General features: G+C 47.9%; 2 protein-coding genes across 2 annotated transcripts; both read right to left on the reverse strand.

Moving 5' to 3' along the window:
* Nucleotides 1–6,665: 6,665 nt before the first annotated feature.
* On the reverse strand, nucleotides 6,666–9,808 carry LOC125523734 (berberine bridge enzyme-like Cyn d 4). Its single transcript, XM_048688796.1, has one exon. It carries the CDS (start codon nucleotides 9,776–9,778, stop codon nucleotides 8,198–8,200), a length of 1,581 nt encoding a protein of 526 aa, XP_048544753.1. The 5' UTR covers nucleotides 9,779–9,808; the 3' UTR covers nucleotides 6,666–8,197.
* Nucleotides 9,809–50,750: 40,942 nt separating this feature from the next.
* LOC125523780 (berberine bridge enzyme-like Cyn d 4) lies at nucleotides 50,751–52,727 on the reverse strand. Its single transcript, XM_048688849.1, has one exon. The coding sequence runs from the start codon at nucleotides 52,542–52,544 to the stop codon at nucleotides 50,946–50,948; it is 1,599 nt and encodes a 532-aa protein (XP_048544806.1). The 5' UTR covers nucleotides 52,545–52,727; the 3' UTR covers nucleotides 50,751–50,945.
* Between the last annotated feature and the right edge of the window lie 19,362 nt (nucleotides 52,728–72,089).

Below are 72,089 nucleotides of genomic sequence, written 5' to 3' on the forward strand. Positions count from 1 at the left end.
ATTGACAGCCCCTTTATCGCGTTGGTTGCGAGGTTCTTATTTGTTTGTGCAGGTACGAGGGACTTACGTGTAGTCTCCTACTGGATTGATACCTTGGTTCTCAAAAACTGAGGGAAATACTTACGCTACTTTGCTGCATCACCCCTTTCTCTTCAAGGGAAAACCAACGCAGTGCTCAAGAGGTAGCAAGAAGGATTTCTGGCGCCGTTGCCGGGAGATCTACTTACAAGTCAAGACATGCCAAGTACCTATCATAAACTCTTATCCTCACATTACATTATTTGCCATTTGCCTCTCGTTTTCCTCTCCCCCACTTCACCCTTGCTGTTTTATTCGCCCTCTTTTCCGTTCGCCTCTTTTTGTTTGCCTCTTGCTGCCATCATGTCTGAAATTGGGGAGGTTATCATTGATAAGGATAGTGGTAATAACATGGAAAACTTTGATGCTTTTGTTGATCCTCATGAAGAACCTACTATTTTACACACTAAAAAGTTTTGGATTGGTAGTGGTAATATTATTGAAAAAGGAGTTATTCAAGATTTTTTACTTGTGTCGGTGCTTTACCTACTATGGGAGGGTCTATTCTCCATAGAACTAGTAGTTTTGCGGATGCTATATCTTTGCTTATAGTTGAACTTGAAAGACAATTTATTCATATACACCCTTGCATCGAAAGGATTTTTTTAGAATTTTCTAATATTGAGCATTCTTCTGTTAAGCGAGCAGCTACCATCTTTTTAGCTCATGAGTTCAGATTCATAATAAAAGAAGCCAATGAAATTTTTGCGCATTATAGGATAGACGCCGGCCGTCTTCCCATAGAAGCAATTCTTTTTTATCAAAAAGATATAATGCGCTTACAATCTTTAGATCATGTTGCTTTTAACGAAAACCTTAGAAAAAAGGTTCCTATCGACGTCCTAGTAGACATGATTTCTGAACTTAATAATAATTTTGCCATCCAAAATAATGGGTTGGGTTTTTCCCTTGAACAAAGGCTAATGACTTTTTGCCAAAAGAATGCTTATAATGATGAATTGGTTGTGCAATATGAGGGGCCAAAGGAGGAACCAATACCTCCCGAGCTTGATCTTGGGGGCTTTTGTCCCATTAAATTGAGCCCTTTTGATTAATTTTGCTTGCCACAAAGAAAGCTTGCTGCTGAACGTAGGGAGTATGAGATGAGTTTTCACGATCTACCTTATCATTATCATGGCAATACCTAGATCTATTCTTGTTTTTCTGCCTAGCTAGGGGCGTTAAACGATAGCGCTTGTTGGGAGGCAACCCAATTTTATTTTTGTTCCTTACTTTTTGTTCCTGTTTAGTAATAAATAATTCATCTAGCCTCTGTTTACATGTGGTTTTATGCTTTTAATTAGTGTTTGTGCCAAGTAGAACCTTTGGGAAGACTTGGGGAAAGTCTTTGCGATCTTGCTGTAAAAAACAGAAACTTTAGCGCTCACGAGATTTGCTGACTTTTTTACTGGAGAGTGAGATTAGGTTGATTCTTTTTGAAGATGATTAATAGATAAATTCCTCACGTCCAGCAATTTATTTTAGAATTTTTGGGGTTACAGAAGTATTTGAAACCTACAGATTACTACAAACTATTCTGTTTTTGACAGATTCTGTTTTTGTGTGTGCAGGTGACGACGATTGGTTGTAGTCTAAATACTCTTACTTGCTTCGATAAATCGCTCCTTGCTGCAAACCTCTACACTTGGGGCCCAACGCCCTCCCAGGCTTCCCAGATTGGAGGAAGCTTGCCTACTTATGGCATTGTTATCGGGAAGATATTTTCTACCACCATACATCCTACTCTTCTTTACTTCCTTATTATCTATCTTGCTTAGTTACTTTTTATTAATTATTTTTCTTTTCTTTTCCAAAAAACACAAAAATAATTTTATTCCAACAAGTAGTTATTTTGTTTTACCTTGTTATCATGGCTAGTTCTTCACTTTCCACTACTCCCCCTAAGCTAGAAGTTCTTCCCTTTCCACCACTTCCCCTGAGCTAGAAGCTCTCTAGTTTGAGCAAGAGGATGGAGAAAGTTTAAAAGATGCTTGGTATAGAATCTGAGATGCTCAGAATAGTTCTATTACCAAATGCTCAACTGATATGCTCATAAGAAACTTTTATGATGGGTTGCCCCTAGTCCCGGCCTCCTTCGCCTCCTCCTCCTCCTCTCCTCACAGCCGCCAGCGGGTGCCATCGGGCTAAGCTCGGCAGGCATCGGCGGTAGCAAGGCCTCTCCTCCTCCCTCGCATGGCAATGGGGTTGCAGGGCTCAACCGATCGGCGGGGACGCGGAGCTTGGTGAGGGACGCATTAGCGGAGCTGTGTGTGGCGACGCAGCAAGTGCGGGTGCGCGTCGAGGACGTGGTGGATTCACGATGCGGTTAGTGGTGGTCGGTTGCGCTCTGCTTCGTGTACAGGCTGGCGTGAGGCGAAAGGGTATTATTGAATTCATGCTCCAGCCAACTCAGCCAAAAGTCCGAACTGATGAATGGAGGCCTTAGACGTGGGTGAACTGATGAATAGAGGCCTTAGACATGGGTTCAATGTAGGCCGCAGAATCGTTTTTATAAAACTGCGTTGGCAGGGTCTTGAACTCAAGACCTCTTGGCTGGGATACCATATTGAATTCATGCTCCAGCCAACTCACCCAAAAATCCAAACTAATAAATGAAGGTGAACAATATATTTCAACGGGTAAGACTCGATGGGTTGCAGCATACTGCAGGTGGTGAACTCAAGTGCAGGTGGTGAACTCAGGTACCTTTCGGTTGCAGCGTATCAGCATCTTTGAGCGTGCTTTGATCATGGTGTGATGCTTCTTCGGCTTTGGGTGCAGTGGAATTGTTTGTCTCCTATCTATAGAGATACTAAGCTCCCTCGAATTGAAGCACTCCGGTGCTTCGAGGGTTGTGGGGTCACTAGGACCCCACGCGTAATTGTGTGTTATTTAGTTTTATTTCTTCTTCTTTTTATTTTATTTTTCATGTTTTAATTCATGAGCATTTATTAAAATTTGTGTACTTTAAAAATCATAAACATATTTTCAAATTCTTCAAATTCATTAATATTGGTTACATCTGTTGATATTTCCAAAGTTCATGGTCATTTAAAGTTTGTGCACGTTTTTAATTTTTTTAATTTTTTATTTTGCAAACATTTTCAAAACCATGAATATATTTTAAATTCATGAATGTTTCTGATTTTTTTGGTTTTTAAAAGTCATAGTATTTTTAAATTTTCTTAAACATTATTTAATTAAACTAACCTTTTCAAATAAAAGAAGATTGGTGATTTTTTTCTAAGCTAGCAGTGGGGTGAGCGAATAAAAACTAAACGAGCGAGAGGGGGAGGTAGCCAAGCTGAGCGAGCAAGAGTTTCGTGTGGTGACTCCTGTGAGCATCCCGGTAGCAATTTCATGGGTTTAACGTGAAATAAGAACTCCCAAGAGGCTTAAATAATCACCATCGGGCTGACACTAACACCTAAATATGCAAAGACTTCACAACCAGGCATCAAATAACTCCTCTCTTCTGTTAAAAAAATCCAACAACAACCCAACACGGTATACGAACAAAAAAACACCATCAATAAAAAATTAAAACACAAAGCCCACATAGATAAAATCAAAACAAACAACTGATCGTAATCTATCCCTAATAATAAAGCACAGATTAACTCCGTGGGTTCACCGTCACAATGCGCTTTACACTTTTACGATTTGTATGGACAAAAATCATAATATAAACGAGGTGGTACTAATAGCAGCATGATTGTCAGGCTGTCCGTTGGCCAGCTCGGCCCAGCAGTGCAATGCGAGGAGGTACGTGGGCCTGCAGGATGTCCATTGGCCAGCTCGGCCCAATACGTTTGACGCCAACCAACTGAACTATGTCCATCTATGTTGATTGGATACGGTTGGTCTTATTATCAATTAGTACCACCTCGACTTTTTACAATTTATATACGCGTTCAAGTTACCTGTCATCAATCACCTTAATAAGTCGGCTTGCAAATTGGTGATCGGAGGATGACGAGTGGGTGCCCAGAAAGGAAGTAATGATGAAGAAAGAAAGGATTCTTGAAAAAGGAAGAAAACATCAAGGATAAATATGGTGGGCAATCAAACAAACGGGGCAAGGAGGAATCGGTACTATGTGGGATAATTAAGAGACGGCCTAACTGGATGCTTTAGAAAGATGGGCAATTAAACAAGGCAATTAAGAGATATTCCTAAGACACGCCTGCATAATATAATACGATTCCTAAAATGCACGGTTCAAAAATATGATGGGCAATTAAATAGCGATATTAAAAGAGATGCCTCGGATAAATAAGAAATGGAATTCAGGCTAATTAAGTGTTGGGGCAGATTTTGTGTGCTAGCTGATTATAAGTTTATCTCTCTCTCTCTCTCTCTCTCTCTCTCTATATATATATATATATATATATATATATATATATATATATATATATATATGTATGTATGTATGTATACCTATTTTATTATTAAAGCAAGGTGATATTCTTAGTTTCGTCTTGCATTTGATCCTACCTTACATGAAATACATACGGTGGTACTAATTTCTATAGCAAAGTTTCGTATCGGCTATTAAAAAGGTTCGTATAAGCTGGGTTGGGCCTGCGTTCCACTGGGGCCTTCACACGTACGTTGTGATCAAGCTCCCCAGGTTGTTTCAGTATTGCTTCTCAAGAGAAAAAGATTGTTTCAGTTTTTTTTGGTAAGAATCCTACCTTCTCCCGCAAGGGATTGAGCAGGCAATCGAGCTCCTCCCGTTTTCTATGCCCTCCCATAAGTTGTTTCAGTTTTCTTTTTCTAAACAAAAAACCTGTCGTCCGGCTGGGGCTTATGGACCAGTAGACACGTCTCAGCTTTCAATGGAATCAAAAAAAAAACTTCTCAACTAGCGTAGGCCTGTATGTGATGCGTTTTTTTGTCAATAGTCCCACCTTGCTCAGTTAAACTGATTACCATCAGTTTATATACTTTCTCAAATGATTGCCATTAGTAGCCTTGGGAAATAATCAGTGAGCTCATAAAATGGGATTAGCAAAACAGTTTGTGAACTACAATAGAGTTTACTGATTCATACAATGTTTGCTAATTCAGAAAATATTCATGAATTTAAAAAAAAATGTTCGTCTATTCTAGAACTGTTCAACGATTCTAAAGAAAATGCTTAAAAACCATCCGAATATTAAATAATTTTCACGATTTTAAAAAATATTCGCAAATTCATAAAAATGTTCATGAATGATCGAAGGTATGTAGTTAAACAGTAATGCTTCTGAATGTTTGTGACTATATACCCGCATGAATTTTAAAGAATTAACTACCGGGGTGGATTGAAATATTATGGTATGTTTTTTAAAATACGCTTCTTGACATTCAGAATAATTCTTTGAATTACCAAGTTTTTTGACAACCACGATATTATTTCAAAAATATGCACATTGCTTTGATTTGTGAATAAATTTAGAAAAAAGAAACATTTTAATGTATTTGTGAACAAAATTTTGAAATCATGCGATGAGACGTGAATAAAATGTGGTCATCGTGATTGAACATTATGATTTTTTTTCTCCGTTGCAACACACGGACCCTTTTTTCCTAGTAATCTATAGATATAAGAAAAGTTAATTCATTAGTGAAGAACGGCGCCGCAAAGCGCGCGTTAGCCCCTAGTCCTTTACGGGGTCGAAGCTCCATGGCCTGGAGCGAGAGAGCAGACTCTTGCCCTCTCCGACAATGGCTTGGTGTGTTTAGTGTGTCAGGTCCGATGATTTCCCTATGTCGCATGGCTTGGAGCAAGAGAGCAGACTCTTGCCCTCTCCGACAATAGCTTGGTGTGTTTAGTGTCGGGTCCGATGATTTCCCTATGTCGCATGGCCCGGAGCGAGAGAGCGGACTCTTGCCCTCTCCGACAATAGCTTGGTGTGTTCAGTTTGCCGGGTCCGATGATTTCCCTATGTCGCGTGGTTCAGTTCCAGTTTGGTAGTCTTTATAGCATCTTCTTAGGTGTGGTGTCCCCTGGTTTCATGCTTGGCTTCGGGTTGATGGCGTTCTCACCATCAACTTGATTGTCATTTTCCTAAGTTTTGACTTGCTTTTAGGGCATTCTCTCCATCACTAGTATCAGTTTGACCGTTTATGCTTTTACATAAAGCAAGGTGAAAGCCCATTTCGAGAAAAATTCGAATTGTCAGGCGCTAAAACTAGGTTCCCGGGAGTTTGCCAAGGTACTCAGATGTTCCAAGCCATTCAGAGACACCTCAAGAATGACAGCTACCTCGAAGGTAGCACACGTGAACACTCTGGAGATAGCAGACATGATCAACAACATCAAAGAACAATCAAGCTCTACCTCTGCACCTTCCTATATCACTCCCAAAACCTCCTCTACCTCTACTAAACCCACCACGAGAACTTGCAATACCTCTAATAAAAAAACGTCTTCCTCTTCCTCAGAGGTACCAGTATCAGAAAAATTCTCATGGACAAACTCGGGATCAAGGCACTCGGACAATGCACTCTTGCCTTGATTCCCCATTCTGGATTTTAGCATCAAAGGGAAACCGTAGTAGCAATAAAAAGATCACACCTAGCTTGTTAAAGTCTCTGAATAGCAACAAAAAAAAGAAGTCAAATATCATTAACAGTTTTGTCCATCTCTACATTAATACTCCCTCCGTTCCATATTTAGTGTCGTATTACCAAGATTTACTCCTATTGAACTACAAAACGTTGTATATCTAGTTACAGAGGTACTTCCTCCGTCCCACAATATAAGATCGTTTCTCAAGCTAACATATTTTGAAAAACATTCTTATATTACGGGACGGAGGTAGTATCTTACAAGCCATGTCATGTAAATTGGACCGCGCAGAATTTGAAACACTAGGGAAACACAGTAGTACCCACCACTATCTCCAAATTCTTGTGCTTCACTCTATTGACAGCCTTACCCATAACCTTCTGATCAATATCTGTTCTGCCGCTTGACCTCCTTTCCTCCATAGATACATCTTTTACCTTTGTTCCTCCTTAAGCTTTCTTTCTTTCAACTCCATCACCCAGCTTGGACTCTAACACATGATCACCATCTCCATCTCCATTATCAGACTGTCCATTACCAAAACTTTATGATACAACACCTTCGTTCATCTCTGGTAACTTCTATCCTAAATCCTAAATTCATGGCATAAGCCTCAGCATCCATATCCTCTGCACCTTCTAATCCCAGATAATCAGAGCCATTCTCTTCAACATTCTCACTAGCATCATAGTCCACCTATGCCTCCCCCTCTTCCTCACGATCACCTTCTACATCTGTCATATTTGTATCCAGAGAACTTTTCTTATTTTGCTCTCAGCAGACTGGTTCAAACTATACCCTGCTCTGGATTTCCTTAGAAGCCTTTTTCTTTAGAATTTTTTTCTCATTAAGCTCCAACTCCATTAGCTGATCTGAACCAGGTTGACTGGAAGGAACCTCATCACACTCATAGAAGCAATGGATTGAGGAACACAACTCCCCAACACTGTCTTATCGTTCTCCATGCTTGTTGGATAATGACACTAATTAATTTGCTCCAAACTGTTCTTCCGGGGAAAGGTGGTCATTCAGAAGTAATATGTGTAGCATTAGGATAAGCAAGCCTTTGTAGTTTATGTGTTGTGGAATTGTGAAGTACTGTTATTTAACTATGTTTGTTTTAAACCCCTAAAAACTCAAACTGATGGGCAGAACCAGTGACTTGGTAGAAACATCTGCCAGTCTGTGATCGCTCGCCAGTCAGTGTAGACTACCCCTCGACGGACTGGAGGTTAACAACAGGTGCTAGACCCGTTAACTTGTTAACTTGTAACTCAAAAGAGTACACAAAGTTTTCAAACTGCAGGAACATGAGGAAAATGGGCACTCCTATATATCGACTGAGAGGATAAACTCCATTATTTTCCTATTGCCAAAGTAATGCATCTGGCTCACGACTAAAAAAAAAACTTGTGACAACTTAATACCATCTAATCATCATGGACTTGAAAAAAGGTCTTTCAAAAGAGCACATATCTGATCCCATCCCAAATAACAGCCACACTCAAATCCTTTTTGTTTTCAAAAATTGAAGTTGCCCTTAGAAAAACAAACCTCCAATCACATGGAGTTCCATCCCTTTGCAGCAGGAAGAGGTGGGATGCTCTGCTCATTTCTAAAGAAGTCATCAGGATCCACCATGGCCTTGACTGCTGCCAACCTCTCAAAATTGCCCTTGAAGTACTTCTCCCCCCAAACTCCAGCCTTTGCATAGCTGGTCACATTGTCGCCCAATTCATTCCTGCCAAGATCCAGGTCTCTGTAGTTCACATACCCTGTTCTTGGGTTCTTGGATACATATGGCTCCATCTGCTTGTACAGACCCCTGACCCAGGCCATATGCTTATCAAACGCATCTGTTCCATTCTCAGACCAGGAGGAGTAGTATTGTAGGTTGTACAGATTCCCCTTCCGGTGCGGGAAAGGCGTCGCAGACGGCGCGACGCTCCCCATTCTGCCACCGTAGGGATCTAGGATGAGGATCCCGGCCTCCTGCTTCGCCAGCCATGTCCATGTGCTCTCCCAGGCGTGCAATGGGATTGGCACTTGCACGTAGTCGGACTTGGCTTTCACGTAGCTCTCCGGCTTGGTACCCCTGTCTAAGAGCAGCTCTAATGGCTTGGAGCTGGAGTGGAACGCGAAGTACACGGTGGATTGGATCCAGTTGATCTCCTCGCAGTCAGCTCGCACCATTCCAAGATCAGAGAAGTGAGCTTGCATGAGACTGACGAGGTGGCCACATCGGCCAAGAAACAGGGACTGAAACTGAGCCTCCTGGTTATGCACGACGACCCGTAGATATAGGTCCGGGGGCAGGGCCGGCGCGATCTCTTGCCATTTGGCTATGAGATGGGTGGCAGATTGGTTTCTTGACCGACGGATGGTGAACACCGTGACCGACTCCGGCACGCGCACGAGCCGGAGCTTCCAGGACAGCACGACGCCGAAGCTCTCGCCGCCGCCACCCCTGATGGCCCAGAAGAGATCTTCACCCATGGCGGTCCTGTTCAGGAGCCTCCCGCCGGCGTCCACGAGGACGGCGTTCAGGACGTGGTCGGCGGCGAGGCCGTACCTGCGCATTAGCGTGCCGAAGCCGCCGCCGCAGAGGTGGCCACCGACGCCGACGGTGGGGCAGACCCCGGCGGGGAAGGCGAGCGCGCGGCTCGCGGCGGCCACGGCATAGTAGAGCTCGCCGAGCGTGGCGCCGGACCCGACCCAGGCCTCGGCGCGCGCGGGGTCGACGCGGACGGCGCGGAGCGCGGCGAGGTCGAGCAGGGCGAAGGGCTCGCGGGGGTCCAGGGAGAGGTAGGAGAGGCCCTCGTAGTCGTGCCCGCCGCTGCGCACGCGCACGCGGACGCCGTGCAGACGGCCGCAGCGCACGGCGGCCTGGGCGTGGGAGGCCTCCCCGGCGGCGACGATTGCGAGAGGCCTTGGGGTTCCCGGCGTGACGAATCGGAGGTTCCGGACGGAGGAGAGCAGGAGCGGGGAGTAGGACGGGGAGGGCGGGGTGTGGAGGAGATGGGGCGGGATGGCGGCGGAGAGGCAGCGGAGGAATGCATCAGCGGCGGAGGAAATGGATGTGTTGCAGGGGAGGATGCAAAGGGCCAGGAGGAGCCGCAAGATTGCCTCTGTTCTTGACATGTTTGATGCTGCCAGTATGTGGGAGCAACTCTCGGTCGGTTTGGATGCAGAGAAACATCCGAATCCGACGTTTAGCAACGCATGTTCATGTTCTGCTCACATGCTTAATCTCCTTTTTTTTAAAAAAAACTTTCTGTTTATTCATTTTCAATTATGGCTATACAACAAACACCCAAATTAAAAATAATTACACTCAAATCTGTAAACCATATAGCGACGCCTACAAGCATTGAAGTAAACTGAAGGCGCGCCATCGTCATCACCTCTCCATCATCAAAGCCGGACAAAACTTGTTGTGGTAGACAATCAAAAAGTCGTCGTGGTAAGGTTTGATAGGACCAGTGTAACAGAATAACAACCGCCGCCATGAAGAGACACGTAGATCGAAAGGATCCAACCCAAAGACACACGAACATAGACCAAATCCGAATAAATCCACCAATGACAACCATCGATCGAATCCCGCGAGATCCCCCGAAGACACATCTCCACACGTCCTCCGACGATGCTAGATACACCACCGGAACGGAGGCAAGGCGGGGAGAACCTTATTCCATTTTCAGGGAGCCGCCGTCATCTCGCCTTCATGAACAGAACACAAACACTATCAAAACATAAAAAAAAACACCTAGAAACAAAGCACTCCCGCTACCAAGGGTGGGATCCAGCACGCCTCCATGGCCATAGAGCCACCGAAGACGGCGGACCGGTGGCGGCTCCGGCGGGAGGTAATGGAACCCTCACATGCTTAATCTCCTTCCCATGGTCTCTTCTAATCTACACAACCGCACTTTGTTTGGAGATAAGCTCTATCAAAAAAGTATGTGTTGATGTTGTGCTTCCATTCAGGCGGTCGGTTCCTGATTTTGTGGACTGTAAATCTTCAACTTTGTGTTCATGTTTGCAGTTTTTAAGACGAATTTCAAAAAATTCTTTGCACACATTCGGCAGTTTGAAATTTTCTCCCACCATTAGCTTTATCTCGCTATTTCACATGACTTTCGTGTTGTATATTTTCTATTCGACGGTCATAGACGAGTAGATTGGCATTTCCCTACTGCATTGCATATGTTTGTTTATGTGTGTATGTTATGTTGGACGAATTTTGCAAATTCTTTGCACATGTTCAACTATTTAAAATTTATTTGAGCACTGGCTTCATTTCATTGTTTCACATGATTTTCGTGACGTACATTTTCTGTTTCATCGGCCGTAGACTATTAGATCTACATCTCTCTACTGGACTGCACAAACATGTTCATGTGTGCATGTTATTTTGGACTAATTCCATCAAATTCGTTGCACACAGCCAGTCATTTGGAATTTTTTTTTGACTACTAGATTCATCTCTTTGTTCCACACAACTCATATGTTGTAAGTTTCTTATTTTGGCGCTCATAGACAAAGTTCTTCAAGTGTAGTAGTGTGAGATAAATTTACCACGTGAAGACGAGGTGAGATGAACCATCTGTGCGCATGCAAACCAAACAACAGCATGTTGCATCTAGGGAGAAAATGATTTTAGCCAAATATCCATATGTGTGATTCTTCTGAGGCAGATTAGAGGAGATGCATGCAATCAAACTTGATGCACAACATAGCCCATTGGCTATTTTTTCCTCGGCCAAGCTCCACTAGACTAGGCTAATCAAAAATGCAAAAATGATGCGAGTAACAAAACATGTCCTAATGAACTCCCAAAACCCAAACTAAAAGGGAGATGGAAAAGGGAAAGGGAGGTCTAAATAATTGTTTCAAGTGTCGCGGACAACTTGAGAAGCTCATACATTGATTGATGCAAGCGGATGTGGAATATATTTTATTGACTGGCCGGCCATTTCAGACGCTAGAGCTCTTCGGGATGTGTTGATCCTAGTAGGTAATATTGGCCGTAACAAATTGATTGTTGAAGCGGATGGTTGAAGTGATTGAGATGGTGTAGAATGGTGTCTATTCGATCGGACCTGTAGTGACCATCCTTGATGATTGTAACTTTTACTTAGTCGCAATTTTGATTATAGTAGTTTTTCTCATTGCCCTAGGAAGCCAGTACAATGACACATGTTTTAGCTAGTCATGGTGAGGGTTCCTTGAGAATTGTATGGGACATGGAACCCTTGACTTTTTGGTGCATGTAATAATTTACATTGTAACTATTTTGCCAAGATAATGAAATCCATCAAGAAGCCTGGTTGGACCAGCAAAAGGTCATTTTAAAAAAATATTAATTTCTCAGATTCCCAATCTTCTTCATTCTCCCTTCTTGATTAGACACCCCCTTTGAACCAACGCCGTGATACCCTTCTCTTTGCAACTACTTGAGTGAAAACCTTCCTATTTCAAATACCAGCCGCCCCATGTATTCTGGTTAATTCTTTGGAAAATGTTATGTTATGTGCACATCAAAAATTTGTCTCCTAGGAGCTCTGGAGAACATGCTTAATTTGTCTCTGAACTAGTGTTTGTTCAGAGCAAATGCCTCTAAGTTCAAGGTGATGGATCAACCTCTGCAGAATCAACAAAGATGTGATGTTCTTGTTGGGGATCGTAGCAGAAATTTAAAATATTCTATGCATCACCAAGATCAATCTATGCAATAATCTAGCAACGAGAGGAAGGGGAGTGCATCTACATACCCTTGTAGATCGCTAAGCGTAAGCGTTACTAGAACGCGGATGAGGTAGTCGTACTCGTAGCGATTCAGATCGCGGTCGATTCCGATCTAAGCGCCGAACAACGACGCCTCCGCGTTCAACACAAGTGCAGCCCGGTGACGTCTCCCATGCCTTGATCTAGCAAGGAGAGAGGGAGAGGTTGGGGAAGACTCCGTCCAGCAGCAGCACGACGGCGTGGTGGTGGTGGAGGAGCGCGGTACTCCAGCAGGGCTTCGCCAAGCACTACGAGAGACGAGGAGGGAGAGAGGTAGGGCTGCGCCTTGGGAGAGAGAGACTCGCGTGTTGTGCAGCCCCAAAACCTCCACTATATATAGGGGCAAGGGAAAGGGGAGGCGCCCTAGGGTTTCCCCTAGGGGGGGCGGCGGTCAGGGCAGATGGGATCTCCCCCTTGGGTGACTTGGCCCCCAAGCCAGGAGGTGGGAACCCTAGATGGGGCGCCCCAAACCCCCTGGTCACGTGGGAATAGGTGAGGGGGGCGCACAGCCCCTTAGTGGGCTGGTTTGCCCCCTTCCCTTGGCCCATGAAGCCCCCAAACACTTGCCGGGGCTCCCGAAACACCTTTCGGTCATGCTGGTCATCATCCGGTACCTCCGGAACACTTCCGTACTCCAAAACCCTTCGTCCAATATATCAATCTTCACCTCCGGACCATTCTGGAACTCCTCGTGACGTCCGGGATCTCATCCGGGACTCGGAACAACATTCGGTAACCGCGTACATACTTTCCCTATAACCCTAGCGTCATCAAACCTTAAGTGTGTAGATCCTACGGCCTCGGGAATAATGCAGACATGACCGAGACATCTCTCTGGTCAATAACCAACAGCGGGATCTGGATACCCATGTTGGCTCCCACATGTTCCACGATGATCTCATCGGATGAACCACGATGTCAAGGATTCAGTCAATCCCGTATACAATTCCCTTTGTCTACCGGTATAGTACTTGCCCGAGATTCGATCGTCGGTATCCCTATACCTTGTTCAATCTCTTTACCGGCAAGTCTCTTTACTCGTTCCGTAACACATCATCCCGTGATCAACTCCTTGGCCACATCGTGCACATTATGCTGTTGTCCTACCGAGTGGGCCAAGAGATACCTCTCCGTTTACACGGAGTGACAAATCCCAGTCTCGAGTCGTGCCAACCCAACAGACACTTTCGTAGATACCCGTAGTGCACCTTTATAGCCACCCAGTTACGTTGTGGCGTTTGGTACACCCAAAGCATTCCTACGGTATCCGGGAGTTTCACAATCTCATGGTCTAAGGAAATGATACTTGACATTAGAAAAGCTTTTGCAGACGAACTATACGATCTTGTGCTAGGCTTAGGATTGGGTCTTGTCCATCACATCATTCTCCTAATGATGTGATCCCGTTATCAATGACATCCAATGTCCATGGTCAGGAAACCATGACCATCTATTGATCAATGAGCTAGTCAACTAGAGGCTTACTAGGGACATGTTGTGGTCTATGTATTCACACATGTATTACGGTTTCCGGTTAATACAATTATAGCATGAACAATAGACAATTATCATGAACAAGGAAATACAATAATAACCATTTTATTATTGCCTCTAGGGAATATTTCCAACAGCCTCCCACTTGCACTAGAGTCAATAATCTAGTTCACATCACTATGTGATTGCAATGAATCCAACACCCATGGGGTTTGTTCATATCTTGCTTGTGAGAGAGGTTTATTAGTCAATGAGTCTGAACCTTTCAGATCCATGTGTGCTTTACAAATCTCTATGTCATCTTGTAGATGCAGCTACCACGCACTACTTGGAGCTATTCCAAATAACTGTTCTACTATACGAATCCGGTTTACTACTCAGAGTCATCCGGATTAGTGTCAAAGTTTGCATCGACGTAACCCTTTACGACGAACTCTTTTACCACCTCCATAATCGAGAAAATTCCTTAGTCCACTAGTTACTAAGGATAAGTTCGACCGCTGTCGTGTGATCCATTCCTGGATCACTCTTGTACCCCTTGACTGACTCATGGCAAGGCACACTTCGGGTGGGGTACACATCATAGCATACTGTAGAGCCTACGTCTAAAGCATAGGGGACGACCTTCGTCCTTTCTCTCTCTTCTGCCGTGGTCAGGTCTTGAGTCTTACTCAATATTCACACCTTGTAACACAGCTAAGAACTCCTTCTTTGCTGATCTATTTTGAACTCCTTCAAAATCTTGTCACGATATGTATTCATTCGAAAGTACTATTAAGCGTTTTTTGATCTATCCTTATAGATCTTGATGCTCAATGTTCAAGTAGCTTAATCCAGATTTTCCATTGAAAAACACTTTTCAAATAACCCTGCATGCTTTCCAGAAATTCTACATCATTTCTGATCAACAATATGTTAACAACATATACTCATCAAAAATTCTATAGTGCTCCCACTCACTTCTTTGGAAATACAAGTTTCTCATAAACTTTTTATAAACCCAAAATCTTTGATCATCTCATCAAAGCGTACATTCCAACTCCGATATGCTTACTCCAGTCCTTAGAAGGATTGCTGGAGCTTTGCATACTTGTCAGCATCTTTCAGGATTGACAAAACCTTCTGGTTGTATCACATACAACCTTTCCTCAAGAAAAATGTCGAGGAAACAATGTTTTTTTACATCCATCTGCAAGATTTCATAAATAATGCAGTAACTGCTAACATAATTCCAACAGACTCTTAGCATCACTACGAGTGAGAAAGTCTCATCGTAGTCAACTCCTTGAACTTGTCGGGAAACATCTTAACGACAAGTCGAGCTTTCTCAATGGTGACACTTACCATCATTGTCTGTCTTCCTTTTAAAATCCATCTGCACCCAACAGTCTTACGACCATCAAGTGGTTGTTTCAAAGTCTATACTTTCTTTTATACATGGATCATCTCTCGGATTTTATGGCCTCGAGCCATTCTTCAGAATCTGGGCCCACCATCACTTCTCCATAGCTCGTAGGTTCATTGTTGTCTAGCAATATGACTTCCAAGACAGGATTACATACCACTCTGAAGTAGTATGCATCCTTGTCGACCTATGAGGTTTGGTAGTGACTTGATCCGAAGTTTCATGATCACTATCATAAGCTTCCACTTCAATTGGTGTAGGTGCCACAGGAACAACTTCCTGTGCCCTGCTACACACTAGTTGAAGTGACGGTTCAATAACCTCATCAAGTCTCCACCATCCTTCCACTCAATTCTTTCGAGAGAAACTTTTCCTCGAGAAAGGACCCGTTTCTAGAAACAATCACTTTTGCTTCCAGATCTGAAATAGGAGGTATACCCAACTATTTTTTGGGTATTCTATGAAGATGCATTTATCCGCTTTGGGTTCGAGCTTATCAGCCTGAAACTTTTTCACATAAGCATCGCAGCCCCAAACTTTTAAGAAATGACGGCTTGGGTTTCTCTAAACCATAGTTCATACGGTGTCGTCTCAACGGAATTGTGTGGTGCCCTATTTAAAGTGAGAGCGGTTGTCTCTAATGCCTAACCCATAAATGATAGTGGTAATTTGATAAGAGACATCATGGTATGCACCATATCCAATAGGGTGCAGTTATGATGTTCAGACACACCATCATACTATGGTGGTCCAGGCGGTATTAGTTGTGAAACAATTTCCACAATGTCTTAATTGTGTGCCAAACTCGTAACTCAGATATTCATCTCTATGATCATATCATAGACATTTTATCATCTTGTCACGACGATCTTCAACTTCACTCTGAAATTACTTAAACCTTTCAATAATTCAGACTTGTGTTTCATCAAGTAAATATACTCAACATCTACTCAAATCATCTGTGAAGTAAGAACATAACGATATCCACTGCGTGCCTCAGCACTCATTGGACTGCACACATCAAAATGTATTACTTCCAACAAGTTGCTTTCTTGTTCCATCTTACTGAAAACAAGGCCTTTCAGTCATCTTGCCCCTGTGGTATGATTTGCATGTGTCAAGTGATTCAAAATCAAGTGAGTCCAAACGATCCATCTGCATGGAGTTTCTTCATGCATATCTACCAATAGACATGGTTCGCATGTCTCAATCTTTTCAAAAACGGGTGAGTCCAAAGATCCATCAACATGGAGCTTCTTCATGCGTTTTATACCAACATGACTCAAATGGCAGTGCTACAAGTACGTGGTACTATCATTACTATCTTATATCTTTTGGCATGAACATGTGTATCACTACGATCGAGATTCAATAAACCATTCATTTTAGGTGCAAGACCATTGAAGGTATTATTCAAATAAACAGAGTAACCATTATTCTCCTTAAATGAATAACCGTGTGGCGATAAACATAATCCAATCATGTCTATGCTCAACGCAAACACCAAATAACAATCATTTCGGTTTAACACCAATCCCGATGGTAGAGGGAGAGTGCGATCTTTGATCACATCAACCTTGGAAACACTTCCAACACATATCGTCATCTCACCTTTAGCTAGTCTCCGCAGCCTTTTATTTCGAGTTACTAACGCTTAGCAACCGAACCGGTATTTATTACCCTGGTGCTACTAGGAGTACTAGTAAAGTACACAATAATATGACGTATATCCAAAATACTTCTGTTGACCTTGCCAGCCTTCTCATCTACTAAGTATCTAGGGTAGTTCTGCTTCAATGACCGTTCCCCTCATTATAGAAGCACTTAGTCTTGGGTTTGGTTCAACCTTGGGTTTCTTCACCAGAGCAACAACTGATTTGCCGTCTCATGAAGTATCCCTTCTTTCCCTTGCCCTTCTTGAAACTAGTGGTTTAACCATCAACAATTGATGCTCCTACTTGATTTCTACTTTCGCGGTGTCAAACATCGCGAGTTGCTCAAGGGTCATCATGTCTATCCCTGATATGTTATAGTTCATCACGAAGCTCGAATAGCTTGGTGGCAGTGACTATGGAGAACCATCACTATCTCATCTGGAAGATTAACTCCCACTCGATTCAAGTGATTGCAGTACTCAGACAATCTGAGCACATGCTCAACGATTGAGTTTTTCTCCCTTAGTTTGCAGGCTTAAGAAACTTGTTAGAGGTCTCATACCTCTTGGCATGGGCACTAGTCTGAAATTCCAATTTCAGTCTTTGGAACATCTCATATGTTCTGCGACGTTTCAAAAACGTCTTTGGTGCCACAATTTTAAACCGTTAGTATTACGTACTGAACTATCATGTAGTCATCAAAACGTGTATGTCAGGTGTTTCCCAACATCTACAGACAACGCTCGAGGTTCAACACACTGAGCGGTGCATTAAGGACATAACCCTTCTGTGCAACAATGAGGAAAATCCTCAGTTCACGGACCCAGTCCGCATAATTGCTACTGTCAACTCTCAACTAAATTTTCTCTAGGAACATATCTAAAACAATAGAATGAAAGTGTGAGCTACGACATAATTTGTAAAGACCTTTTGACTATGTTCATGATAATTAAGTTCATCTAATCAAACTATTCAATGAACTCCCACTTAGATAGACATCCCTCTAGTCATCTAAGTGATACATGATCCGAGTCAACTAGGCCGTGTCCGATCATCACGTGAGACAGACTAGTCATCATCGGTGAACATCTTCATGTTGATCATATCCACTATACGACTCATGTTCGACCTTTCGGTCTTCCGTGTTCCGAGGCCATGTCTGTACATGCCAGGCTCGTCAAGTTAACATAAGTGTATTGCGTGTGTAAATCTGGCTTACACCCGTTGTATGCGAACGTTAGAACCTATCACACCCGATCATCACGTGGTGCTTCGGAACAATGGACCTTAGCAACGGTGCACAATTAGGGGGAACACTTTCTTGAAATTATTGCGAGGGATCATCTTATTTATGCTACCGTCGTTCTAAGCAAATAAGATGTAAACATGACAAACATCACATGCAAATCATAAAGTGACATGATATGGCCAATATCATCTTGCGCCTTTGATCTCCATCTTCGAGGCGCGGCATGAACACCATCGTCACCGGCATGACACCATGATCTCCATCATCGTGTCTTCATGAAGTTGCCTCGCCAACTATTACTTCTACTACTATGGCTAACGGTTAGCAATAAAGTAAAGTAATTACATGGCGTTTTCATTGACACGCAGGTCATAAATAAATTAAGACAACTCCTATGGCTCCTGCCGATTGTCGTACTCATCGACATGCAAGTCGTGATTCCTATTACAAGAACATGATCAATCTCATACATCACATATATCATTCATCACATCCTTTTGGCCATATCACATCACATAGCATACCCTGCAAAAACAAGTTAGACGTCCTCTAATTGTTATTGCATGTTTTACGTGGCTGCTATGGGTTTCTAGCAAGAACGTTTCTTACCTACGAAAAACCACAATGGTGATATGCCAATTGCTATTTACCCTTCATAAGGACCCTTTTCATCAAATCCGAGCCGACTAAAGTGGGAGAGACAGACACCCGCCAGCCACCTTATGCATCAAGTGCATGTCAGTAGGTGGAACATGCCTCACGTAAGTGTACGTGTAAGGTCGGTCCGGGCCGCTTCATCCCACAATGCCGCCGAATCAAGATAAGATTAGTAAAGGCAAGCAAATTGAACAAATCATCGCCCACAACTACTTTGTGTTCTACTCGTGCATAGAATCTACGCATAGACCTAGCTCATGATGCCACTGTTGGGGATCGCAGCAGAAATTTAAAATTTTCTATGCATCACCAAGATCAATCTATGGAGTAATCTAGCAACGAAGGGAAGGGGAGTGGATCTACATACCCTTGTAGATCTCTAAGCGGAAGCATTACTAGAACGCGGAAGAGGTAGTCGTACTCGTAGCGATTCAGATCACGGTCGATTCCGATCTAAGCGCCGAACAACGGCGCCTCTGCGTTCAACACACGTGCAGCCCAGTGACGTCTCCCATGCCTTGATCCAGCAAGGAGAGAGGGAGAGGTTGGGGAAGACTCTGTCCAGCAGTAACACGACGGCGTGGTGGTGGTGGAGGAGCGCGGTACTCCAGCAGGGCTTCGCCAAGCACTACGAGAGACGAGGAGGGAGAGAGGTAGGGCTGCGCCTTGGGAGAGAGAGACTCGCGTGTTGTGCAGCCCCAAAACCTCCACTATATATAGGGGCAAGGGCAAGGGGAGGCGCCCTAGGGTTTCCCCTAGGGGGGGCGGCGGCCAGGGCAGATGGGATCTCCCCCTTGGGTGACTTGGCCCCCAAGCCAAGAGGTGGGAACCCTAGATGGGGCGCCCCAAACCCCTGGTCACGTGGGAATAGGTGAGGGGGTGCACAGCCCCTTAGTGGGATGGTTTGCCCGCTTCCCTTGGCTCATGAAGCCCCCAAACACTTGCCGGGGCTCCCGAAACACCTTTCGGTCATGCTGGTCATCACCCGGTACCTCCGGAACACTTCCAGACTCCAAAACCCTTCGTCCAATATATCAATCTTCACCTCCGGACCATTCCGGAATTCCTTGTGACGTCCGGGATCTCATCCGGGACTCCAAACAACATTCGGTAACCGCGTACATACTTTCCCTATAACCCTAGCGTCATCGAACCTTAAGTGTGTAGACCCTACGGGCTCGGGAATAATGAAGACATGACCAAGACATCTCTCTGGTCAATAACCAACAGCGGGATCTGGATACCCATGTTGGCTCCCACATGTTCCACGATGATCTCATCGGATGAACCACGATGTCAAGGATTCAGTCAATCCCGGATACAATTCCCTTTTGTCGGTGTTCTGGGAACGGGGGTCCTCAGACTTCCCTGCCTGCGGCTTGCGGCGTGGCTCAAGTGGGGGCCCAGTGCGGCCCATCTTCGTCAGCTCAAGCTCAAGACCCTTGCGAGGGGCCAAGCCTCGCGGGGCGGACAACAGAAAGCTTCCTCAGAGGCAGCCTCATCCGGCAGGCTCGCGAGGAGGCGGAGAGATCAAGGCAGGGGTACCTCACGAGGAGTCCGTGACACAAGCCATGAAGATCGAGACCAGGCAGGCGCCGACCTGCGCAGTATCCTTGTTTCCCCTTTGGTGCAAAGGGGGCAAGCACAGGCCAAGGCATCGGGCAAAGGTTGCCATTCCGGTGCAACGAGACCAAGACCAGCAGAGCGGCAGGACGGAGGTCACCGTGGAGCCCAAGACGACGTCATCACCAGTACTTTTGGCAGCCAAAGACCACCTTTGGTTAGGATAACGTGTACTAGATGTTCCCCTTCAAAATGGCCAATTGTTGGCGCCCTTCCCGTTCATTAGTCGGGGAGAGGCCCAGGGCCTCTATAAGTAGAACTAGCCACGCAGAGTAGAGGGACATCTAGAAATCTGGTAGAGCCCTAGCAGAGAGAGAGAGAGGGAGAGGCGACTGAACTCACCCTAGCAGTTCATTGCACCAGCTCAAGAACACCTCTCGCGAGGCTGTTCTTTCCTTGTACTGTTCATCATCAGCCCCTGAGGCAACCCACCACACCACACACTGGAGTAGGGTATTACACCACAACGGTGGCCCGAACCAGTATAAACCTTGTGTCCCTTGTGTTGTTCATTGTTTCCAGCTTAGATCACGCGAGGAGATTGGACATAGATCAGTAGGGGAGAGATCTCCGCACGCACCCCAGTGTTCGAACCTCAAGGGTCTGCCGGAACCCGAAATCTGACATTTGGCGTGACTTGGTAGGGGTGCGCCGGAGTCCTCCCTCCTGACAACCCACTCTCCCCCGACATCGCATCCCGCCCTCATGGCAGACAACGCGCCGCCCGCTCCAGCAACAGATGCCGACACTGGGCCAGGGGGCTCCGGGCCGTGGCCCCCGCCTTGCGACAGGTGCAGTGGTCGCGCAAGTTCAGGCCCGAGACGCCGCCGCGCTACGACGGCGCGACAGACCCGATGATTTTCCTGCTGGCGTACGAGGAGGCCGTCCTGAGAGCCGAGGGCGACGACCGGGTGATGGCCAACTGGTTACCCATGGCCCTCAACGGCGTCTGCGCGCGTGGCTCCTCCACCTGCCGACGGCCTCTGTCACTTCTTGGGAGGAGCTGCGCGACCTCTTCCTCGCCCATTTTGCCGCACCAGCGCCGCCCGTCGTCGCAGCTCTCCTGGGTGGCTCCCAGGCACCACCCTCGAGCCATCACGTCAAGCCGTTCACCCGCCAGATAAGCACCGCCTCCAAGTGCCGAGAAGCCCCCCCGGGCTGGGTGGCGCCCGAGGCCGATCTAACCTTCGACTCGGAGGACCACCCCTTCAACCCCATTGGTTCGGGCACGCTCCCGATGCTGTGCACCCCCACCATCTGCCAACTGGCTCTCACCAGGACCCTCATCGACGGTGGTGCCGGCCTCAACATGCTCTCGGTAGAGGCCTTCAGCCTCCTCCACGTGCCGCTGGAGCGGCTCCAACCCAGCAGGCCTTTCTCAGGCGCCGGAGCTGGTTCCACCGCCTCCTTGGGACAGATCCGCCTCCAAGTGACCTTCGGCACCTGCGACAACTTCCGCACGGAGCTGATCGACTTCGACATCGCCCCCGTTGGCCTCCCCTACAACGCCATCCTCGGCTATCCGGCCTTGGCTCAGTTCATGGCAGCAACTCACCCGGCGTACAACCTCATGAAGATGCCTGGGAGCAGCGGCGTCCTCACCGTGTCAGGAGACACAAAGGATGCGCTACAGGTGCTCCAGCTTGTTTTCAGGGCGGCCGTGGTGGCGCGGCCCACTAGCACCGATGCCCTTGAGCCCAAGGGGGCTGCGCCGGCTAAAAAGAAGCAGCTGTTCACCCAAGACAAGGCGGAAACCAAGCAGGTACCAGTCGACGAGGACGGGTCCACTAGCGCCACCTTCACCATAGGGGCCAACCTCGAGCCCGAGCAGGAGAAGGCCCTGATCAGGTTCCTGCATGCGAACAAGAAGGTGTTCGCGTGGGAACCTGATCAGTTAGCAGGGGTCCCAAGGGAAGTGATTGAGCATCACCTCAACGTGTGCCCCAATGTGCGCCCCGTGAAGCAGAAGGCAAGGCGGCAGTCTACTGAGAAACAGGCTTTCATCGTTTAAGAGACCCGGAAGCTAGAGGCAGCGGGAGTTATCCGCGAGGTCCGCTATCCTGATTGGCTGTCTAATCCGGTCGTTGTGCCAAAAAAGGGAGGAAAGGAGCGCATGTGCGTCGACTTCACCAACCTCAACAAGGCCTGCCCGCAGGATCCATTTCTGCTCCCCCGCATTGACCAGATAGCTGACTCCACCGCAGAGTGTGACCTATTGTGCTTCCTGGATGCCTTCTCGGGCTATCATCAGATCAAGATGGTGGTAGAAGACGTGGAGAAGATGGCTTTCCTGACCCCGTGTGGAGTGTACTGCTATACGTGCATGCCGTTTGGGTTGCGCAACACAGGCGCGACCTTTCAGCGGCTGATGCACATTGCCTTAGGCCGGCAGCTCGGGAGGAACGCTGAAGCTTGCATCGATGACATTGTGGTGAAGTCTCGTGAGGCAAGAACCCTGATACAGGACCTGGAAGAAACCTTTGCAAGCCTCAACGAAGTGGACCTACGGCTCAACCTGGAGAAGTGCGTGTTTGGAGTCCCCTCGGGCAAGCTCCTGGGTTTCCTCATATCCCACAGGGGCATCGAGGCCAACCCGGAGAAGGTCAAGGCAGTCGAAGACATGAGCCCGCAGAGGACCCTCAGAGAAATGCAGAAGCTCACCGGGCATGTGACTGCGCTGGGGCGCTTCATCTCCAAGCTGGGGGAACGAGCGCTGCCCTTCTTCAAGCTGTTGAAGAAAAAGGGCCCCTTCGAATGGACTGAAGAGGCCGACAAGGCATTCCAAGACCTCAAGAGGTACCTTACCAGCCCACCAGTGATGGTAGCTCTGTGTCCTCGGGAGCCCCTGGTGCTCTACCTTGCGGCCACCCCCTACTCCGCTAGCGCAGCCCTGGTGGCGGTCAGGGAGGAGCGCTGTGCCAAGGCCGCATCGACCGTCCGAACTGAAGCAAAGCAGAGCCAGGAGGGCCTCGCGAAGGCCACAACCGCAGCCGGAAAGGAACAGCCGCAGCAGGAGAACGCACCCGGAGGAGGAGAGGCCTCTTCAGGCGACCAAGCACTGGGATCTTCGTCGTCTCAAGAGACGCCTCGACCTCTGGAGGACGCAAGTTGCGCCAGCACCCTCAACCTCGTCGAGCATCCCGTGTACTTCGTCAGCACGTTGCTACGGGATGCAAGGGCACGGTATCCCATGCCTCAAAAACTCCTCCTCGCGCTACTAGTGGCCTCATGCAAGCTGCGCCACTACTTCCAAGGATATCCCATCAAAGTCGTCTCAGCATACCCCTTGGAAAGAGTGCTCAGGAGCCCCAACTCAGCTGGAAGGGTTGCTGAATGGAACATTGAGCTACATGCATTTCAGCTAGAATTCAGTACGACCAGAGTCATCAAGGGAGCCGCACTTGCGGATTTCGTGGCAGAATGGGCAGAAGCGCCGGGTCTCAAGGCAGGCGAAGACCGATCACTTTCCCCGGGAAGTGAAGCACCGGATGGCTGGGTCATGTACTTTGATGGGGCGTTCTCCCGACACGGTGCGGGAGCTGGCGCAGTGCTCGTATACCCTACCCAGGACAAACTCTACTACGCCGTACAACTTTGCTTCCAGCACGGAGAAAAGGTCTCCAACAACATAGCGGAGTACGAAGGCCTAATAGCAGGCTTGAAGGCCGCAATTGCCTTAGGGGTGAAGCGCCTCATCATCAAGGGCGATTCGTAGCTCCTCGTCAACTTCTCCAACAAGATATACGAGCCAAAGGACGAGCACATGGAAGCCTACCTCGCTGAGGTTCGCAAGATGGAGAAACAGTTCTGGGGGCTGGAGTTGCAGCATGTGCCTCACGGCACCAATCAGGAGGCTGATGACATTGCCAAGAGGGCATTTAGGCGGCTGCCTCAGGAGCCTGGCGTCTTCGAGGAGTGGCTCTTCAAACCCTCGGCGGTGCCGTCACTGTCGAGCATGGCACAACCAAGGGAGGACCTTCCTCAGCCGCCTGCCTCAGGAGCCCCGGTCTGCGGCCCAGCCTCAGGGGCACGCCTGCTCCTGGCATTAGAGCCTCAGGAAGGGTGCTGGATTCCGGAGCTCAAGAACTACCTGACGCAAGGGACTCTGCCGGAGAATGAGGAGGAAGCGGAGCGTGTGGCGCGGTAGGCCATGGCTTATTGCATCAGGGATGGAGAGCTCTACAGGAAGCGACCAAATGACGTGTCCCTACGTTGCATCTCCCGAGAGCAAGGGAAGGGGCTACTGGCGGACATACATGGCGGAGACTGCGGGAACCACTCGTCATCACGGACCCTCGTCGGCAAGGCATTCCGAAGTGGATTCTATTGGCCTACAGCGCTCAACGACGCCATTGAGCTCGTGAAGGCTTGCGAGGCCTGCCAGTTTCACGCTAAGAAGATCCATCAGCCTGCAGGGGTCTACAGACTATACCCCTCTCATGGCCGTTCGCAGTTTGGGGGCTGGACATTTTGGGCCCGTTTCCTCGGGCGCCAGGGGGCTATCGCTACCTCTACATCGCCGTGGACAAATTCACCAAGTGGGCTGAGGTGGAAGTCGTCCGCACAATCCCGACAGGCTCAGCGGTCAAATTCATCAAGGGCCTCGTGAGCCGATTTGGGGTGCCCAACCACATCATCACCGACAACAGTTCGCAATTCACCAGTAATCTCTTCAAAACGTACTATGCTAACCTTGGAACGCAGATATGCTACGCTTCGGTAGCACACCCCTGGAGCAACGGCCAGGCTGAGCGGGCCAGCGTGGAGGTCCTGAGGGGCCTCAAAGCCAGGACCTTCAAGAAGAAGCTGGAAGCCTGTAGCAGGGGCTGGTACGACGAGCTCCAGTCCGTGCTATGGTCAATCCGCACAACTGTGACCAAGCCGACTGGCGAGACCCCGTTCTTCCTCGTCTACGGAGCAGAGGCTGTTCTCCCTCACGAGGTCAGGCGTCGCTCCGCACGGGTCCTGGCGTTCGATGAGACGCAACAGGACGCCATGCGGGGGACGAATCTCATGCTGAGGGAGGAACGCCGTCGAGAAGCCGCACTGCGAGTGGCAATGTATCAACAGGCGCTGCGACGATACCACTGCCGCAACATCCGCCCCAAAACTCTTGAGGTAGGGGATCTCGTGCTCAGACGGGATCTCTCCAGGGAGGGGCTGCACAAGCTCTCTCCCATGTGGGAGGGCCCATTCAAGGTTGTTCATGTTTCCAAGCCTGGCTCCGCACGCTTGGAGACCCCGGAGGGGGTACCCGTCCAGAACGCGTGGAACATTCAACATCTCCGGAGGTTCTATCCCTGAGCGAGGCCTAGCGCCTAGGAAAGGCCCGGTGCCTGTGAAGAAGGCGAATGCCTGTGAAACTGCTGCGTTTTGGAAAAGGCCCGGTGCCTGTGAAGAAGGCGAATGCCTATGAAGCTGCTGCGTTTTGGGAAAGGCCCGGTGCCTGTGAAGAAGGCGAATGCCTATGAAGCTGCTGCGTTTTGAGAAAGGCCCGATGCCTGTGAAGAAGGCGAATGCCTGTGAAGCTGCTGCGTTTTGGGAAAGGCCCGGTGCCTGTGAATAAGGCGAATGCCTGTGAAGCTGCTGCGTTTTGGGAAAGGCCCGGTTCCTGTGAAGAAGGCGAATGCCTGTGAAGCTGCTGCGATTTGGGAAAGGCCCGGTGCCTGTGAAGAAGGCGAATGCCTGTGAAGCTGCTGCGTTTTGGGAAAGGCCCGGTGCCTGTGAAGCTCGCTGCCCGTGACACTCTCACGTAATAATGAGTGGGGCTGTACACGCCCCGGAGTCTCCGGAGTGCCGCCCTCGGGCCTCGGGGGCTCCCGCCCACGCCCAGTGGCAGCACTTAGCTCCACGCTGGTGAGAAGACGTCAAAGACTAGAATAGGTGCCGGACGCGGCTTTCCCATTTGCTTTCTACAGTTGGCTTTTTTATTCCCGTTTGAAGTTTTATTGGAGTTGCTGACGTTCCTGGCTTGTGACTCTTTGTCTTTCTCGATCGCTTGCCTCGTTTTCTCTCGCACAAGTCTCGCGAGGGAGGTTCGCGGGCGCACTCGCGAGCGTTTTCTGCCCTGATCGTTTGGAGCTTTCCTATCCGAGTCCTCTACGGGAGCACCCCTCCTAGTCCGTGCCCCACGGGCATCGCGACACGAGCGCAGGACCTGGGCCGATCGCCCCCACAACCAAGACCGTAAGTTACCCCTCCTACTGATCCTTGCAGGGCACGAAGCGCACGACAAGGCCACGGCCTCGGGAGGCGAGGACCGCGCCAAGCCCCACCAAGCTAAAATAGTTCCCGCACATGGGTGCACGGCGCGGAAACACAGCGCAGAAATAGCGGAAACAACGCGATGGTTAAACAACAGCAGTTCTAACACGCCCCCGCGGGGCCCTACATTACTTTCTATTTCTGTGCAAGATAAGGAAGAAAACAAAACAGGCGCGATTCGTCCTGCGCCAACCCACAGTGAAGGCTCGAGCTGCTCCTGGGGCTTAGGCGGATCCCTCCTCTCGCTTCACCGGGGCGCGACGGCGGGCTGACCCGCTGCCTTCACCCAGGCGGGCGCGACGGCGCGGGGGCTGGTCGCGGCCACCGCTGGAGGAGCTGCTGCCTGAGAGGGGGTTGTTGAAGCTCAGCGAACCCCGAGCACTTCCGCCTGTACGCCACTCGCCATCTTCATCCTGGTCAGTGCTGGGGCTGGGCAGGCGGCCGCGGTCGTCGTCTTCAGGGCAGCACCCGGCACGGCGACCATCTTCCCCGAACACCCTCACGTAGAGGGTGGCGTCGCCATCAAACTTGAAGTACAGGGTGCATCACCGGCCCAGGCCGCGCGCGCGGGCAAACGTTTGCCAGCCGCGTGTCAGAGCCCCATTCCCAGAAACGGAGACCTCCAGCGAGGCCCAGGAGGCCCTGCTGCAGCAGCCGTCTGCCTGGAGCCAGAAGCCGCACCGAGCGCTGGCCGGTAGTTCATCTACGAAGAAACGGGGGAGCTAGAGCCTGGTGTTGGATGGGTCCGCCGACCACACGACGAACTCCGGCAGCACCTCCGCAGAGCGAAAGCGTAGCCTAGGGGGCGCACACCCACGGCGTGCCCCCCGCCGACAACCGGGCGCTCACCACCACGCAGGGAACCTCCTCCCTGGCCATGGGAGGCCACCACAGGGACCGTGGTATACTTGCGAGGGCGGCCTCGGCCGCGCTTGGTCGGGGGGGGGGGGGCAACCGCCGAGAACCACGATCGCAGGTAATAATGATCGGTTTCTCTGCATGCAGGGACTTATCAAGTCGTGCGGTCGCCGAGGCATCGTGGGGAAGCGCAGTCGCCCATGTCCAATCAATCGCCATGCGACGCCCAAGGCCGCAGGCTGTTAGGGCCTGCGGCGCTTCGCGCTTGCCCCTTCACTTTCCTGCTAGGCCAAGCTCGGGCGCGCCTTGGGCCCGGGGGCTACTGTCGGCGTTCTGGGAATGGGGGTCCCCAGACTTGCCTGCCTGCGGCCTGCGGCGTGGCTCAAGTGGGGGCCCTGCGTGGCCCATCTTCATCAGCTCAAGCTCAAGACCCTCGCGAGGGGCCAAGCCTCGTGGGGCGGACGACTGAAAGCTTCCTCAGAGGCAGCCTCATCAGGCAGGCTCGCGAGGAGGCGGAGAGATCAAGGCAGGGGTACCTCATGAGGAGCCCATGACGCAAGCCATGACGATCGAGACCAGGCGGGCGCCAGGCGGGCGCCGGCCTGCACGGTGTCCTTGTTTCCCCTTTGGTGCAAAGGGGGCAAGCACAGGCCAAGGCATCGGGCAAAGGTTGCCATTCCGGTGCAACGAGACCAAGACCAGCAGAGCGGCAGGACGGAGGTCACCGTGGAGCCCAAGACGGCGTCATCACCAGTACTTTTGGCAGCCGAAGACCACCTTTGGTCAGGATAACGTGTACTAGATGTTCCCCTTCAAAATGGCCAATTGTTGGCGCCCTTCCCACTCATTAGTTGGGGAGAGGCCCAGGGCCTCTATAAGTAGAACTAGCCACACAGAGTAGAGGGACATCTAGAAATCTAGTAGAGCCCTAGTAGAGAGAGGGAGAGGCGACTGAACTCACCCTAGCAGTTCATCGCACCAGCTCAAGAACACCTCTCGCGAGGCTGTTCTTCCCTTGTACTGTTCATCATCAGCCCCTGAGGCAATCCACCACACCACACACTGGAGTAGGGTATTACACCACAACGGTGGCCCGAACCAGTATAAACCTCGTGTCCCTTGTGTTGTTCATTGTTTCCAGCTTAGATCACACGAGGAGATTGGACATAGATCAGTAGGGGAGAGATCTCCGCGTGCACCCCAGTGTTCGAACCTCAAGGGTCTGCCGGAACCCGAAATCCTACACCTTTGTCTACAGGTATAGTACTTGCTCGAGATTCGATCGTCGGTATCCCGATACCTTGTTCAATCTCGTTACCGGCAAGTCTCTTTACTCGTTCCGTAACACATAATCCCGTGATCAACTCCTTGGTCACATTGTGCACATTATGATGATGTCCTACCGAGTGGGCCTAGAGATACCTCTCCGTTTACATGGAGTGACAAATCCCAGTCTTGATTCGTGCCAACCCAACAGACACTTTCGGAGATACCCATAGTGCACCTTTATAGCCACCCAGTTACGTTGTGGCGTTTGGTACACCCAAAGCATTCCTACGGTATCCGAGAGTTGCACAATCTCATGGTCTAAGGAAATGATACTTGACATTAGAAAAGCTTTTGCAGACGAACTATACGATCTTGTGCTAGGCTTAGGATTGGGTCTTGTCCATCACATCATTCTCCTAATGATGTGATCCCGTTATCAATGACATCCAATGTCCATGGTCAGGAAACCATGACCATCTATTGATCAACGAGCTAGTTAACTAGAGGCTTACTAGGGACATGTTGTGGTCTATGTATTCACACATGTATTACGGTTTCCGGTTAATACAATTATAGCATGAACAATAGACAATTATCATGAACAAAGAAATACAATAATAACCATTTTATTATTGCCTCTAGGGCATATTTCCAACAGTTCTGTATTCTTGAAGTATTTTGTGAGCATCTAAATGAGTGTAATGCTCATGTATGTTGGCTGGCAACATAAGAGTCGAGGTTTTTGCTAACCACAAGTGGCAAAACATTTATGTTCGGCTGCCTGGGATGCAGTTGAGGTGGGTTGCACAAATCCAGGTATATACTAGTATTTACATTGTCAATGCCGACGGGAATGGTGCATGCAGATGGCGTTCCCCTCCTTGGAGGTGGCATCATGAATCCATCGCACTTACTGACCTCTTTTCTTGCAACTCCGAGTAAGCCTGGGATGCAGTTGAGGTGGGTTGCACAAATCCAGGTATATACTAGTATTTACATTGTCAATGCCGGCGGGAATGGTGCATGCAGATGGCGTTCCCCTCCTTGGAGGTGGCATCATGAATCCATCGCACTTACTGACCTCTTTTCTTGCAACTCCGAGTAAAAACCTTATGTCGAGCTTTCATGGATTAGATGGCGGTGTTGTCCTGGACATCTCTACCTCCTTGCAAGCGTCATTAGGGAGTAGTGGATGACTGTTATCGATGAGTGTCTTGTTGCTTGGGGATCTTGGATAATGGTGATGCCTGCGGGGGAGCTGATTGGGGCATGTGATCAGTTGGAGGTGGAGCAGCGTCATATTGTTGGGAAACATGGTATAAAACAAAAAACTTCGTCCTACGATCACAATTCTAGGAACACTAGAAGATATACATTAGAGGTTTAGATGAGATTGTTACCAACTTCGAGTTGTAGCGGAAAAAGAGTTGGTGTAGATTAAACTTGAAGCCCCTCGAACCGTCCACGATGATCCCTTGATGAACCACAAGTATAGGGGATCAATCATAGTCCTTTCAATAAGTAAGAGTGTCGAACCTAATGAGGAGCAGAAGGAAATGATAAGCGGTTTGGTTTTTTGCAAGGTATTCTCTGCAAGTACTGAAAGTAGCGGTAACGGATAGTTTTGTAGTACAGTAATTCGCAACAAGTAGCAAGTAACAATAGTAGCAAGGTGCAACAAGGTGGCCCAATCCTTCTTATTGCAAAGGACAAGTCGGTAAGTTCTCTTATAGTAAGCAAAACATTCTCGAGGACACATGGGAATTCTTGTCTAGTCACGTTCATCATGTTTAGTTAATGCACGTTCTCTACTTTGATAATTTGATATGTGGCTGAACCGGTGCTAGGGTGTTGTTCTTACTTGAACAAGCAACCCTCTTATGATTACCCCCTCTCGTAAGCATCCACAACTACGAAAGAAGAATTAAGATAAATCTAACCATAGCATAGCATGAAACATATGGATCTAAATCACCCCCTTACAGAATAACACATAAACTAGGGTTTAACCTTCTGCCACTCTCGCAACCCATCATCTAATTATTACTCTCCAGTGCTTTCCCTTTGACCCAAGTATGGTGTAGTGTCATGTAGTTGACATTCACATGACACCACTAAAGGAAGAACTGAAGGAAATATGCCCTAGAGGCAATAATAATGTTATTATTTTATTTCCTTATATCATGATAAATGTTTATTATTCATGCTAGAATTGTATTATCCGGAAACATAATACTTGTGTGAATACATAGACAAACCAAACGTCACTAGTATGCCTCTACTTGACTAGCTCGTTAATCAAAGATGGTTATGTTTCCTAACCATAGACATGTGTTGTCATTTGATTAATGGGATCACATCATTAGGAGAATGATATGATTGACATGACCCATTCCATTAGCTTAGCACCCGATCGTTTAGTATGTTGCTATTGCTTTCTTCATGACTTATACATGTTCCTATGACAATGAGATTATGCAACTCCCGTTTGCCGGAGGAACACTTTGTGTGCTACCAAGCGTCACAACGTAACTGGGTGATTATAAAGGAGCTCTACAGGTGTCTCCAAAGGTACATGTTGGGTTGGCGTATTTCAAGATTAGGATTTGTCACTCCGATTGTCGGAGAGGTATCTCTGGGCCCTCTCGGTAATACACATCACATAAGCCTTGCAAGCATTGCAACTAATGAGTTAGTTGTGAGATGATGTATTATGGAACGAGTAAAGAGACTTGCCGGTAATGAGATTGAACTAGGTATTAAGATACCGACGATCGAATCTCGGGCAAGTAACATACCGATGACAAAGGGAACAACGTATGTTGTTATGCGGTCTGACCGATAAAGATCTTCGTAGAATATGTAGGAGCCAATATGAGCATCCAGGTTCCGCTATTGGTTATTGACCGGAGACGTGTCTCGGTCATGTCTACATTGTTCTCGAACCCGTAGGGTCCGCACGCTTAAGGTTTCGATGACAGTTATATTATGAGTGTATGAGTTTTGATGTACCGAAGGAGTTCGGAGTCCCGGATGGGACCAGGAACATGACGAGGAGTCTCGAAATGGTTGAGACATAAAGATTGATATATTGGAAGCCTATATTTGGATATCGGAAGTGTTCCGGGTGAAATCGGGATTTTACCGGAGTACCGGGAGGTTACCGGAACCCCCCGGGAGGTATATGGGCCTTAGTGGAAGAGAGGAGAGGTGGCCAGGGCTGGGCCGCGCGCCCCTCCCCCTAGTACGAATAGGACAAGGAGAGGGGGGGGCACCCCCCTTCCTTCTCTCTCTCCTCTTTCCCCCCTCCCGAATCCTATTCCAACTAGGAAAGGGGGGAATCCTACTCCCGGAGGGAGTAGGACTCCTCCTGGCGCGCCCTCTCCTGGCCGGCCGCACCCCCCCTTTGATCCTTTATATACGGAGGCAGAGGGCACCCCTAGAGACACAAGTTGATCCACGTGATCATATTCTTAGCCGTGTGCGGTGTCCCCTTCCACCATAATCCTCGATAATATTGTAGCGGTGCTTAGGCGAAGCCCTGCGACGGTAGTACATCAAGATCGTCACCACGCCGTCGTGCTGACGGAACTCTTCCCCGATACTTTGCTAGATCGGAGTCCGGGGATCGTCATCGAGCTGAACGTGTGCTAGAACTCGGAGGTGCCGTAGTTTCGGTGCTTGATCGGTCGGGCCGTGAAGACGTATGACTACATCAACCGCGTTGTGCTAACGCTTCCGCTGTCGATCTACAAGGGTACGTAGATCACACTCTCCCCTCTCGTTGCTATGCATCACCATGATCTTGCGTGTGCGTAGGAATTTTTTTGAAATTACTACGTTCCCCAACAAGAACAACATACATGTAATCAAAATATCAAATGAATACCAACTTCACATGATTACTTATAACAAGACTTCTCACATGTCCTCAAGAACAACAGTAACTACTCACAAATCATATTCGTTTTAAAGATCAGATGTGTATTGAATATTCTTAAGGATTTGAACATATAATCTTACACCAAATAAACCAACTAACATCAACTACAAGGTATAATCAACACTACTAGGAACCCACAGGTACCAATCTAAGGTTTTAGGACAAAGATGAAATATAAGAGATGAAGTAGAATTTAATATGAGATGGTGCTGGTGAAGATGTTGATGAAGATTGGTCCTCCCATAATGAGAGAATCGTTGGTGATGTCGATGGCTTCGATTTCCGTCGGCGTTCTGGGAACGGGGGTCCCCAGACTCGCCTGCCTGCGGCCCGCAGCATGGCTCCACCAGCGGCCCCGTACGACCCATCTTCACCCGCAAACATTCAAGACCCTCGCGAGGGGCCAAGCCTCACAAGGGGGGATATGCAAGACCTCCTCAGGGGCGGCCTCACCAGGCTGGCTTGCGAGGGGCAGAGAGATCAAGGCGAGGGGCACCTCACGAGGTTCCTATAACATAAGCCATGATGGCTGGAACTAGGCGGGCGCCAGCGCGCGCAGTGTCCTTGTTTCCTCTTTGGTGCTAAAGAGGCAAGCGCGTGCGAGGAGTACCGAGGCATCAGGCAAAGGTTTCCATATCGGTGCAACAAGACCAAGACCAGCAGGACGGCAAGACGGAGGTCATCATGGAGCCCAAGACGGCGTCACCACCAGAGCCTTTGGCAGGCAAAGACCACTTTTGTCAGGATAGCTTGTACTAGTTGTCTCCCTTTGAATTTGGCCGTTGTGGGATCCCTTCCCGCTCAATATTTGGAAAGAGGACCAAGGCCTCTATAAATAGGACTAGCCACCACCAAAGGGAGGCAGTTGGTTCAGACCTAGATCATCCCGAACCACAGAAGTTCGCCAAGCACAAAAACACCTCTCCTCAGTAGGCTGTTCTTCCCTTGTAATTGTTCATCCTCAGCCCAAGAGGCAATCCACCGTACCACACTGGAGTAGGGTATTGCACCACAACGGTGGCCCGAACCAGTATAAATCTTGTGTCTCGTGTTCTTCGGGTTCGTCGAGCTAGGCCGTGAGATTGTAGAGTGCATGAGCTAGAGAGGGGGAGAGATCTCCGTGCGCACCCCAGTGTTCGAACCTCAAGGGCTTTGCCCGAACCCAAAATCTGACATTTGGCGCGCCAGGTAGGGTGCGTCAGAGTTTCTCTTCCCCCGATTGATCCGCCAATGTCCCATGGGTCCGATGTCCGGCGACCCGAGGACCAACACTGGCCACTGGGCAGCTTGGCCGTCCCGGGCAGCGTCGTCCACCCAAGAAGACCTCAACCCCTCGCATCAGGCAGCGCGCCCACCGCCAAGCGCCGCGGGGCACGGGGGGCGCAGTCAAACGCCATCCACCCTCACCCCACGACAAGTGTGGGCGGCCACAAGGGCCTCAAGCCACGCCACACTGACGGGAACAAGTAAACATGAGGGCCGCACTCACGGTGGCTCGGGAGCTGCTGCGATGCCGGCTGATGGAGAGCGGCCGAGACGCATTGCTGGAGCGCATCGCCGAGCTATTGGACGCCGCGGCCTCGGGAGCGCCGCCCTTTTGCTCCTTGCTCACGCCTCACGCCATGACCGGATCGCATGGAGGGCCTCGCCGCGCCCGCGCACTCCCAGGTGCGCCAGGAGGCTTCATCGACACCGGCGCAACCAGAAGCGTTGGGCACCCACTTGTGCCCGCGCCACCTCTGATGGGCGCGGGCACGAGCGTCGCCACCCATGGCCTCGGCGGGATGCCGCCCTACCATTCTCAGGGCGGCGTGACGTGGAGCGTGGGGCACTTTGGCGAAGTTTTCCGAGCGGCGGCCTCGGAGGCCTACGTGCCCCGCATGATAGACCGGGAATATGCGCTGGAACACGACCCTGGCTCGTTCCTCGAGCCGGGCTAGGAGGATGAGGCGCTGGAAGTTGAGGCCTTCCAGGAGCCCCCCGAGTGCATCGTGAGCCTCACCAACCATGCCGACGATGACAGCTCCAGGGTACCGCTAATCTCTCAGGAGCAAGCTTATGCTAACCATCGGGAGCAAGAGGATCAGGTCGCAACAGCGGACGGCGGCCCCAGCTCAACGACCTCCCTCCCACCAGGAGGAGCGCACTAGGGGCTGCAGGGGAGAGGCCGGGAGCCAGGTCCCTCCTCGCATCACACGGAGCAAGGCGCCCCCCAGAGGTAGGCCCTCTGCCGGGGAGGACCCGTGGTCGCCAAGGGCGCCGTTGGCGTCCCCTTTGCTTCGTCCTAGTTTCCGGTCGAACCAATGGTGGTCGAGGGTGGCGCAAGGTGGGGCCCTCATCTGGCAATATGAAGTAAGGCTCATGCCTATGAAGATCTCCACTCGTGACACTCTCATGTAATAATGAGTGGGGCTGTACACGCCCCGGAGTCTCAGGAGTGCCACCCTTGGGCCTCGGGCGCTGGTGAGAAGACAAGAAGACTAGACTAGGGGCCGGGCACGGCCATTTGCTTTTAACCTCTTTTCTGTAGCCCTATTTCTGGCTTTGGATTTAAGTTGAAGTTGAATTTTCATTGCTATGCGCGGGGGGTGACTTTTCTCGTACGTTCGCTTTCTTGCCATCTGGTTCCTTGCCCAACCCGAAGTTCGTACCTGCTGCATCCCCCCTCGCGAGCCCCTCGATAGCGAGGTCTGGGCACGGCACACGCGCGCTGCGCGTACGCTCTCCCATGGCTGGCGCTTGCTCCTCGCGACGCCCTCTCGGGCGGGCCAGCAGGCCCTTCAGGAGCTCACGACCTCGCGAGCTGGCCAGAAGCCGGTCCTGACCAAGGTAAATTTCAGTAGTAAACTCGCGGCACGACTCGCGGGCCCATAAAAACACATCTTCAGCTTGACCTAAGGAATAGAGGCAGTAATTTGTTTACATGAGGGGCTCCCCCTCCCAAAATGCTCTCACAACTTTCAGGGCCGTGCCCAAGTTTTTGCTTGCAGGCTCAGCAGCACGTGCTCAATCGAACATATTGCTCGTCGTGTCCTCCGATACGCCCTCAGACGCGTCGCTGGCATCATTGTCACCATCGCTGGCGCCACCATCCACGTCATCATCATCACCGTCACCATTGCCGGCGTCACCCGCACCATCGTTCATCACGTCGCCTTCATCCATAGCGACCACCACTGCATCATCCTCGGAGGTGAAGGCCCTGACCAGCGCGTCCACATTGTCCTCAACCCAGCGTGCCAGGTCGTCCCGGATGGCCTGAGGCACAGGGGCAATGGCGGCGTCGAAGTCAAAGTTGGGGTAGGTGTTCTGAAGGTGGCTGAAGACACGGGAGAACCCGCGCTTGAGCAGGCCGCGGCTCCTCTCCTCAACAAGCACGCGAGCCCTCTCGAATCGATTCTCCAAGCGCGTCACCACGTCGGTGAAGAAAATAAGGTGATTGGCATAGTCGTTCGAGTGGGGATGAGGTGCATTCTCGTCATAGATGGCGCCCAACACCGCGTTGGCTCTAGTCCTGAGGTTTTGGAGTATGGGGGCGTGCTCGCGCTCCAGCGTCCGCCGCCGGAGCGCTTCCTCCCTGCCCCGCTGCGCGGAGGATTTGGCACCGGCGACCCGCTGCTGAAGAGAAGCCAGCTCGGCACGTGCGGAAGCCAGCTTGGCTTGCACTAAAGATAGGGCGGCTACAACGGCTTTCTCGCGACGTTCAGCCTCGTCCAGCCCTGAACTGAGGGCCTTGGTCCTACCCACAGCCTCGGCCTCCACAAGCTTCAACTTCAGGGCATATCTTCCCACAAGGTCCGTGCGAGCCTTGGCCGCTCGGCGATAGACTTCCTCCTGGGCCTTGGCCTCGCGCGCGCCGACATCATCCTCAGCTTGGGCAACCTGGCGCTCCCTCGTCTCCAACCGCTTGAGCTCAAGGCTGTGCTCCGCGGCTTCCAGCGCCAGCGCTTCCTTGCGCCTCAGGATATCTTCCTCCTCGACATCCGTCCCCTTCATCGACGCTAAGGCGGCCTTACACGCCTCCACTTGCTACTCCAGGGAAGCGCTCCAGGCTTGGAGCTCCCATGCGTGCTTCTCTACGATCTCGCGATGTCGATCAGCCTCCCGATCTTCTTCCAAAGCATGGGCACAAGCTTTGCGCGAGGTCGCAAGAGACGCCTCGGCCTTCATGTTATCAAGCTCGCGTTGGTGACGCCCAAGGTTGATGGCCACCTTCAACTTATGCCACTCTTCCACCAGCCGAAGACCCTCAGCCTCGAGGTGCGCGTCTACATCTGCGAGCTCCCCGCCAAGCCAGCGCACCCGCCTCTCCAGCCGACCCTGCGACGGGGGCAACATATTGGCCTGGGACGCTCAAGGCCAGTGGAAGATCCGAGGCAGGAGGAGTTTGCTTCCCGAGGGGCTTCACGGCCTTAGCAGAGGGGGTCCTAAAGAACCACCGTCAGGAAGGGAAGCAGCACTCAAGGAATTACAGAGATAAGGTACTTACTCATCTGTGGCGATTTACTTCCTATGTTTCAATGGCCGGGAAGCGCCGCTGCCGCATCTTGGGGACCCCTTCCTCTTGCGGAGCGCATCGAAGTCTACACGGAGCCGGCCGAAGCGTTGGGCATGGCGACCAGCGCAGGGCGTGGCAGATGAAGCGCCCGAGGGAATGACCTTAGGAGCACCAAGCTGGGGAGAGCCATCAAGTACTGCCTCGTGACGGCCTCCAGAGGCCTCGGTAGCTTTAGCCTCGGGAGCAGCGGGTTGCTTCACCCCCTCAACTACTTCCTCAGCATGGGAGTCATGGGCTCCCGAGGTTGACGCCTCAGGGACTGCGGGCGGATCCAACGCCGCGCCTCCAGCCTCTGGTGATGCTTGCCCCCCTGCGTTCACTGTTGGGGAAAGTTCGGTGCCAGCAGCGAAGATGGGTACCACGGTGATGGGGTTCTCACGGGACCCCTCAAAGGCCAACAGGGCGCAGCCCCCATTCGTCAAAAGGGGGCATCTGCCCCACAAACTCCACCCTGTTCGGGCAGCAGTACAAGAGATAGCCTTCTGGTGGCATATCAGCTGGCGAGGGGTGCTCGCCAGGACCTCGAGCAATGTTCTTCGTGCCGCAAGTGGAAGCTCGGACTCCTGGAGCATCATGCGATCCGAGCCGGCGGACAAGGCCCACATCGGCCGGGAATGGCGCTGAAGAGGGGCGATGCGGCATCGGAGGAACTCCTTCATCACCATGGGCGCAATCAATCCAAGGTCTTTCAACCTCCTCATCCGGAGCCGGACGAAGGCAAGACAGGGGATCGTAAGCTTCTCGTGAGCCCAGCCGGAGCTGGGAACGGTGGGCGCGGACGGAGACGAGAGCAAAGGGCTGAGCACTCCAACATCTACGTACACCCACCGCATCCGGAACTCGCTCGTAGACGGCGGGAGCTCGAAGTCGATCCACGAGCCGGCCGTCGCCTCCACGTCCTGGAAGCTCAGGCACCCCGAGCATTGTCGGGGGTCGGTCAGGTGCAGCGAGAAAAAGTGGCGCAGAAGGACCACAGAGGGGGCGATGCCCACCATGGCCTCGCAGGCGAAGGCGAAAATGAGCGACAGATTGGGGATCTAAGTGCAGCAGATGGATCTGGTAATGGGAAAGCATGGCGTTGAAGAAGGCGGAGAAGGGAGGAACCAGGCCGGCACACAGGGCGTCGATGAAGAACTGGACCTCGGTGGCTGCTCTATCAACAGAAGCTCGAGACGCCGGCCATGCCGCCGTCCTACCCCATTCGTTGAAGCTGGTGGCGAGTGCAAGGTGAACCTTGTCCATGGCCTCCTCATTGAGCACGCGCGATCGGCCAACAGCGGGCTCGACGGCAGGAGGCGGGTTGATTGAGGACAGGGGCTTCTTCCCTTTCTCCATCCGGTTCGGTGCCATGGCGATGGGGAGGACTGAGCTCAAATTGGATTCGGAGCAGAAGTTGAGGTTCGAGGAGGCGAAGGAGTCAGGGGGTGCGTTGCCAGCAAGGGGGAAATAACTGTGTGGGAGGTCGTGGCCGCCTAGCCATGTGAATATCAAGGTTGCGTGGGGAAGCGGGGCCGCCCACGTCCAATCGATCGCCACGTGTCAGACAGGACCGCAGGCTTTTGGGGCCCGCGGCGCTCTGCGCTTGCCCTTTGGCTTTACCTCGAAGACAAGCCCGAGCGCGCCTTGGGCCCGAGGGCTACTGTCGGCGTTCTGGGAACGGGGGTCCCCAGACTCGCCTGCCTGCGGCCCGCAGCTTGGCTCCACCAGCGGCCCCGTACGGCCCATCTTCACCAGCAAACATTCATGACCCTCGCGAGGGTTCAAGCCTCGCGAGGGGGACTACGCAAGACCTCCTCAGGGGCGGCCTCACCAGGCTGGCTCCTGAGGGGCGGAGAGATCAAGGCGAGGGGCACCTCGCGAGGTTCCTGTAACATAAGCCATGACGACTGGAACCAGGCGGGCGCCAGCGCGCAGTGTCCTCGTTTCCTCTTTGGTGCTAAAGAGGCAAGCGCGGGCGAGGAGTCCCAAGGCATCAGGCAAAGGTTTCCATATCGGTGCAACAATACCAAGACCAGCAGGACGGCAAGGCGGAGGTCATCATGGAGCCCAAGACGGCGTCACCACCAGAGCCTTTGGCAGGCGAAGACCACTTTTGTCAGGATAGCTTGTACTAGTTGTCTCCCTTCGAACTTGGCCGTTGTGGGACCCCTTCCAGCTCAATATTTGGGAAGAGGACTAGGGCCTCTATAAATAGGAATAGCCACCACAAAAGGGAGGTAACTAATTCAGACCTAGATCATCCCGAACCACACAAGTTCGCCAAGAACAAGAACACCTCTCCTCAGGAGGCTGTTCTTCCCTTGTAACTGTTCATCCTTAGCCCAAGAAGTAATCCACTGCACCACACTGGAGTAGGGTATTACACCACAACAGTGGCGCGAACCAGTATAAATCTCGTGTCTCGTGTTCTTCGGGTTTGTCGAGCTAGGCCGTGAGATTGTAGAGTGCATGAGCTAGAGAGGGGGAGAGATCTTCGTGCGCACCCCAGTGTTCGAACCTCAAGGGTTTTGCCGGAACCCGAAATCCGATAATTTCCCCTCCGGTGAGGGAAGTATCCCCGGCGGAATCGCTCCGCCAGAGAACAAAAGTGCTCCTGCCCAGATTCCGCCTCGAGACGGCGGCTCTTCCTCCCGAAAGCCTTCTTCTAATTTTTTTCTAGGGAAAATAGCATCATATAGGAGGAGGGCCCAGAGGGCTACTGGTGGGCCCACAAGCTTGGGTGGCGTGCCCTAGGGGGGCACCACCTGAGCTTGCGGCTCACTGGTCGGTCCCCTCCCGATGATTCTTCTTCCAGTATTTTCTATTAATTCCAAAATAATTCTCTATAAATTTTCAGGTCATTTGGAGCTATGGAGAATATCTATATCTACTTTAGCCTTTTCAGGTCCAGAATTTCAGCTGCCGGCAATCTCCCCGTTGATGTGAAAGTTGTAAATTAAGAGAAAAAAGGCATTAGAATGGAATCATAAAGTGGAATAATAACCCAAAATATAGTAAATAATAGTAGAAAAACATGATGCAAAATGGACGTATCAACTCCCCCAAGCTTAAACCTCGCTTTCCCTCATGTGAACACCGGACTAGATAATCATGAACACATGCATATAAAGAGAGAGGTGTCAATAAATTATTATAGCAGCAATATATCATCATAAAAATTCTTATGATCAATTAACAATTCATTCACGATGCTAAAGTATGAACAATAAATTTCATTGTAAACCAACAAACTATGACCTCAGTCACTAAAACAATTGTAGTTCATCATATTTTCAGAAAGAGTCTATGTAAGAGCTTTTGTTTAGCAAGTTTCACAGGCTTGATACGTCTCCAACATATCTATAATTTTTAATTTTTCCATGCTATTATATTATCTGTTTTGGATATTAATGGGCTTTATTTTACACTTCTATATTATTTCTCGGACTAACCTATTAACCGGAGGCCCAACCCAAATTGCTGTTTTTTTGCCTATTTTACTGTTTCGCAGAAAAGGAATATCAAACGGAGTCCAAACGACATGAAACCTTTGGGAGCGTTATTTTTGGAACAAACGTGATCTAGGACACTTGGAGTGGACGTCAAGAAACAATCGAGGAGTCCACGAGGTAGGGGGCGTTCCCACCCCCCTGGGCGCGCCCTCCACCCTCATGGGCCCCTCGTTGCTCCACCGACCTACTTCTTCCTCCTATATATATCCATATACCCCGCAAACATCCAGGAGCACCACGAAACCCTATTTCCACCGCCGCAACCTTCTGTACCCAAGAGATCCCATCTTTGGGCCTTTTCCGGAGCTCCACTGGAGGGGGCATTGATCACGGAGGGCCTCTACATCAACTCCATGGCCCCTTCGATGATGTGTGAGTAGTTTACTTCAGACCTTTGGGTCCATAGCTAGTAGTTAGATGGATTCTTCTCTCTCTTTGGATCTCAATACAAAGTTCTCCTCGATTCTCTTGGAGATCTATTCGATGTAATCTTCTTTTGCGGTGTGTTTGTCGAGATCCGATGAATTGTGGGTTTATGATCAAGTTTATCTATGAACAATATTTGAATCTCCTCTGAATTCTTTTATGTATGATTGGTTTATCTTTGCAAGTATCTTTGAATTATCAGTTTGGATTGGCCTACTAGATTGATCTTTCTTGCAATGGGAGAAGTGCTTAGCTTTGGGTTCAATCTTACGGTGCTCGATCCCAGTGACAGAAAGGGAAACGACACGTATTGTATTGTTGCCATCGAGGATAAAAAGATGGGGTTTACATCATATTGCATGAGTTTATCCCTCTACATCATTTCATCTTGCTTAAGGCGTTACTCTGTTCTTATGAACTTAATACTCTAGATGCATGTTGGATAGCGGTCGATGTGTGGAGTAATAGTAGTATATGCAGGCAGGAGTCAGTCTACTTGTCACGAACGTGATGCCTATATACATGATCATACCTAGATATTCTCATAATTATTCGCTTTTCTTTCAATTGCTCGACAGTAATTTGTTCACCCACCGTAATACTTATGCTATCTTGAGAGAAGCCACTAGTGAAACCTATGGCCCCCGGGTCTATTCTCCATCATATAAGTTTCCAATCTATTTTATTTTGCAATTTTTACTTTCAATCTATATCATAAAAATACTGATAATATTCATCTTATTATTATCATCTCTATCAGATCTCACTCTTGCAAGTGGCCGTGAAGGGATTGACAACCCCTTTATCACGTTGGTTGCGAGGTTCTTATTTGTTTGTGTAGGTATGAGGTGACTCGCGCGTGGTCTCCTACTGGATTGATACCTTGGTTCTCAAAAACTGAGGGAAATACTTACGCTGCTTTACTGCGTCACCCTTTCCTCTTCAAGGGAAAACCAACGCAGTGCTCAAGAGGTAGCAAGAAGGATTTCTGGCGCCATTGCCGGGGAGATCTACACCAAGTCAAGACATACCAAGTACCCATCACAACTCTTATCCTTCGCATTACATTATTTTCCATTTGCCTCTCGTTTTCCTCTCCCCCACTTCACCCTTGCCATTTTATTCGCCCTCTTTTTCCATTCCCCTTCTCTTGTCCAGTTGCCTCTTTTGCCTGTTTCTTGTTTGCTTGTGTGTTGGATTGCTTGCTTGTCATGATGGCTCAAGATAATACTAAATTATGTGAATTTTCCAATACCAACAATAATGATTTTATTAGCGCTCCGATTGCTCCTCTTACTGATGCTGAATCTTGTGAGATTAATACTGCCTTGCTGAATCTTGTCATGAAAGATCCGTTTTCTGACCTTCCTAGTGAAGATGCCGCTTCCCATATAAACAACTTTGTAGATTTGTGTGATATGCAAAAGAATAAATATGTGGATAATGATATTATTAAACTTAAACTATTTCCATTTTCGCTTAGAGATCGTGCTAAAGCTTGGTTTTCGTCTTTGCCTAAAAATAGTATTGATTCACGGAATAAGTGCAAAGATGCTTTTATCTCTAAGTATTTTCCTCCCGCTAAGATCATCTCTCTTAGAAATGATATTATGAATTTTAAGCAACTTGATCATGAGCATGTTGCACAATCTTGGGAGAGGATGAAATTAATGATACGTAATTGCCCTACACATGGTTTGAATTTATGGTTGATTATACAATTTTTTATGCCAGATTCAATTTTGCTTCTAGAAATCTTTTAGATTCGGCCGCGGGAGGCACTTTTATGGAAATCACTTTAGGATAAGCTATCAAACTCCTTGATAATATTATGGTTAATTATTCTCAATGGCACACGGAAAGATCTACTAGTAAAAAGGTGCATGCAATTGAAGAGATTAATGTTTTGAGTGGAAAGATGGATGAACTTATGAAATTTTTTGCCAATAAGAATGCTCCTACTGACCCTAATGATATGCCTTTATCTACTTTGATTGAGAATAATAATGAATCTATGGATGTGAATTTTGTTGGTAGGAACAATTTTGGTAACAACGCGTATAGAGGTAATTTTAATTCCAGGTCGTTTCCTAGTAATTCCTCTAATAATTATGGTAATACCTACAACAATTTTTATGGAAATTATAATAATATGCCCTCTGATTTTGAATCTAATATTAAAGAATTTATAGTTCGCAAAAGAGTTTCAATGCTTTGATTGAAGAAAAATTGCTTAAGATTGATGAGTTGGCTAGGAACGTGGATAGAATTTCTCTTGATGTTGATTCTTTGAAACTTAGATCTATTCCACATAATCATGATATCAATGAGTCTCTCAAAGCCATGAGAATTTCCATTGATGAGTGCAAAGAAAGAACCGCTAGGATGCGTGCTAAAAATGATTGCTTCATAAAAGCGTGTTCTTCTAGTTTTATGAGAATAAAGATGAAGGTCTAAAAGTAATTGATGTATCCCCTATTAAATATTTGTTTTGCAATATGAATCTTGATAATTATGGGACTGGAGATGAGTCAACTTTAGTTAGAAGGTGTCCCAAAAATTCAGAATTTTTAGATCTTGATGCTAAAATTGTTAAAAGTGGGATTGAAGATGTCAAAACTTTAGATAGCAACGAACCCACTATCTTGGATTTCAAGGAATTTAATTATGATAATTGCTATTTTATAGATTGTATTTCCTTGTTGCAATCCGTGCTAAATTCTCCTCATGCTTATAGTCAAAATAAAGCTTTTACTAAACATATCGTTGATGCTTTGATGCAATCTTATGAAGAAAAACTTGAGTTGGAAGTTTCTATCCCTAGAAAACTTTATGATGAGTGGGAACCTACAATTAAAATTAAAATTAAAGATCATGAATGCTATGCTTTGTGTGATTTGGGTGCTAGTGTTTCCACGACCCCGAAAACTTTGTGTGATTTGCTAGGTTTCCGTGAATTTGATGATTGTTCTTTAAACTTGCACCTTGCGGATTCCACTATCAAGAAACCTATGGGAAAGATTAATGATGTTCTTATTGTTCCAAATAGGAATTATGTGCCCGTAGATTTCATTGTTCTTGATATAGATTGCAATCCTTCATGTCCTATTATTCTTGGTAGACCTTTCCTTAGAACGATTGGTGCAATTATTGATATGAAAGAAGGGAATATTAAATTCCATTTTTCGTTAAGGAATGTCATGGAACACTTCCCTAGAAACAAAATTAAATTACCATATGAATCTATTATGAGAGCCATGGACGAGACTTGCCTGCTCCCTGCGCGTGCTCCCATCCGTGCTCCCGCGTACGTGGCTTGATTTGATTGGAACAAAATAAGGCCCGGCCCCACCCCCTTAAGATCAGGGGAGGATATGATTATATTAGAAAGGAAAAAGGAAAAAGGATAGTTGTAGGATGAAGTGAGAGCACGGATGGGAGCATGGGGAGGGAGCGGGCAAGCCGGATCCAAGAGCCACTTATGAATTGCCTACCAAAGATGGCAATACCTAGATCTATCTTCGCTTTTATGCCTAGCTAGGGGCGTTAAATGATAGCGCTTGTTGGGAGGCAATTTTTATTTTTATTCCTTGCTTTTTGCTCCTGTTTAGTAATAAATAATTTATCTAGCCTATGTTTTGGCTGTGTTGTTTGTGTTTAATTAGTGTTTTTGCCAAGTAGAACCGTTGGGAAGACTTGGGAAAAGTCTTTTTGATCTTGCTGTAAAAAACAGAAACTTTAGCGCTCACGAGAATTTCTGCCATTTTTTATTGGATAGTGATATTTAGTTAGTTCTTTTTGAAGATGATTAATAGATAAATTACTCATGTCCATAAATGTATTTTAGAATTTTTGGGGTTCCATAAGTTTGCGTTAGTTACAGATTACTACAGACTGTTCTATTTTTGACAGATTCTGTTTTTCGTGTGTTGCTCGCTTATTTTGATGAATCTATGGCTAATAAAAGAGTTTATAAACCATAGAGAAGTTGGAATACAGTATGTTTAACACCAATATAAATATAGAATGAGTTCATTGCAGTACATTGAAGTGGCGTTTTTTTTCTTTCGCTAACAGAGCTCACGAGATTTTCTGTTAAGTTTTGTGTTGTGAAATTTTCAAGTTTTGGGTAAAGATTTGATGGATTATGGAACAAGGAGTGGCAAGATCCTAAGCTTGGGGATGCCCAAGGCACCTCAAGGTAAATCTAAGGACACAAAAAAGCCTAAGCTTGGGGATGCCCTGGAAGGCATCCCCTCTTTTGTCTTCGTCTATCGGTAACTTTATTTGGAGCTATATTTTTATTCGCCATATGATATGTGTTTTGCTTGGAGCGTCTTGTATGATTTGAGCCTTTGCTTTTAGTTTACCACAGTCATCCTTTCTGTACACACCTTTTGAGAGACACACACATGAATTGGAATTTATTAGAATACTTTATGTGCTTCACTTATATCTTTTGAGCTATATAGTTTTTGCTCTAGTGCTTCACTTATATCTTTTAGAGCACGGCGGTAGTTTTTATTTTATAGAAACAATTGATCTCTCATGCTTCACTTATATTATTTTTAGAGTCCTTTAGAACAACATGGCAATTTTCTTTTAGGCACAATAATACAAACTTTCATATAAGTGCATTGAATAGTAAGAGAAGTTTGATACTTGATGATTGTTTTGAGACATGGAGGTGGTGATATTAGAGTCATGCTAGTTGAGTAGTTGTGAATTTGAGAAATACTTGTGTTAAAGTTTGTGATTCCCGTAGCATGCACGTATGGTGAACTGTTATGTGATGAAGTCGGAGCATGATTTATTTATTGATTGCCTTCCTTATGAGTGGCGGTCGGGGACGAGCGATGGTCTTTTCCTACCAATCTATCCCCCTAGGAGCATGCGCGTAGTACGTTGTTTCGATAACTAATAGATTTTTTCAATAAGTATGTGAGTTCTTTATGACTAATGTTGAGTCCATGGATTATACACATCCTCACCTTTCCATCATTGCTAGCCTCTCTAGTACCGCACAACTTTCGCCGGTACCAGAAACCCACCATATACCTTCCTCAAAACAGCCACCATGCCTACCTATTATGGCATTTCCATAGCCATTCCGAGAAATATTGCCATGCAACTTTCCACCATTTCCGTTTGTTATGACACACTTCATCATTGTCATATTGCTTTGCATGATCATGTAGTTGACATCGTATTTGTGGCAAAGCCACCATTCATAATTCTTTCATACATGTCACTCATGAGTCATCGCACATCCCGGTACACCGCCGGAGGCATTCATATAGAGTCATATCTTGTTCTAAGTATCGAGTTGTAATTCTTGAGTTGTAAGTAAATAAAAGTGTGATGATTATCACTATTAGAGCATTGTCCCAAGTGAGGAAATGATGATGGAGACTATCATTCCCCCACAAGTCGGGATGAGACTCTGGACTAAAAAAGGGGGAAAGAGGCCAAAAGAAAAAAAGTAAGAAGGCCCAAACAAAAAAATGAGAGAAAAAGAGAGAAGGGACAATGTTACTATCCTTTTTCCACACTTGTGCTTCAAAGTAGAACCATGATCTTCATGATAGAGAGTCTCCTATGTTGTCACTTTCATAAACTAGTGGGAATTTTACATTATAGAACTTGGCTTGTATATTCCAATGATGGGCTTCCTCAATTTTCCCTAGGTCTTCGTGAGCAAGCAAGTTGGATGCACACCCACTTAGTTTCTTTTGTTGAGATTTCATACACTTATAGCTCTAGTGCATCCATTGCATGGCAATCCCTACTCACTCACATTGACATCTATTAATGGGCATCTCCATAGCCCGTTGATACGCCTAGTTGATGTGAGACTGTCTTCTCCTTTCAACCACCATTCTATACCACCTATAGTGTTATGTCCATGGCTCATGCTCATGTATTGCGTGAAAATTGAAAAAGTTTGAGAACATCAAAAGTATGAAACAATTGCTTGGCTTGTCATCGGGGTTGTGCATGATTTAATATTTTGTGTGATGATGATAGAGCATAGCCAGACAATATGATTTTGTAGGAATAACTTTCTTTGGCCATGTTATTTTGAGAAGACATGATTGCTTAGTTAGTATGCTTGAAGTATTATTATTTTTATGTCAATATTAAACTTCTATCTGGAATCTTTTGGATCTGAACATTCATGCCATAATAAAGAAAAATTACATTGAGAAATATGTTAGGAGGCATTGCACATCAAAAATTCTGTTTTTATCATTTACCTACTCGAGGACGAGAAGGAATTAGGCTTGGGGATGCTTGATACGTCTCCAATGTATCTACATTTTTTGATTGTTCTATGCTATTATATTATCTATTTTGGATGTTAATGGGCTTTATTTTACACTTTTACATTATTTTTAGGACTAACCTAATAACCGGAGGCCCAGCCCAAATTGCTGTTTTTTTTGCCTATTTTAGTATTTGAGTCCAAACGGCATGAAACCTTCGGGAGCGTTATTTTTGGAACAACGTGATCCAGGAGACTTGGATTGGACGTCAAGAAACAATCGAGGAGGCCACGAGGCAGGGGGGCGCGCTCACCCCCTGGGCGCGCCCTCCACCCTCGTGGGCCCCTCGTTGCTCCACCGACCTACTTCTTCCTCCTATATATATATATCCATATACCCCGCAAACATCCAGGAGCACCACGAAACCCTATTTCCACTACCGCAACCTTTTGTACCCAAGAGATCCCATCTTGGGGCCTTCTCTGGAGCTCCGCCGGAGGGGCATTGATCACGGAGGGCCTCTACATCAACTCCATGGCCCCTCCGATGATGTGTGAGTAGTTTACTTCAGACCTTCGGGTCCATAGCTAGTAGCTAGATGACTTCTTCTCTCTCTTTGGATCTCAATACAAAGTTCTCCTCGATTCTCTTAGAGATCTATTCGATGTAATATTCTTTTGCGGTGTGTTTGTCGAGATCCGATGAATTGTGGGTTTATGATCAAGTTTATCTATGAACAATATTTGAATCTCCTCTGAATTCTTTTATGTATGATTGGTTTATCTTTGCAAGTCTCTTCGAATTATCAGTTTGGTTTGGCCTACTAGATTGATCTTTCTTGCAATGGGAGAAGTGCTTATCTTTGGGTTCAATTTTGCGGTGCTCGATCCTAGTGACAGAAAGGGAAACGACACGTATTGTATTGTTGCTATCGGGGATAAAAAGATGGGGTTTACATCATATTGCATGAGTTTATCCTCTACATCATGTCATCTTGCTTAAGGCATTACTCTGTTCTTATGAACTTAATACTCTAGATGCATGCTGGATAGCGATCGATGTGTGGAGTAAAGATGTAGGGAGGAGTCGGTCTACTTGTCACGGACGTGATGCCTATATACATGATCATGCCTAGATATTCTCATAATTATTCGCTTTTCTATCAATTGCTCGACAGTAATTTATTCACCAACCGTAATACTTATGCTATCTTGAGAGAAGCCACTAGTGAAACCTATAGCCCCCGGGTCTATTCTCCATCATATAAGTTTCCAATCTATTTTATTTTGTAATCTTTACTTTCAATCTGTATCATAAAAATACCAAAAATATTTATCTTATTGTTATCATCTCTATCAGATCTCACTCTTGCAAGTGGCCGTGAAGGGATTGACAACCCCTTTATCACGTTGGTTGCGAGGTTCTTATTTGTTTGTGTAGGTACGAGGTGACTCGCGCGTGGTCTCCTACTGGATTGATACCTTGGTTCTCAAAAACTGAGGGAAATACTTACGCTACTTTACTGCATCACCCTTTCCTCTTTAAGGGAAAACCAACGCAGTGCTCAAGAGGTAGCAATACTCAACTATCATTTAGTCTTCCATGATTGCTGACACTCATGACATATTTACGGAGCAAAAGTTTTAGTCAAACGCATAGGAAGATGGGGGTTTATAGTTTTCACCTCCCAACTTATTTACCTCGAGGATAATGTCAACAATAATAACTTATGATTACCTACATCCAACTCGATATATGTGCCTGGATCTTTCCCTACCACATGATGCTTTCCAAGCGGAGAATGATTTAGAATGAAATAAGGATGAACCTTATTGACTCTCGCATAAAAAGTAAATACCAAAAAGTAAAAGATAGGCCCTTCGCAGAGGCAAGCAGAGGTTGTCATGCGCTTTTTATTTTTAAATGTGCAAACTCTTAATGGAAAGAAACATCACTTTATATTGCCCTTGTGACAGCAACCTTTATTATGCGGACCATCGCTTTTGTTTTTTTTACCATCACAAGTTCGTAGAAAGCTTAGTTTCCTTTACAATAAAAGATCATACATATTTTGGAGCAGTTTTATTGCTTTTTTGTATCGATGACAACTTATGTGAAGGATCTTATTCAATCCATAGGTAGATATAGTGGACTCTTAAGACAAGAAACTGGGTTCAAGGGTTTTTGGATCATTCTACACGTGCATATGAGTTTTCCTATGAATCTCATATTTAAGAATCATAGTAGTATAGCATAAAATATAAAATCTTTAATTATAAACATGGAAATAAGCAATTCAAATATTATTGTGGCGGATAATGGTGAAGGAGTTGACGAAGGTCTGGAATTTGAGCACATGTGTGATCCTATCCAACTTCAGAGCAAAATCGAGCGATGTTCTAGAATTTTATCCAAATGCATCAACGTATTCGGCATTGAGGAACTCTTGAGCAGCTATAGAATGATCTGGTTGAGCATTTGTGGTCATTTAAAGGAGAGGACTCAAACATACGTGCAAGTTGAATTTATGTTTGAAATATTTCATTTGAAAACTTTGATTGTAATATTTATATTTGAACTTTTGTTGAATTTCAATATTTCACTATTTGAAGATTGATGCTATATATTTGTACTTATTTTGAGTGACGCGAAAAGAAAACGAAAACAGGGGCAGATAGGGTAGATGTTTGGTGTAGTGGGTTGGATGTCCCGCTCTCATATCTGTGTCCGTGAACGTTTAGTATGTCCGATTTTGGTACGCCATTGGAGATGCCCTAATATGTGATTTCTCAACTTGTTTCTCCTTATCGGCCCTACCCACAAGAAGACGACACGCCTTTCATCCTCGAGGCTTTTGCTTATTCACCGCTTTGTCGCATATACATTGTTTCTCCACTCGTATGTCCGCATCTTCTCTTTCTCATAGCACAATGGGTTTCCGTATGTTTCATGAGAAAGACTCTTTTGATTTGGGTGGAGACGATTCTGATCATCCGGTTACAACGAGGGATGATTTTGCATCTTCGCAATGAGGAAACCAACACTCATAGGTTGTTGATCACACAGGGTACAGTCAACATGGCCGCAAATGCCTAATACACACAAACAATTGAGAACAAATAATAACTATGACAATAATCTGGATATTTCGAATATAAATGCAGTATCGATGAAAAGTCGGGTTTTAGAAGCGGCCTTGTGATAGTCGTTGGAAACGAACACATCACAAGCGGTTTCTAATTTTGAGGAGTAGATTACACATCCACGACAAGTTTGAATTTTACTTTTTTTTTACATCTAGACTTCAGTACTTTGAGTCAAGTAACTTCTTCAAGACAAGAGAAAAATTAACATTCCTTTTCAATTCTGCGTCGTGCCATTGCCACCTGGTAATGGAAGAGGTGGAATGCTCTGCTCGTTCCTGAAGAAATCAGCGGGATCCACCATGGCCTTCACCGCCGCAAGCCTCTCAAAGTTATCCTTGAAGTACGCCTCGCCCCAAACTCTCGCCGTCTCGTAGCTGGCCCCGGCGCCGTCACCACCATACTCGTTGACGCCGAGGTCCAGGTCCTTGTAGTTCACGTACGCGCCCCTGGGGCTCTTGGACACGTACGGCTCCATCTCCCGGTGCGACCTCCTGACCCAACCCATATGCTGCTCCGACGCCTCCGTCGTGTTGTCCCACCAGAACCCGTAGTACTGCAGGTTGTAGAGCGCGCCCCGGTGCGGGAACGGCGTCGCGGACGGCGCGACGCTGCCCATCTTGCCGCCGAAGGGGTCGAGGATGAGCAGCCCGGCGCCGTCCTCCAGGAACCAGCTCGACGTGCTCTCCCACACGTCCCTCGGGATGGGCTCGTGCACGAAGTCCGACTTGCCCTTGAAGTACCTGTCCGGCTTGGTGCCCCGGTCCAGGAGCATCTCCTTCGGCTTCCCCGTGCCGTAGAACGCGAAGTAGAGCACGGACTCGATCCAGCTCATCTCGATGCAGTCTCGCCGCGTCACGCCCAGCTCCGGGAACATCTTGGTCATCGTCGCGACGACGCCGGCGCACCTGCCGAGGTACAGGGACTCGAACTGCGCGTCCTGGTTCTGCACGACCACCCGGAGGATCATGTCGCGGGGCAGGGCCGGCGCCACGTTCTGCCACTTGGTGAGGAGATCGCTGGCGGATTGGTTTCTTGGCCGGTGGACGGTGAACACGGTGACGATCGCGGGCACGCGCACGAGCTGGAGCTTCCAGGACACCACGATGCCGAAGCTCCCGCCCCCGCCGCCTCGGATGGCCCAGAAGTGGTCCTCCCCCATGGCGGCCCTGTCCAGAAGCCTCCCCTTGGCGTCCACCATGACGGCGTCGACGACGCGATCCGCGGCGAGGCCGTACTTCCGTAGCATCAGGCCGAAGCCGCCGCCGCTGAAGTGCCCGCCGACGCCGACCGTCGGGCCAACACCGGCGGGGAACCCGAGACGCGCGCTCTTGTTGGCGATGCCGTAGTAAAGCTCGCCGAGCGTGGCTCCGGACTCGACCCACGCCGACCTGCTACGGACGTCAACGCGGATCGCGCGCAGCGCCGCCAGATCGACGATGGCGAATGGGTGAGCCGCGTCGAGGGAGCGGTAGGAGAGCCCCTCATAGTCATGGCCACCGCTGCGCGGGCGCACGCGGACGCCGTGCGCCGCGCCGCAGCGCACGGCAATCCTGACGTGTGTGGCGTGGGTGGCCTTGACGATGACGAGGGGCGTCGGGGTCGCCGGCGTGACGAACCGGAGGTTTTTGATGGAGAACTCGAGGACGGACGGGTAGGACTCCGACGACTGCGTGTAGACGATCCCCGGAGGAAGGTGGAGGGCAAGGCAGCCCACGAAGTCGGTGGTGTTAACGCTGGTCGCCGCGGCGGCCGTGGAGATGGCAATGCAAACGGCGGCGAGCAGCGCAACCAGGATGCTCCGAGCTACGGCCATCGTGTGTAGCTTGATTCGAGGACTGAGGAGTCAGCCTGAGACCGTGGCAACTTATATAAACTTGTTGGAATTGGAACCTTGAAAGTAAAGCCGAAATCACTTGTCGCAACCAGCAGGAGTGTACTCTCTGCTTGGTTGCGGTTGGTTGCATCGATCCGCCACGTCTTTCCTCGGCAGGTTTTGTTAAGCTTCAGGAAATGGTCGCACAACAAGGATGTTTGCCGTCAAACTAGTCAAATTTGAGCGATCGAATCGAACCATATGCCACCAGTTGGCCCCTCTGGGATTCATCACACGGCAGAGCCGCCCTAGACTAATAAAAGTACAGGAACCGAGTGAATTTAAGATATCACACGGCCAGTGAATTTAGTGGTGTTGATATCGCAATCGAAAACTGAATTTGAGTAATTTAAGATGTATAATAACTATACAAAATACCCGAAATCTTCGGGTTTTATATGCAAAAGATATCTTTGCGTACACGAGTAAATGCATTCATGTAAGCACAAAGCCTGCCGCTCACAGTGGCATGTCCATACAAAGTCCTAAATAAATTTTCCAAAATAAAGGACGACAATGCATGACTGAACGAGCGGTGCGCAGGGACCCATCATCACTAGGAGATGCTGCGGTATGGATTTGCTTGTGTCTTGGGGCTCTTGGCTCGAGCCAGCTAAGACCAAGTCTAGCGGAGAACACGAGGGTTGGCTAGAGTGGTGTTTTACTTAAGCGGAAGATGAGTTAGTTAGTGTCGTTTCTTTTAACTAAGCTACAAATGATCATCTTTTTTTCTCAGTTAGTTTGGATTGCTTATCATTTGTCATCTGAAAGAATTTACAGATATGGGAGGGCCAAGCCGTCTCCGATTAGAGTACCTTCAACAGATGATGTATAATTGGGCACCCAAAAACAGTTTTAGGGGCCCAAAATGTAGCGTTCAGGGCTCCGAATTTTTATGCCGTAGCAGATGATGTAAAATAGGATACAATAAAATTTTGGTCCGTGGCAGATGATTTAAAATAGGGCACCCAAATATTTTTCTGCTTCTCCACAATTGCATACATATTATTTTTCGCGGGGGCACAATTGCATACATATTGAAACAAATAAATATCAAGCTCAATCCAAATGAATCCAAAACAATATAACACAAATAATACTTAGTTTTTACATAGTTCATCAATCCACAACATCAAATTCAAACAAATTATGTGGCCATCTCTATTGTACTGTGTTCAAAAAAATTTAACACAAATTGTTCATCATCACACATACATGAAACATAGACATCGCACTAGTGGGCTTGTTGCCCATGCCATGCTCACCATTCCTCAATGAGATGAAACCACCATGCTTCAACATTTTGTTCTTGTAGATCATCAAGATCAAGCAATGTCCTCCTCTTCGTTCATGTCATACTCCTCTTCGGACAAGGAAGAATCCCACAGAGAGGATTCAAACGAGCTCATCTAGAACACAATAATTTTCATTACGAACTACTTCTATATCGCAACAACAAAACTAAAAAATCATTATTTTTTACCTATGAGACTTTTTCTCGAACACTTAATGTGCACAGAGGAGGATTTCAACTGGCTGCTCCTCGAGGCCATGTTGGTCGCCGCCGTCGGGTAGGAAATGCGTTGGGATGGACTCGTTGACGCCGGGGAGTTCGAGGTTGCGACAATAGCCGGCATCACCAGGATGGCCAAGAACTTCGAAGGATTAGCAGTTTGGTTCAGTCATGGTAGTCCCGTGGTCACCTCGGCCTGTTGGACCCTAAGGCCGGCCCAGCAACCGGTCTCCCGGCCAATGGGCTGCCCTGGGTATCATATATCATCTATGAGCTTTAAGGTTTTAAGGTGGGCACAAATAGACTCTCTGTTACTGCTCATTTTATTGTTCATCAGACACAAATGCCTTTCATGATGGGACTACACATTTAGGTGAGAGGATAGTCCTAAATGAAACTATACACGATCTATACTCAAAGAAACTCGAAGATGTTATCTTGGAAGGTTATTTTGAGAAGGCATGTGATAAGGTCAAATGAACTTTCTTGCAACAAATTTGTATGGAAGTTTTTTGGTTCTCCCTAGCATCGGTGGGTGGAGAGCTTTGTCCATGACGGCAACTATCTAGGTGTTATTTGCGGTGTACCTAGCAACAATATATAAGTCATGCGTAATTTGTATGACAGTGAGTTGAATGTGACCTCATCAAGTTGGAGGTGGATGATCTATATGTGATGTCTAGTTCGAATCTGTTGATTATGCTAGACAACTTGAGTTAGGGTTCCGAAGATCTTGGCGAAGTTGAAGATGGCCCCGCATTCCTCATAGAGTTGACACCTATCTGTAGAGGTCTTGGTCGGTTGCTCCTTTGTCAAATGTCTTGGTCTCCTACTTTAGCATGTTCCAACTCCATGCATGGTAGTTGTGTGCCTTTATTTAAGGAAACTAGGATGTAAGTCAGTGGCCTCAATGCATGCCCTTTGGCACTTAGTCCTATGCAGGAAAATATGGCACAATACAACAGGCGCAACACGGGAATATGGTGAAATGCACATCCCCTCGGCAAGGCCCCCATCAGTATTCTTAGTGAAATCATTGGCGTGTTTCCCTACTTCGTTAGTCGTGTGATGAAGTCACTTGGCCAACATGTCTGTCATTTTTCTGGGTCTTGTTGCATCCCTTGACTTCCTAGTTATGTGTGCCCTTCTTGGCATGTTGCATGTCCCGTGGGGAATGATGGTCGGGTCAATCAGAGGTTCGGCTTGTTTCTTCCCCACCATCGCCTATGAACTGGATAACCCTTGCTGCCATACCAGGGGACAGTTCTTTGAGATTGGTACTTCTTGGAAAGTGGTAATTCTTGGCACTTCTTACTCCTATTTCCTCTCACGTGTCAAAAGCAAGTAGGGCACTTGACTTTGATGTGGTAGGTCTCTATTTCATTTAGAGAGAGGGTGGCAAGAAAGCTTGGGAAGCATGGACTTGAGCCAAAGTTGAGTCGTTGGGAAAGAACGAAAGATAGCTGGTATCACTGCCTTTGCCCGGGGCCATTGAAAATTTGTGTGTTTCTGCTTGAGCCATACGAGATGAATTTTTCATACACGGCTCTTAGAGGGGGAGGCCTATCTCAATAAAGTATATGATTGCTTTGTGGAATGTCTTGAGATTCAGGCAATTGTGAATGATATAACTAGTAAATATGTTCCTCATATTTTATTGTTTTGGGGGATTACACTTACTTGTTTTATTGTCCTCCAAAGCTTCAAAAACTAGGAAACTCACAACCTTGGATCGCCTCTAGTGATTCCTACTACCTAGTGGTCTCTAACACCCAAGACTAATAAGAATGACATGGAAAGCTTTGAAGTTGCTCAAATCACAAAAGTGTTAGATCAAAACAAAGGGGAAGTTTGGATATTGGCTATGGTTAGATCCTCTCTCAAATACCTAAAAAACTCATGAAATAAAAAAATACAGCTTGAAAAGTGTGACAATGCTCTTCTTAGATTTGAAATATTGGGCTCAAAGTGGTCAAACCTATCGTGAAGAGATAGAAAACTTTTTAAACGGGGGGAGTAAATTAAGCCTTTTTGAGTTGAAATAGCGCAACCAAATAGTCTGGCTAAATTAGCAGCACAGTCCAATTGGCCCTCCCACGAATGGTTCGCTTAGTCAACCTGAAACCCAAGAGCTGGTCGATAAAAGCCTGACTATTCTGGCCAGGGAATCACCCCATGGCGGAGACAGATCCCGAACTCTAGTACTGAAGCTGATCGCTCCTGGATGGAAGCCTGGACAGTTCAACTCCAAACTGAGAGCACCTGGATAGTTAAGTGGAGAACCTTCTAGTAGTTTCTTGGAAAAGCAATACCTAGACTAGCGCCTAGGAAAAGACCCACGCCCCCGCGTCGCCCCAATATGGCGGCACAGGGGAAACGCCACCGTCGGTGACTCCCGAGGCCGCCTCTCCTTCCCCTCATCTTGCCGCTACCTGAGGGAACCATCAGCAAAGCTCGCGTGGGATCCTGTGACGGCGGCGTCATGGCATCTCATCTCAGCGGCTCAGATCTGGGCAGCTCCGTGGGATCACGACGACATCTTCCTCGTCCGCCGGTGGAGCTGCTCCTGGTCAACAGCGAGTTAGTCGCTCCTGACCGCATGGTGTTGTGGCGCGGTTGGCGGGCTGTGCTGGTTTCGGATCTTGGCCCATACGAGTCTGCAGGCAGATGTGTTGCGTGCTGCTAGACACCATGGTGGTGCCGGCGGCTGGCTAGGCGGCGGGGGGCTAGATCGGGGCGGCATGGGGGCCTGCTCTTGTGATGCTTATGGTGGTGGTCCTAGGGCTCTTTTCTCTTCACGACAATGTCCTACAAGATCGGTCCTCCTCGATCTAGTCGTCGACGTGTTCCGGAACTGCTGCTAGAGATCTTGCCCAGGATATCTGGATCTGGCAAAATCCGACTGTGCACGTCCATACCAGCCTACAAGGTTCTGAGGGCGTGGTGCAAAGTGATACGTCTCCAATGTATCTATAATTTTTGATTGTACCATGCTATTATATTATCTGTTTTGGATGTTTTATATGCATTATTATGCTATTTTATATTATTTTTGGGACTAACCTATTAACCTAGAGCCCAGTGCCAGTTCTTGTGTTTTCCTTGTTTTAGAGTTTCGCAAAAAAGAATATCAAACGGAGTCCAAACAGAATGAAATTTTCACGATGATTTTTCCTGTACCAGAAGACATCCAGAGGACTTGGAGTGCACGCCAGGAAAGCTACGAGGCGGCCACAAGGATGGAGGGCGTGCCCAAGGGGGTAGGGCATGCCCCCACCCTTGTGGGGCCCTCGTGACTCCATCGACCTATTTCTTCCGCCTATATATTCTCAAATATTCCCAAACCAACCAGGAGAGCCACAAAAACACTTTTCCACCGCCGCAACCTTTTGTACTCGTGAGATCCCATCTAGGGGCCTTTTGTACTCGGGGATTTGATCACGGAGGGCTTCTACATCAACACCATTTCCTCTCTGATGAAGCATGAGTAGTTTACCACAGACCTATGGGTCCATAGCTAGTAGCTAGATGGCTTCTTCTCTCTCTTTGATTCTCAATACCATGTTCTCCTCGATGTTCTTGGAGATCTATTCGATGCAATACCTTTTTGCGGTGTGTTTGCCGAGATCCAATGAACTGTGGATTTATGACCAGCTTATCTATGAATATTGTTTGAATCTCCTCTGAATTCTTATATGCATGATTTGATATCTTTGCAAGTCTCTTTGAACTATCGATTTGGTTTGGCCAACTAGATTGGTTTATCTTGCAATGGGAGAAGTGCTTAGCTTTGGGTTCAATCTTGCGCCGTCCTTTCCCAGTGACAGTAGTGAAGGAAATATGCCCTAGAGGCAATAATAAAATTGTTATTCATATTTCCTTATATCATGATAAATGTTTATTATTCATGCTAGAATTGCATTAACCGGAAACTTAGTACATGTGTGAATACATAGACAAACAGAGTGTCCCTAGTATGCCTCTACTTGACTAGCATGTTAATCAAAGATGGTTAAGTTTCCTAGCCATGTACATGTGTTGTCATTTGATGAACGGGATCACATCATTAGAGAATGATGTGATGGACTAGACGCATCCGTTAGCTTAGCACTATGATCGTTTAGTTTATTGCTATTGCTTTCTTCATGACTTATACATGGTCCTATGACTATGAGATTATGCAACTCCCAAATACCGGAGGAACACTTAGTGTGTTATCAAACGTCACAACGTAACTGGGTGATTATAAAGATGCTCTACAGGTGTCTACGATGGTGTTTGTTGAGTTGGCATATATCGATATTAGGATTTGTCACTCCGATTGTCGGGGAGGTATCTCTGGGCCCTCTCGGTAATGCACATCACTATAAGCCTTGCAAGCAATGTGACTAATGAGTTGGTTGTGGGATGATGCATTACGGAACGAGTAAAGAGACTTGCCGGTGACGAGATTGAACTAGGTATGATGATACCGACGATCGAATCTCGGGCAAGTAACATACCGATGACAAAGGGAACAACGTATGTTGTTATGCGACTTGACCGATAAAGATCTTCGTAGAATATGTAGGAACCAATATGAGCATCCAGGTTCTGCTATTTGTTATTGACCGAAGATGAGTCTTGGTCATGTCTACATAGTTCTCGAACCCGCAGGGTCCGCACGCTTAACGTTCGATGACGATTTGTATTATGAGTTATGTGATTAGATGTACTGAAGATTGTTCGGAGTCCTGGATGGGACCACGGACATGACGAGGAGTCTCGAAATGGTCGAGACATAAAGATTGATATATTGGACCATGTTATTTGGACACCGAAAGTGTTCCGGATAGTTTCGGATAAACTGGAGTGCCGGAGGGGTTACCGGAACCCCTCGGGAAGTAATGGGCCTTAGTGGGCCTTAGGGGAGAGAGGGCAGCAGCCAGGAGGTGGCGCCCCCAAGGGGAGTCCGAATAGGACTAGGGGAGGGGGGTGCGGCCCCTCTTTCCCTCTTCCTCTCCTTCCTTCTTCTCCTACTTGGACTAGGAAAGGGGGGGACCGATTCCTACTTGGAGTAGGATTCCCCCCTTGGGCGCGCCCGTTGGGGCCGGCCGGCCTCCGCCTCCCCTCCTTTATATACGGGGGAGGGGGGCACCACATAGACACATAAGTTGATCTTTTAGCTGTGTGCGGTGCCCCCCTCCACAGTTACACACCTTGGTCATATAGTCGTAGTGCTTAGGTGAAGGCCTGCGTCGGTAACTTAATCATCACCGCCAACACGCCGTCGTGCTGACGGAACCCACCCTCGGCCTCAGCTGGATCAAGAGTACGAGGGACGTCACCGAGCTGAACGTGTGCAGATCGCGGAGGTGTCGTGCGTTCGGTACTTGATCGGCTGGATTGCAAAGACATTTTCCTACATCAACCGCGTTACTAAACACTTCCGCTTACGGTCTATGAGGGTACGTAGACACACTCTCCCCTCTCGTTGCTATGCATCTCCTAGATAGATCTTGCATGATCATATGATTTTTTTTAAGAATACTGCGTTCCCCAACAGTGGCATCCGAGCCAGGTCTATGCGTAGATGTTATATGCACGAGTAGAACACAAAGAGTTGTGGGCGATAATAGTCATACTACTTACCAGAAAGTCATACTTTGATTCGGTGGTATTGTTAGATGAAGCGGCCCAGACCGACATTACATGACCGCATTCATGAGACTGGTTCTAACCGATGTGCTTCGCACACAGGTGGCTATTGGGTGTCTGTTTCTCCAACTTTAGTTGAATCGAGTGTTACTACGCCCGGTCCTTGTTGAAGGTTAAAGCAACACACTTACGAAAAATCATTGTGGTTTTTGATGCGTAGGTAAGAACGGTTCTTGCTAAGCCCATAGCAGCCACGTAAAAACTTGCAACAACAAGGTAGAGGACGTCTAACTTGTTTTTGCAGGGCATGTTGTGATGTGATATGGTCAAGACGTGATTATATAAATTGTTGTATTAGATGATCATGTTTTGTAACAAAGTTATCGGCAACTGGCAGGAGCCATATGGTTGTCGCTTTATTGTATCAAATGCAATTGCCATGTAATTTCTTTACTTTATCACTAAGCGGTAGCGATAGTCATAGAAGCAATAGTTGGCGAGATGGCAACGATGCTACGATGGAAATCAAGGTGTCAAGCCGGTGACGATGGTGATCATGACGGTGCTTTGGAGATGGAGATCAAAGGCACAAGATGATGATGGCCATATCATATCACTTATATTGATTGCATGTGATATTTATCTTTATGCATCTTATTTTGCTTAGTACGGCGGTAGCATTATAAGATGATCTCTCACTAAATTTAAAGGTATAAGTGTTCTCCCTGAGTATGCACCGTTGCTATAGTTCGTCGTGCCGAGACACCACGTGATGATGGGGTGTGATAAGTGAGGGAGTCCTGGATTAGGGGGTCCTCGGGCATCCGGACTATGGTACGTGGTCTAGACTGATGGACTGTGAAGATGCAAGACCGAAGACTCTCGCCCGTTGATGTGAACTACACAACCTTCTTCTTGTAGACGTTGTTGGCCCTGCAAGTGCACAGGTTTGTAGGACAATAGCAAATTTCCCTCAAGTGGATGACCTAAGGTTTATCAATTCATAGGAGGTGTAGGATGAAGATGGTCTCTCTCAAGCAACCCTGCAACCAAATAACAAAGAGTCTCTTGTGTCCCCAACACACCCAATACAATGGTAAATTGTATAGGTGCACTAGTTCGGTGAAGAGATGGTGAAACAAGTGGTATATGGATAGTAGATAAAGGTATTTGTAATCTGAAATAATAAAAACAGCAAGGTAACTAATGATAAAAGTGAGCGTAAACGGTATTGCAATGCATTGAAACAAGGCCTAGGGTTCATACTTTCGCTAGTGTAAGTTCCCTCAACAATACTAACATAATTGGATCATAAAACTATCCCTCAACATGCAACAAAGAGTCACTCCAAAGTCACTAATAGCGGAGAACGAGCGAAGAGATTATGGTAGGGTACGAAACCACCTCAAAGTTATTCTTTCCAATCAATCCGTTGGGCTATTCCTATAAGTGTCATAAACAGCCCTAGAGTTTGTACTAGAATAACACCTTAAGACACAAATCAACCAAAACCCTAATGTCACCTAGATACTCCATTGTCACCTCAAGTATCCGTGGGCATGATTATACGGTATGCATCACACAATCTCAATTCATCTATTCAACCAACACATAGAACTTCAAAGAGTGCCCCAAAGTTTCTACCAGAGAATCACGACGAAAACGTGTGCCAACCCCTATGCATAGGTTCATGGGCGGAACCCGCAAGTTGGTCACCAAAACATACATCAAGTGGCACGTGGTATCCCATTGTCACCACAGATATCCACGGCAAGACATACATCAAGTGTTCTCAAATCTTTAAAGACTCAATCTGATAAGATCACTTCAAAGGGGAAACTCAATTCATTACAAGAGAGAAGAGGGGCAGGAGAAACATAAGATCCAACTATAATAGCAAAGCTCGCGATACATCAAGATCGTGCCAAATCAAGAACACGAGAGAGAGAGAGATCAAACACATAGCTACTGGTACATACCCTCAGCCCCGAGGGAGAACTACTCCCTCCTCGTCATGGAGAGCACTGGGATGATGAAGATGGCCACCGGATAAGGATTGCCCCCTCCGACAGGGTGCCGGAACGGGTCTAGATTGGCTTTCGGTGGCTACGGAGGCTTCTGGCGGCGGAACTCCCGATCTATTGTGCTCTCAAATGTTTTTAGGGTATATGGAGATATATAGGCGGAAGAAGTACGTCAGGGGGGCCACGAGGGGCCCACGAGGGTGGAGGGCGCGCCCATGGGGGGTGGGCGCCCCCCCTGCCTCGTGGCCTCCTCGCAGGTCCCCTGACGTGCACTCCAAGTCTTCTGGGCTTCTTTCCTTCCAAAAATGAGTTCCGTGAAGTTTCAGGTCAATTGGACTCCGTTTGATTTTCCTTTTCTTCGAAACCCTAAAACAGGGTAAAAACAGAAACTGGCACTGGGCTCTGGGTTAATAGGTTAGTCCCAAAAATGATATAAAAGTGTATAATAAAGCCCATAAACATTCAAAACAGTAGATAATATAGCATGGAGCAATCAAAAATTATAGATACGTTGGAGACGTATCACCCGTGTCCGGATGGGACTTTCCTTGGCGTGGAAGGCAAGCTTGGCATCTCAATATGAAGATTCCTATCTCTGTAACCGACTTTGTACAATCCGAGTTCCCCCCCCGGTGTCTATATAAACCGGAGGGCTTAGTCCGTAGAGGAGGAGAAGACAATCATAATCAGATAGGCTAGACTTCTAGGGTTTTAGCCATTGCGATCTCGTGGTAGATCAACTCTTGTAACCCCCATACTCATCAATATTAATCTAGAAGGACGTAGGGTTTTACCTCCATCGAGAGGGCCCGAACTTGGGTAAACATTGTGTTCCATGTCTCCTGTTACCATCAACCTTAAATGCACAGTTCGGGACCCCCTACCCGAGATCCACCGGTTTTGACACCGACATTGGTGCTTTCATTGAGAGTTTTGTTGTGCCGTCACCAAGAGGTTCGATGGCCCTGTAAATCATCCACAACAACATTGTCCAGGGAGAAACCTTCCTCCTCGGACAGATCTTCGTGTTCGGCGGCTTCGCACTGCGGGCCAACTCGCTTGGCCATCTAGAGCAGATCGATAGCTACGCCCCTGGCCATCAGGTCAGATTTGGAAGCTTGAACTACGTCGCGGACATCCGCGGAGACTTGATCTTTGATGGATTCGAGACCGTGGCAGTAGCCGCTCCCTATCACCATGATGAACATGGCCTAAATCTGTCATCGAACTACACCTAGGAGATAGAACCTGCAACTGCTTCGGCTCTAGATCCGGAGTAGGTCACGCCATCCGAGGACGGGAGGCTCAACCCCGCCATGGAGGCTCGAGACTCAGCGGCGTTGGAGCTGCACACAGACCCAACCTCAAGTAAGATCTGCATTGCCAGAACCTCAAACACGCGTCTGTCCACAGGTTCCAAAGCATGTGCGTCACGCATGACGAGCTTAACCGGGCATCGATCATTGAATTCAGCTGCGCGGACATCTTCCGGCACTCGCCTTTAGGCGATGTGCTAAACTCATTAAAAACACTCTCCTTAGTGGGGGACTCACGACCAAATTTTACCCGGTTCGAACTGGAGGCTGATGACGAATTTCGCTTCCCACCCCCCGCCCTCTTAATAGCCACTGTCAAAGACTTAACTGACATGCTCAATTACGGCTTCAACGACATCGATGGTATGGACGACGATGCCGGAGAAGGAGAGGCCCAAAACCCGCTGTTTACCGGATGCTGGACGGCCACTTCCTCGTATGACGTATACATGGTGGATGCACCAAAAGAGAATAGTGTCGATGACAAGGAAGATCCAGTTGAGGATAAACCTCCCGAGATACAACCAAAGAGCCGGCGTCAGCGGCGCCGCTCTAAGTCATGCCGCAGCAAAGACAACAACACCGGCACAAGAGAAGATAACACTCCGGACGGCGCCGAAGACAATGAAGACCCCATTGAGGCAACTGCAGAACAAAATGAATGGGAAGATGGGCAAGTTAGCCCTGGTGAACAGGCTACGCACGAAGACTCGGAGGACAGTAATTATCTTCCGCTCTCCGTGGATGAGGCGAGCCTCGGCAATAAGGATTTTATCGTGCCCGAGGAACCTCTCGAGCAGGAGCGCTTCAAGCGCCAGCTAATAGCCACTACAAGGAGCCCGAAAAACAAAAAGCAACAGCTTCAAGCTGATCAAGACCTGCTCAATGACAGATGGACTAATATCCTGGAAGCCGAGGAATACGACCTCATGCGACCACTCAAAAGTTACCCGAAGCGCAAATTATTACCTCAATTCGATGACGAGGCATTGGAGCCCGTGCCATCAGCGCACAATGCGGCTGACTGACCACCACGTGGTCGGGACAAAGCAGCAACCCAAGCCGTAAACCAGCCTGTACCACCTCACCATAAAGACAAAACTACGCAGAGATACACATATGATCTCCGGCATGGCCTAAAGAATAAATCAGGTCCGCCCAGATCGATCTATGTATCACGGGGGCATGCCCCGACGCATGATGATGGCTATCGAGCCGAATATGGCAAGTATAGTTGCATCCGAGCCGAAAATCACCGACAGACTCCATCCTAAGTACGTCGCGACCCGGCCTGACATAGAGGCGCTGCACACCCCCTCTGCTTCACTGATGAAGTAATGAACATGAATTCCCAGAAGGGTTCAAACCCGTCAATATCGAATCATATGATGGAACCACAGATCCTGCGGTATGGATTGAAGACTTTATCCTCCATATTCACATGGAGCGCGGCGATGATCTTCATGCCATGAAATACCTAGCCCTAAAACTCAAGGGGCCAGCCCGACACTAGCTGAACAGCCTGCCTGGAAACTCTATTGGCAGTTGGGAGGACTTGGAAGAAGCCTTCCTTGACAACTTCCAAGGTACATATGTTCGACCTCCGGATGCTGACGACTTAAGTCATATAATCCAACAGCCCGGAGAGTCAGCCAGGAAATTCTGGACTAGATTCTTAACCAAAAAGAACCAGATCGTCGACTGTCCAGACGCCGAAGCCCTGGCGGCATTTAAACATAGCATACGGGACGAATGGCTCGCTCGACACCTCGGCCAACAAAAGTCAAAGTCCATGGCAGCCCTCACGGCACTCATGACCCGCTTTTGCGCAGGCAAAGATAGCTGGCTAGCCCGTAGTAATAACAATACAAGCGAACCTGGCACTTCAGAAGCCAGAAACAGCAACGGCAAGCCCCGACGCAACAAACATAGACGACGAGGCAACAGTGATAATACCGAGGACACAGCGGTCAATGCCGGACTCAGTGGCTCCAAGTCTGGTCAGCAGAAGAAGCCATATAAAAGAAATAGTCAGGGCCCTTCTAGCTTGGACCGCATACTCGATCGCCCATGTCAGATCCACAGCACCCCTGATAAACCAGCCAATAATACCCATAGGAGTTGTTGGGTATTCAAACAGGCCGGCAAGTTAAATGCCGAAGACAAAGAGAAGGGGTCACAAAGCGAGAACGACGACGAGGAGCCTCGTTCACCAAACACAGGGGGACTGAAGAAGTTTCCTCTACAAATCAAAATGGTGAATATGATATACGCCACCCATATCCCAAGAGGGAGCGCAAACGCGTGCTCAGGGACGTCTATGTGATAGAGCCAGTCGCCCCAAAATTCAACCCATGGTCGTCCTGCCCGATCACTTTCGATCGTAGGGACCATCTGACCAGTATCCGTCATGGCAGGTCAGCCGCAATGGTCCTCGATCCAATAATGGATGGATTTCATCTCACACGAGTCCTCATGGACGGCGGCAGCAGCCTCAACCTGCTTTACCAGGATACAGTGTGCAAAATGGGCATCGACCCATCAAAGATCAAGCCCACCAACACCACCTTTAAAGGAGTTATACCAGGTGTAGAGGCCCGCTGCTCGGGCTCAATGACATTGGAGGTCGTCTTCGGATCTTCGGACAACTTCCGAAGCGAGGAGTTAATCTTCGATATCGTCCCCTTCCGCAGTGGCTATCACGCACTGCTCGGACGAACTGCATTTGCCTGATTCAATGCGGTGCCGCACTATGCTTACCTCAAGATCAAGATGCCCGGACCACGCGGTGTCATAACAGTCAATGGAAATACGGAGCGCTCCCTCCGTACCGAGGAGCACAGCACTGCCCTGGCAGCAGAAGTACAGAGCGCCCTCCGCAAACAGAACCTTAATTCGGCAGCCATACTCCTGGACACTGTTAAACGAGTCCGGACTACCATGCGCCAGGACAACCTAGCTTGTCAAGAGCTCAACTAGCAATTTGGCCTCCGTCCTAGACTACACCAAGTGGCAGCATTCGCGCCGCATGTACATAACTACGCACTCAAAATACCGTGGGCATAGACAGAGGCATAACCAGATTGTGATCCATAATAAGGCTCGACCTCCCCTGGACACACATACTTTCACTTTTTCTTTTTCCCTCCTCTGGTTTACTTTCCACAGGTCCCTCTCGCTGGCCTCATAATCGGTCCTCTCGAAGAACGGACACACCAAGGTGGCAAGTAGCACAGACGTGCGGGGGAATCTCTAGATGTCCCTCTTGGCGATCACTCTACCTGTTTTCAGGACCAGTATGCAGCTCCTCCTTGGTCTTGGCATGTCAAATAGCCACTGTCGCTTCTCGCACTCCTTATTTGTTCACGTACTCTCTAACATATTAGTTAAAATTATAATGGAAACAGTTTGCGACCCGACATATGTGGCATATTCTTCTTTATTTTTATTTTTGCCATTTTAATTTGCATCCGTACACCTTGGTATGCCGTAATCTGCCAGGGGCTTTATTGCACCCCACACTATGGCAACAAGTCTGAACACTTTTACAGTATAGTTTGGCACCCCGAATTCAGCATTATATGCATTGGCTCCGAATCATTTCTTTGGTCAATAGTTGGGTTGCCTGGCTCCTGAGCTTACTACCTTACGTTCCGCTATATCGGCTAGGGTAGTAAAGGGAGAACTACTACGATTGTGTCCCGGTTTATCCGGATGAGCACCTCAGTAGAGAAAGCCGAAAACTGACTGTCATGATGCGGCGTGAGCCGGTCAGCCCTTCGGAGGTTTCAAATCTTTAGCGATTTTCCAGCATTACACGACGAATCGGTTCTCATCCGATCAGGTGTTTACAACACCCTAGTCTGGACACTAGGGGCTGCACCTATATTTTCATTGTCAAACTCCTATGGCTAAGTGAGGGTAATAAAGCCACATAGTCCGATTGTTTGGTTCTTTGCGCTAAACACCTCCTTTAAGGACCAAACTCTTGGATAAAGTGTGTTTAGATTCAACCCGAACACCCCCGTACTACCTACGTGGGGGCTGAAGCCGACGACTGGCCAACGCTCAGATTTGATAAAAACAGCCGCAAAGGAGGTAAAAAAATTAAACTAAACAAAACAACAAAGTATTATATTACATATCAAGCCTTGTTTTTATCATACGGGGCGGGATTATATGAATGTATTCATTCGAAAATTATGTCCTTAGCACATTTCTCCGCCACAATGCGGGATCCCTTCAGAACATCTTCAAAATACTGCTCGGGCGTGCGGTGCTCCTTGCCCGCAGGCGGTCCTTCGGCCGCGAGCTTGACGGCATCCATCTTCGCCCATTGTATCTTGACGCGGGCGAAGGCCATCTGCGCACCTTCTGTGCAGACCGACCACTTGATGGCATCAAGCCGCGGGCAGGCATTGAACAGCCGCTTCACGCAGCCGAAGTAGCTGCCGGGTATAGCTTCTGCAGGACACAGCCGGATTATTAAATCCTTCATGGCTAGTTCGGCCACCCTATGCAGCTCGACCAACTGTTTTAGCGAGTCACTAAAGGGCACCGGATGTTCTGGTGCAAGGTATTGTGACCAAAATAGCTTCTCCTTTGAGCTCCCCTCTTCGGCCTGGAAGAATTCCACAGCGTCAGAAACACTGTGCGGCAAATCCGCAAACGCCCCTGGAGAACTCCAAATCTGAGTCAGTAAGAGATACCTCGGGCTCACATACTTGCTTTGCATAATGAAAGCCTTACCCGCCGCGATCTTCTTGGCCTCCTGGATCTCTAGGAGGGCGCCTTGGGCTTCGGCTCAGGCCTCTTGTGCGCTCTGGCGGGCCTTAGCGAGTTTGGACTCTTGGTCCGCATTCTGGCACTCCAAGGACTCACATTTCTTCACTGCGTCCTGGAGCTCCTGCTGGACCTCACCAACCCTGGCCTCATGCTTTTTTCGAGCGGCCTTTTCATTTACCGCTCTCTCCTCGGCCTCGGCCAGCGCCTTTTTGAGGGCCTTTACCTCAGTCGCCGCCCCTAATAAATGTCATGGCACTGTGATCAGCTTACATTATTCATCCCTTCCGGACATACACAATATTATTGCATACCTTGGGTATTCTCCAGCTGGTTTTTCGCATGGCCGAGATCTTCCTCGGTCCGTTCTAGCTTCTGCTTCAGTCCGGAGACTTCGGCGGCATGAGAAGTCGGGGCCAGCAGCGACGCCTACTTATTCACAAAGACATGTATGATTAGTTTCCTGCGAATAGCTATTTGATCCTCTGTTCGGCTCTTCTTTCCGAACACCGGACAGAGTCTCAGGGGCTACTGTCTATACTGTAACTTTCTTTTCACATAAATGCAACGCTTACCTCAAAGCCTGTTAAAAGGCTCGCACAGGCTTCGGTCAGTCCGCTCTTTGTGGACTGAATCTTCTCTCTCACTACACCCATGAGGGTACAGTGTTCCTCAACGATGGAAGCGCATCACAGCGCCTCCAGTAGAGTATCCGGTGCCTCTGGTTGAATGGAGGTCACCGGTGGAATGGGCACCGATACATCCATTTTGCATCATGCTTTTATATCGATATTTATTGCATTATGGGCTGTTATTACACATTATGTCACAATACTTATGCCTATTCTTTCTTATTTTGCAAGGTTTACATAAAGAGGGAGAATGCCGGCAGCTGGGATTCTGGGCTGGAAAAGGAGCAAATATTAGAGACCTATTCTGCACAGCTCCAAAAGTCCTAAAACTTCACAGAAGTCATTTTCAGAATATATAAAAAATACTGAGAGCAAGAAGTTCACCGAAGGGGCCACACCCTGCCCACGAGGGTGGGGGCGCGCCCCCTACCTCGTGGGCCCCCTTGTGGCCCTCCGATGGCCATCTTCTGCTATATGGAGTCTTTCGATGAGGAAAAAAAATCATAAGCCATCTTTTCGGACGAGACTCCGCCACCACGAGGCGGAACCTTGGCGGAACCAATCTAGGGCTCTGGCGGAGCTGTTCTGCCGGGGAAACTTCCCTCCGGGAGGGGGAAATCATCGCCATCGTCATCACCAACGCTCCTCTCATCGGGAGAGGGCAATCTCCATCAACTTCTTCACCAGCACCATCTCCTCTCAAAACCCTAGTTCATATCTTGTATCCAATTCTTGTCTCTAAGTCTGGGATTGGTACCCGTGGGTTGCTAGTAGTGTTAATTACTCCTTGTAGTTGATGCTAGTTGGTTTATTTGGTGGGAGATCATATGTTCAGATCCTATATGCATATTAATACCCCTCTTATTATGAACATGAATATGCTTTGTGAGTAGTTACGTTTGTTCCTGAGGACATGGGAGAAGTCTTGCTATTAGTAGTCATGTGAATTTGGTATTAGTTTGATATTTTGATGAGATGTATGTTGTCTCTCCTCTAGTGGTGTTATGTGAACGTCGACTACATGACACTTCACCATTATTTGGGCCTAGAGGAAGGCATTGGGAAGTAATAAGTAGATGATGGGTTGCTAGAGTGACAGAAGCTTAAACCCTAGTTTATGTGTTGCTTCGTAAGGGGCTGATTTGGATCCATATGTTTCATGCTATGGTTAGGTTTACCTTAATACTTTTGTTGTAGTTGCAGATGCTTGCAATAGAGGTTAATCATAAGTGGGATGCTTGTCCAAGTAAGGGCAGCACCCAAGCACTGGTCCACCCACATGCCAAATTATCAAAGTACCGAACGCGAATCATATGAACGCGATGAAAACTAGCTTGATGATATTCTCATGTGTCCTCGGGAGCGCTTTACATCATATAAGAGTTTGTCCAGGCTTGTCCTTTGCTACAAAAAGGATTGGGCCACCTTGCTGCACTTAATTTACGTTTGTTACTTGTTGCTCGCTACAAATTATCCTCTCACAAAACTATCTGTTACATATTATTTCAGTGCTTGCAGAGAATACCTTGCTGAAAACCTCTTATCATTTCCTTCTGCTCCTCGTTGGGTTTGACACTCTTACTTATCGAAAGGACTACGATAGATCCCCTATACTTGTGGGTCATCAGGCACAACTCCTTCCAATGAAGGAGGCTGCTGGCCGGATTCCGGAGCCGTATAGGTCTCCGGGACCGCATTCGGCTAGGGGCCGAATTGGACATAGCTCCCACCGCCGGTCTCCATGGGGATCTTCTCCCCCATGTGTTCGGCGGCCGAGGTCTCTCCCTTTGGCGTCATCTTGACGACCTCCTGCGTCTCTCCCTGGTCGGGGGTCCTTCGTGACAACACCTCGGCGTCGTTCGTAGCCTTGGGAGAGGAGGCCGTTGGAAGGGACCCGCTGTCCATCACCTTCGGATCCAGCGAGTTCCCCGTAGACGAGGATCGCTCGAGGGTGGAACGAGCCGGACTGCAAATGCACGATTCGACATGTTAGAACTATGAGGTGAAAGAGGAGGATGTATGACTACTTTAGGGGTCCTCGGATACTCATGATTCGGCCAGGGGCTTGTTTCGAGGGCGTCGCCCTGGGCTGCTATCGACGTCCCACATGGAGCTATCCGCGAGGAAAGCCTTTCCCTTCTTGGACGCCTCCGCCTCCAGATCTGTGGGGCCGCCCTCTTCTCCCCCCCGGAGGGGGAAGTTGCTTTCTTCCTCCTCTTCCTCCTCCTCGTCCTCTTCGGCGACGGAGTGAGTTTCGCCATCTTCGGACGCCGCATCTGAAGTACCCTTGGGATGGAGGCCTCCTCTGGTCCCCTTGGCCTTGTTTGGCCTTCTTCTCCGGCGCCATGTAGGGTGCCGGAACCACACTAGTAGAAAACAGGGCTTTCGTTCGGGCCAGGTAAGCCCATTAGTTCTGATTTAGTCACGAACCGGGACTAATGTGAGCATTGGTCCCGGTTCGTGCGGCTAAAGGCATTAGTCCCGGTTCAAATGAGCCCTTTAGTCCCGGTTTGAGACACGAACTGGGACTAAAGGGTGTGATGCCCTTTAGTCCCGGTTCGTATCTCAAACCGGGACTAAAGATTAGACCTTTAGTCCCGGTTTGAGACACGAACCGGGACTAAAGGATGCCCTTTAGTCCCGGTTCGTGTCTCAAACCGGGACTAAAGGTCGCATTTTTAGACTCTACCCCCCTTGTGGATCGCCTTTTCAATTTTGTAAAAAGCAAAAGAAAATGATAAAAACTTCAAAAAATAAAATCCTTCGAGATGTAGTTATATTACTACATCTACTAGTTAGGAAAATTAAAAAAACTTAAATTTGGACATGTTTTGCAAAAAAGTGTCATGAAAAAGTAAAACAGCTATAACTTTTGCATACGATGTCGAAAAAACTCGTATAATATATCAAAATGTTCAGCACGAAAATCCGCATCCGATTTTTACAGCCTACAACATGTTTGCAATTTTTTAGAATCCTCAAATTCCAAAAGGAAAAAAAGATATGCTCAAATTTCAGTTTTTTTGAATTTTGGTTAAATCAGGTCAAACTTTGGTCAAACTACTTATTGAAGAGGTATTAGTGTTAATAAATAATTATTCAAGAATATTAGTGTTACTAAATAATTATTACAGTTTATTAGATTTTTGGTCAAATCTGGTCAAACTATGGTCAAACTACTTATTCAAGAAATATTAGTGTTACTACATAATTATTCAAGTGTTACTAAATAATTATTTCAATTTTTTGAATTTTGGTCAAATCTGGTCAAACTGTGGTCAAACTATGGTCAAACTACTTATTGAAGAAATATTAGTGTTACTAAATAATTATTGTTTTTTAGAATAATAGTTTCAAACTTAAACAGTGAAACGTGTGACTTCATGCTCAAGTTAAACTGCTGAGGGTTAATAGGATTGACATCTTACTATTGTCAGGAAAACAACAAGTGCAGACTTGGAAACGAGGGGGAATAGAACCTGGAAGTTAAGCATGCTCAGGATGGAGTAGTGAGAAGATGGGTGGTCGGCCGGGAAGTTAGATGATTTGGAATGATGAGGGGTGATTAGAGATTGGAGGTT

This window comes from Triticum urartu, chromosome 7 (assembly GCF_003073215.2).
Source record: "Triticum urartu cultivar G1812 chromosome 7, Tu2.1, whole genome shotgun sequence".
NCBI lineage: Eukaryota > Viridiplantae > Streptophyta > Magnoliopsida > Poales > Poaceae > Triticum > Triticum urartu.

What these genes read in the sequence shown, in the direction of transcription:
- LOC125523734 (XM_048688796.1), bottom strand. Translation starts at nt 9,778, where the DNA reads ATGTCAAGAACAGAGGCAATCTTGCGGCTCCTCCTGGCCCTTTGCATC.
- LOC125523780 (XM_048688849.1), bottom strand. Translation starts at nt 52,544, where the DNA reads ATGGCCGTAGCTCGGAGCATCCTGGTTGCGCTGCTCGCCGCCGTTTGC.